Here is a 72,089-nt window from a genome sequence, read left to right on the forward strand (position 1 = left end):
TCTTGGCATGTTGAGCAGATATTTATGCGATTTGGGTCTGTGAATTGCACTGTATGCATCCAATCAAAATTAAGTTGTTCAAATTTTAACACTGTTCTGACGTGATTAAGCCAAGGGGAGAACACAACTTGAATGGAATGATAAATAAGCAATTTTCCAGTGTCAGTCCATGTTTGCACAAATACCTTTCACTCAAATACACCTGAAATGGCTTCCCTTTGGTACATAGTCATACTTTCGATGTTAAACTTAAAAAGTATAAATTTAGGTCAAATGCAACCACCATTTTAAGTGGATGTACAATGCACCATGCTATTGGTAAGTTGGCATTATATACTAAGGGAGGCAACACATGAAATCCAATAGATGTTGCTAGGACAAAGTACCAATATAGATATTTGATCTGCCAAGGTGTTGATAGGGTTATCGTAACCTTGGTTAGCAAAGATGATTGGATGTTAGACTGGGATGATTTTCAGTTAGGACCAACTATACATCTGTTAGTGAAAACCATATATGGATAGGACCATCTTTTCAGGAGTAATGATAACAATATTTTTTAAATGGCCATACTGGTGGCAAAAATGGATAATGATACAGTACCATTTTTATTTTGAACCAGCTAGACAATGTGATGAATGTGTGTCTGTAAAGTTTCATGGCAATCCTCCAAGTTGTTTAGAAAGAGTCTAATAACAAACTTGTGCTAGTGGAAAGACAAACAAAACAGTTCATCCCGGGTCCATGAACAGTATAGTTAATAAAACCATCAAAACTGATGTCCACAAATATAGAAATTCATACAGTATCATAAAAGCTGAAAATCACATGAAAACTTTAAATATAGGCAAAAAACTCAAAATTAGTCTATTAAGTTATTCTAAACCTGAATATTTAAAAATGAAATTCCATCCATTTAAAAGGACAAAAGTAGTTTTCTTTATACTGGTAGGAGTTTAATATAGACACAAAGGTTGGCTTCAAATATACCTGACTTTTTGCATGCAGCTGTAGGCATCCCTCAAATGAATTTATCAGTTTCAGTGTACTGTCCATTCTCAGATTTATTAAGAGATGAAATTCTACCACTCTATTTGAAACAAAGGAGATAGATTTCTAAATAAAGGTTGAATTTAAGCAAGAAATAGAGGTTTGGCTTGAAAATATTATTTGACTTTTGTGCATTCATTCAGCTGATTTTCAGGGGATTTTCTATTAAAACTCTGTGTGAACCTCACAATTATATGTCCTAGAAGATACTCAGTGTGCAGCCATTTTTTGGCAGCAACTTCAAACACTCAAAACATCCAAAAGCACATACACAAATTTTAGGCCAACAACACTTTTATAAAGTTCCATGAACCAAACTGCAATCTATAAATATTAAGTACAAACACATCCATATTTGAAAACTTTATTCATTTTACCTGACAATTTATATAAATTTATTTACTAAAGCATTTAATAGGTCATCATAAAATCAAAACAAAAAATAAGTGATACACTTGAAGTTCATTATAGATACACATGACTGATCACAGTGGTTCCATAGTATTTCAAATACATACATACATACATACAGACATACATACATACAGTAAATTAACTATTTTTCTTGTGGGACCAATTTTCATGAATTCCATGGTTGCTACAAACAACAAATTTTGAAAACCAAACACACTGATTCTACTGTAGAAACCATGGGACTCCTTCCCCAATCAACTGATTCTACTGTAGAAACCATGGGACTCCTTCCAATCAATTTAATTCTATAGGAAAAACCATGGGACTCCTTCCCAATTACAACATTTAAGTACCCATATTATGTTTTATGCAAAACCAAAGAATTTGATAAGCATGAAAAATAATTGATTATAAATATTTTCAATACAGCACTCACAGTAAAATATATACATTGCATTTTCTCTCCAAGTAAAATTAACAAGATGCAACAAACATTACAAGCTCTTCCTCAAAATCAAACTTTACAATACTGTGTAAACAGATGGAACTGGCAAAATGAGACTGCTGGCAGCACTGGAAATTTGTTATAAACGTATTTTTAAATTCTTAATTTGCTGAAATATTCCTTGATCCTTGTAAAATTACAATGCTATTTTAATATGCTAATACTAAAAACTATTCAAGTCAGAGACAGCTGTGCTACAAACAACTGCTAGTTTGTTTTTTGTGTGGCTTTTTTTGTTTTTTTTAAAAGACATAATTCAAGGGAGAGCATCCATGACTGTGATTGACCTCATCTATGAAAACTCATTTTCAAAATTGTAGGAAACAAGTTATATCCTATCTGGCAAGTAAGAAAAGGAAAGTTCATTTAGAATCAAAAGCTTTTGTTTAAAGCTTTTATTCAATCATGAGCAATAATTAGAAACGTTTAAAATGCAGAAAAATAAATTTCTGGTGATAAATATTTTACAATGCTGTGAGAACACATTTTCATAATACAAAATATGTCTCTGTAAAACCAATTACAGCATGCTGTCATGTTTGTGCCAATATCATGTGACACCATAAAGATCACATGAAATGGGACATGTGTTCTTAGTGCTCATAAAGTATTCATTATTGTCTGCATGAGTTTACTAATTAATATCTCATATACTTCAATTAGTTAACAACGTATCAAAAATTTGTTACACTGTATCTTGATCTCTGACATTCATAGCTCTAAAATCGGCATTCCCTGCTGGGGTACTTGTCCACAGTATGTCATGAAGATCCTGATAGAGAAAACCAAAAACAAAGATTTTCCAGCTGGTCCACCACAGAGTTATACATTTTTAAGGTAATGTCATAATTTATATTATCAAACAAACATATTTCCCATTCTAATGTTCAATTCTTTTCCTCAAAAATGATCTTGTTTGGATCTAAATCACAGCAGGTATATCAAGTTAATATTCAGTCAATCCTCTTGAGAAAGGTCATCAATTGTAACAATTATCTGATCAACCAACTAACTATATTTCATGATGTTAAAAATACTGATGATATTCATGATTTCATTGTAATAAATCATGTTATTTGTAATATTTTGCGTATACGACTGATACAGATTATCTGCATTCAAATGTTTCTAACTAGGAAACAGACCTAGGAGAATTAATTGTCCTTCCTATACAACAAAAATATCAATCTGATATTCTCACTGTTCATGAAAAACTGATTCATTGCAAGCAAGACTGTCCATTATAACTTTGCTTTCAGGCCACCAATGAATGGTTTCTCAACAAAATGCATCCACCAATCAGGTCTCTCTAGAGCTTTTGTTCCCTGTATCATGGTCCCATACAGGTTCTTGTAGATCTGCAAGAAAAATGATTATGAAAGGAGTATTACAAACAACAAACATCTCAAGAAATGTGATACAATTAGGAAATGGTTCAATATGTATGGGCAAATGTCTAAGTCATCTGAGAGGCACAACTCTGTCAATTTTTAACAAAAATGTGGAACATTAAACTTGGCTTGGATCTTCTTTACATAAGCCTCATCCAGAGTATGGTTTGAGTTCTTCTAGAGTCCATGATGGAAGTCTTCAGTGCATACAGAGGTCTACATTAAGGCAGTCTTCAGTGCATATAGAGGTCTACATTAAGGCAGTCTTCAGTGCATATAGAGGTCTACATTAAGGCAGTCTTCAGTGCATACAGAGGTCTACATTAAGGCAGTCTTCAGTGCATATAGAGGTCTACATTAAGGCAGTCTTCAGTGCATATAGAGGTCTACATTAAGAAAGTCTTCAGTGCATACAGAGGTCTACATTAAGGCAGTCTTCAGTGCATACAGAGGTCTACATTAAGGCAGTCTTCAGTGCATACAGAGGTCTACATTAAGGCAGTCTTCAGTGCATACAGAGGTCTACATTAAGGCAGTCTTCAATGCATACAGAGGTCTACATTAAGGCAGTCTTCAGTGCATACAGAGGTCTACATTAAGGCAGTCTTCAGTGCATATAGAGGTCTACATTAAGGCAGTCTTCAGTGCATATAGAGGTCTACATTAAGGCAGTCTTCAGTGCATATAGAGGTCTACATTAAGGCAGTCTTCAGTGAATATGTAGATATCCACTACAGCAGTTTTCATTGTATATGGAGGTGTATAATATAACAGTTTTCAATATAAATAGGTGTCCACTATGCCCATTTTCAGTGCATATCTAGATATCTACCAGTTTTCAGTGTATATGTAGATATCCACTATAGCAATTTTCAGTGTATATGGAGGTGTCCACTATGAATCATTCATTGTATAGTGTGGTGACAACAAAGGCAGTTTTTGGTGCATATATGCATTACAGCAATTTTCAGTGTACAAGGACGTGTCCACTATGACAGTTTTCAATTAATATGAAAGAGTCCACTATGAGTTTTCATTATATATAGGTGGTCATTATGGCAAATTTTAGTGAGTAACAAGGATTTAGTTACCACTCCGGTGACCTAGTGGTTAAAGCATCTGCCTCTGATGCAGGGGGTCATGGGTTTGAACCCCTGCCGAGTCATACCAATAAAACTTATAAAAATGGTACTAATAGCTGCCTTGTTAGGTGCTCAGCGTTAAGAGGTTAGTGTTAGCACTGGTCGGCCTGGTGTCAGGATAATATGACTGGGTGGGTCATCATGCTATATGTCTGTGGCACGATGCCCCAGTGCAAGACATTACTATAAACTGCCACACCGCAGAAATCACTGGGATATGACATAAAAATTGCTAAAGATACATTAAAAATCCAAAACATACACACACACACTTTCTAATGGATAATATTTCATAGTTTTTAAGAAAAATTACAATTTCATTGTCACATTAGATGACATGTGGATACTCCAATGAACATCAAATACATGACAATGCCATGTAATTTAGGGTCTTTAAATTCATGTTTTATGACATACCTCTAATGCATGAATTGGAAACCTAAAAATAAATGTAAACATACAGTATGTTTCATAATTTCTGGCAATTGCAGTCTAGAAGAGTACCATTCATAATGCAGTAATGTGATTAATTGTACACTAAGGGCAACATGAATTTTGATAATACATTAAACCCTGTGATTAACTGTACACTAAGGGCAACACATTTATTAATTTTGATAATGCATTACATCCTGTGATTAACTGTACAGTAAGGGCAACACATTCATGAATTTTGATAATACATCACACTCTTTGAGTAACTGTACACAAATGGCAACACATTCATGAATTTTGATAATGCATTTCATCCTGTGATTAACTGTACACTAAGAACAAAACATTAATGAATTTTGATAATGCATTACACCCGGTGATTAACTGTACACAAATAGCACATTCATGAATTTTGATAAAGCTTTTACATCCTATGATTAATTGTACACTAAGGGCAACATATTCATGAAATTTGATAATATATTACACCCTGTGATTAAACGTACATTAAGGGCAAAACATTCACAAAACGTGACAAAATAACTAAGCATATTACAAACGACCAAATCTCATATTTTCATGTTGAAGAGCATACCTGTCCATCTGACTGACCAATGGGAGAATTCAAAATAAAGTCTGGGGGAGCAATTGCATCTACTAGTGATACTGCATCATCTTTAAGTTCTGCACAAAGCCTCAAGATGGCATCCTGTATCAGCTTTGGGGGTTCACTTCCTGTTATAAATCCACCTGGAAGAGAATGCACAATTCAGGTGTGCTCACTTTTATTCTGGTTTAGCCATAACATGAAAATAAATGCACATATCAAGGAAAAGAAATCTCTGTAAAAAGAAAATCCATCATAATCATGGAATGATGAAAAGTCTGGATGTTAGTTACAAAGTATCAAGATACCTTTCTAATCCAGCACCTTAGTATTACATATGCCTGATTCTTGTGACCAATAATTTAGTCCATCTAGATCTACTGTGAATTCATTTATATTTATGAAGATCAATTGTACATTGGTTTTTGATAAATCTATGACGATTTTGATATTTAAATGGATCAGCTCATTAAACAACTGTATGCAGAATAAAGTGGAACTTGCGATGGCTCAAAGTTATGCATTGCCCCCACCCCCGCGAACCAATTTTGTTTAGCAGTCATATGGGTACCTTTTTACACTATGCAGTGACCTATAATAGATGTGGATGTAAGGAGAGCAGTGCCTTAATTATCATACTGAGCAAATTAAAAATAGCAATATCTGAAGTAAGTTCAATCCACAGAAACATAAAACATTTACAGCCACCCACCCACCAGCCCACCCACCCACAAACACATGTGCAGTTATTAATGGTGTGCAAATTAACCTCTTTATGTGGGAAAATATTTAACACAAAAGTAAACTGATACAATAAAGCAAGTTTATGTTAGAGTAGTGACAAGGAAAACAGACTATTGACGACATCGTCAATATGCGTGTGCTTTATTATGTGGGAGAACATTTAACACAAAAACAATGTTTTACAGCAGATTTGCACAACTTATAATTGTAATATGAAAAATGAAGTATTCAGGGCAAGTCATTAATTGAGTGTATTAAACTTATGGGGTATTCCTGCTGTGAGCCACTTCCTGACAGTGAAAGTCATAATCTGGTTTTAACCAGATATACTGGTATGCCACCTAAAAGGGTAGAAAGGGGAATTAATTTGTATAAGTTGCTTCCCTTTGTCCATTTAATCTATAGCTAGAAAGGTATTTTACATATTACATAACAAGCAATAAACTCTGAAAGAAAATCTGTAAGAAGGAGAGTTTGGAAAGCAAATTTCAATGTGATCTATCCTGAAAAGTAGATGTTGTGAGTACCTTGATACAGTGTTGCCAGGTGTTTTTCCAGCCTCCAGAGTCCGAAGAGTGCACCCATCCTAAGTAGAACTGTGTGGAGCTCTCGAGAAGTGTCTACACCATCCCGACCCTCTTCTATCATCTTAAAGAATCGGTCTAGAACTGTGTGCTGTAAAACATAATAATGATAATATGTCATCAGAATAATTACCGAAATATTATGAAGAAAGACAACCATTTCACTATTATTATTATTATTATTATTATTATTAATATTATTCATATAATTATTTCATGATAAGCTTTACACTCTTTAATTATAATAAAAATTTACTGGTCATAACCATAATAAATAATGTTTTTCATTAGAATTACTGATATAATATATTGAATTATAATGCAGGAAGGAACTTTAATAAATATATTCAAATTATGACAAAAGATTTAGTATGGCTGTTACAGTAAAATATACTTTGGACTCCGGGAACATGGAATGGTCACCCATAAATGCAATTTAAAATGCTTTGCTATTTTCATATGAATTCAGTCAGTAATCAGGGTGCTATGACATATATTTTAAAAAAATGCCTTCCCTGGGACCCATGCATGTTAAAATGGAGCAGTCGGTATTATTATTATATGTATACACTATTTAATCATAACATTTTAATTTACTTAGCAATAATAAATAATAATCATTAACACACCACATTGTTTTCTAATGAAGGAAGGAACTTCAGTAACCTGCATTAAATATTTCCATACATTTCTGATTTTGGAATAATTGCATTTTGATTATTGACATATTTATTACTGCTAATTTGCAGATCCAAATATCTCACCTGCATTTATATGCTGATCTGTTCCCCCCTCCACCCAACCCCATCAGACTCTCAAAATATTTTGGCACAAAACATTAACATTAATGATGACATCATCACTACTAATTTCACCATGATGACTGGGGAGGCAAAAATAGTTTAAAAGTTACTTGCATTGGTATTGATTAACACCATTAACATTAATGATGACTTCATCACCACTAATTTCACCATGATGACTGGGGAGGCAAAAATAGTTTTAAAGTTACTTGCATTGGTATTGATTAACACCACACATTATATTTAACTCTCACTTGCTTAGTGCCATTCCAACATACATGGAACATGCATACCTGCCACAACGTATATGGTGCCCATCAACATAGCAATACCACCCAGCATGCAGAGTTCAGTCCCAAAGTAATATATTTAAATATTCTAACTTTGCTTGTCTTACACTCCCTCACAGCATTGCAGATACAAAAGATCATTTTCCGTGCTGTGAAATTTCAACAAAACCTTCACACAAGCCTGAACAAAATTACTATCCATTTACTGGTGAATGCAGAGATGGAGTCACATGACACTTGTACCACTTTCAAACCCTCCAATGAACAACTAATGACAGTAGTAAAAAATGCATACAGTTAAGAAAGTATTCCACTGTTCAATGGATTTTAAAGACAGTAACTATGTGTACCATTTTGTTTAAAGTCCAAGTAGTTGCTATTATGTGAGTGTGTTCACATATGTGCTTGTGTGGTCATGATATTGACATCATGAAGGGATCAACTGTTTAATCTGGAAGGAGGGGGAGAGGCTAAGCTTTATTTTTTATATATACCCCAACTGGCTTAAAAATAATATTCTTGCTCAATCTCTGGGGGGAAAAAACTAGTTATCTATTTTAATACTTGAAGAAAATGATGTACAATTTAGTGTAATTTTATATATGATGTAAGACAGGTACTAGAAGCATGAGCCCTAATGTATAATTTAGTGTAATTTTATGTATGATTTAAACAGGAACAAGAGACATGGATTCTGTTGCACAATATAGTTTATCACAAGTTGGTACACTTTACCTATAGCGTGCAGTTTAATATTTCTGATATGACAGTATGTTAGTATGTCACTTTATATGATTCTGATGGTCCAAATAAGCCCATGAAATTCTTTGCAGTATTCTCTTTACAGATTGGCTGCAACCATGGACATTTTCCTTACACTGCATTCTGGATTTTTTAAAATACTATTACTATCAACATTTTGGCCGTCAATTTTTCAATCAATTGTCCAATAGGTATTGGGGAAAAAAGGGTGACAAAGTGAAAACTAAATAATGCTGCTTCTTTTGGCAGAGTGTACAATCACTATGACAAAATTGAAACTAAATAATGCTTGCTTTTTATGGCAGAGTGTACAATGTCTGTGACAAAGTGAAAACTAAATAATGCCTGTTTCTTATGGCAGAGTGTATACTGTGACAAAGTTAAAACGAAATAATAATGCTTTTTATAGCAGAGTGCACACTGACTGTGACAAGTGAAAACTAAATAATGCCTATTTCTTATGGCATTGTACTCTGAGTGTGACAAAGTGAAAACTAAATAATGCTTGTTTCTTATGTCAGAGTGTACACTGACTGTGACAAAGTGAAAACTAAATAATGTCTGCTTCTTATGGTAGAGTGTACACTGACTTTGACAACGTGAAAAATAAATAATGCCTGCTTCTTATGGTAGAGTGTACACTGACTGCGACAAAGTGAAAACTAAATAATGCCTGCTTCTTATGGCAGCGTGTACACTGTCTGTGGCAAAGTGAAAACTAAATAATGCCTGCTTCTTATGGCAGAGTGTATACTGATTGTAACAAACTGAAAACTAAATATTGCCTGTTTCCTATGGCAGAGTGTACACTGATTGTAACAAAGTGAAAACTAAATAATGCCTGTTTCTTATGGCAGAGTGTACACTGACTGCAACAAAGTGAAAACTAAATAATGCCTGCTTCTTATGGCAGAGTGTACACTGACTGCGACAAAGTGAAAACTAAATAATGCCTGCTTCTTATGGCAGAGTGTATACTGACTGTAACAAACTGAAAACTAAATAATGCCTGTTTCTTATGGCATAGTGTACACTGATTGTAACAAAGTGAAAACTAAATAATGCCTGCCTCTTATGGCAGAATGTACACTGATTGTAACAAACTGAAAACTAAATAATGCCTGTTTCTTATGGCAGAGTGTACACTGATTGTAACAAAGTGAAAACTAAATAATGCCTGCTTCTTATGGCAGAATGTACACTGATTGTAACAAACTGAAAACTAAATAATGCCTGTTTCTTATGGCAGAGTGTACACTGACTGCGACAAAGTGAAAACTAAATAATGCCTGCTTCTTATGGCAGAGTGTACACTGTCATTGGCAAAGTGAAAACTAAATAATGCCTGCTTCTTATGGCAGAGTGTACACTGATTGTAACAAACTGAAAACTAAATAATGCCTGCTTCTTATGGCAGAGTGTACACTGATTGTAAGTGATGTGATGTGATTTGGATTTTTAACGTAGCTTTAACAATTTTTCAGTCACATCGCTATGATGACTGCAATGTGGCAGTTTATAGTGATGTCTAGCACTGGGGCATCATGCCGCAGACATATAGCATGATGTCCCACCCAGTCACATTATCCTGACACCGGGCTGACCAGTCCTAACACTAACCTCTTAATGCTGAGCGACAAGCGAGGCAGCTGTTAGTACCATTTTTGTAAGTCTTTGGTATGACTCGGCCGGGGATCGAACCCACGACCTCCCCATTCGAGGCGGACGCTCTAACCACTAGGTCACCGGAGCAGTACACTGATTGTAACAAAGTGAAAACTAAATAATGTCTGCTTCTTATGGCAGAGTGTACACTGATTGTAACAAAGTGAAAACTAAATAATACCTGTTTCTTATGGCAGAGTGTACACTGATTGTAACAAAGTGAACACTAAATAATGCCTGCTTCTTATGGCAGAGTGTACACTGATTGTAACAAAGAAAAAACTAAATAATGCCTGCTTCTTATGGCCGAGTGTACACTGATTGTAACAAACTGAAAACTAAATAATGCCTGCCTCTTATGGCAGAGTGTACACTGATTGTAACAAAGTGAAAACTAAATAATGCCTGCTTCTTATGGCGGAGTGTACACTGACTGTAACAAAGTGAATACTAATGCCTGCTTCTTATGGCAGAGTGTACACTGACTGTAACAAAGTGAATACAAATGCCCACTTCTTAAGTTTCTCACTGCTGGATATAAAGGTCTGACCTCAATAAAAGCAAGGGAAAGACTGCGGCAGAAGTAGGCCTGACTGTCATTTCGAGCTGTGAAGGAATCCTTTCCAGTGCTGTACTGCTCAGACAATTTGGCTGCACTGTCCACAAGCAACTGTGCAATCAGCCATCTGTATGCTCCAAGAATCACTACAATTCATTTATAGTACAATAAACTTCACATGTAAACAGGCCCAGGGAACACTGCGATTTAGCTTGTTATGAATTTTATTTAAGAAGACTGTTAACCAAGAATAAAATTACTATTGTTTATGTTACTTTTGCTTCATCAATTTTCCTACATGCAAAGTTTACGATATATATGTGTGTTATCCTATATTTAAAAAAAATAAAACTCAAGCTATCCTACTGGACTGCAAACATAAGCCCATCCTTTTTAATGTGTGTGACTCCATCCCATCTCCTATTCCCAGAAAATGACCCCAGGTTTTAACTAAATTTCCATCGCATATATGATGTGTATTCCAGCTATTATTGCATGTATAAATTTGATCAATTAATATTTGAAAATGTCATAGTACTAGGGAAAATAATATCTTAAAATAGCATAGCGTTTGGTAAAGTAACATTTAAAATTGTCATAGTGCTTGAAATTTGTGCACTGAATATTGTATATATATGGTTACCATATCAACAAGATACATGTAAGTTAAATGCCAGGTTTTGTGAATTTTCACCTAGTTACTTAGCAGCAGATATTGTATCGTTAGACTGAATAGACAGATATCTGGAGATTGTCACAGCATACCAAAGTAACAAGTATACACAAGACATGCAATAACTCTCATGCATTTTATAATTCAAAGTCACCTTTAAGTCTGGACTTGTGTGCAATTCTAAACTTGAATACCATCAAGTCTCTTAAGTCCAATACAAACAGCTACCACTGAATAAATTAACACAAATGTCAGACAGAGAATGAATGATCTTTTCATTAATCATGAAACTGTGAAACAAGTAAAATAAATTAATTCAATCTCGCATGAGTTGTGGCGAGCAAACTAATGAAATTATCTGATAAGTTTCACAAATTTCATTTAAAATGAGCACAAACTTGAAGCTATGATTCTAGTTTTTATACAAAAATCTACTTTCTTCCATAAAACTCCAAACATTGCAAAGTAAATTGACTATCTGAAGTATATTAAGGTGAATCTACACATTTACCTGCTTGAGTATGATGTTATGAAAAGACTGGAAACATAAGGTGTTATGAAATGTATGCAATGTGAGGAAATGATGGGTTTAATAATGTTGATAATGACTGGCAATAATGTCAATGATGGTTTTAATGATGTCAATAATGACTGGCAATAAAGTCAATGATAGGTTTAATGTCAATAATGACTGGTAATAAAGTCAGTTATGAGTTTAATGATGTCAATAATGACTAGCAATACTGTCAGTGGTGGTTTTAATGATGTCAATAATGACTGGCAATACTGGCAGTGGTGGTTTTAATGATGTTAATGATTGACAATACCATCAATGATGGTTTTAATGATGTCAATAATGACTGGCAAAAATGTCAATGATGGGTTTAATAATGGCAATAATATCAATGATGGGTTTAATGATGCCAATAATGACAGGCAATAATGTTAATGATGGTTTTAATGATGACAATAATGAATGACAACTTAATGAAGTGTCATGATGTGTGTTACATTTTTAAACGTGGTGCTTGGTATAAGCTCTTCAAATTTCCTAAATTTCTGATCCAATACAAATCTGACACTCATTCTAGGATTATCTGCACAATGTTGAAGTTTACATGGGGATTAACTGTATCCTTTAACACATTTTCTGTTGGTTACCTTGTGGATCCATGCAATGCTCTACAGTGGTGCCAGAAAACCTGGATTTGAGCAATGAATCCAAACCATCTAAGAAATCCACACTATGTAATGGAGACTGGATCTTCTGACCTTGAAGGCAAAAAAAAGTTTCCATTTAAATGTATGCATTGCATCTCTGCCATAAATCCAAGCATACCACAAGAGAAGGGCATTGGATCTGTTTACTAAAACCGACAGAAAACAGATGATCAAAGCCTACTAACATGCACAAGCCTTATTTTTGAGGAATAAATCAATGTATCAAGAGGCCCAAGTGGACCTGACATCACTCATCTGACAGACATCTGCCTAATAGCTAAATGCGAGAACAGTTTACCGAAAAATGTGTCCTCAGTAGGATGCTTTCTGTATAACTATCTTTAAATATTGCTGATTGCATAAATTATGAAAATGTTTTTTTCATTGTTTCTTTATTGCTTGCATCTTTATCCACTTTTGATGATAAATCAGCATATTTACCTACTAATGAAATGACCTTATTTCCATGAAAGTTCATACCAAAAAGACCTAATGCCAATATGATTTCCATGAAAGTTCATGCCAAAAGGACCTAATGCCAGTATGATTTCCATGATAGTTCATGCCAAAAGGACCTAATGTCAGTATGATTTCCATGAAAGTTCGTACCAAAAGGACCTAATGCCAGTATGATTTCCATGAAAGTTCATACCAAAATGACCTAATGCCAGTATGATTTCCATGAAAGTTCATGCCAAAAGGATCTTATGCCAGTATGATTTCGACCAATGTTCATACCAAAAGGTCCTTATGCCAGTATGATTTCCATGAAATTTCATGCCAAAAGGACCTTATGCCAGCATGATTTCCATGAAAGTTCATGCCAAAAGGACCTAATGCCAGTATGATTTCCATGAAAGTTCATACAAAAGGACCTTATGCCAGTATGATTTCCATGAAAGTTCATACCAAAAGGATTTTATGCCAGTATGATTTCGATCAATGTTCATACCAAAAGGTCCTTATGCCAGTATGATTTCCATGAAAGTTCATACCAAAAGGACCTAATGCCAGTATGATTTCCATGAAAGTTCATGCCAAAAGGACCTAATGCCAGTATGATTTTCATACCAAAAGGACCTTATGCCAGTATGATTTCCATGAAAGTTCATGCCAAAAGGACCTTATGCCAGTATGATTTCGATCAATGTTCATACCAAAAGGTCCTTATGCCAGTATGATTTCCATGAAAGTTCATACCAAAAGGACCTAATGCCAGTATGATTTCCATGAAAGTTCATGCCAAAAGGACCTAATGCCAGTATGATTTCCATGAAAGTTCATACCAAAAGAACCTAATGCCAGTATGATTTTCATACCAAAAGAACCTTATGCCAGTATGATTTCCATGAAAGTTCATACCAAAAGGACCTAATGCCAGTATGATTTTCATACCAAAAGGACCTTATGCCAGTATGATTTCCATGAAAGTTCATACCAAAAGGACCTAATGCCAGTATGATTTTCATACCAAAAGGACCTTATGTCAGTATGATTTCCATGAAAGTTTATACCAAAAGGACCTAATGCCAGTATGATTTTCAGCAAAATTCATACCATACATGTCAAATTTATTCAAATATTCATTCAGTACTTTTGAAAACTTTATTTTAAAGTGTTTATTTAAGTAACATTTACCGTGGATAGCATACCAACATCATTCATACAAATATGAATGCCCTCCAAGCTCCAACACTGTCTAATCTGGTCAAATTCTGGTGAGCAGTTTGCAGGAAGGAAAGTTAAGATTTAACTGTTAGTAAAAATGGCCATATTGGGTGGCTGACTGACATCATTCATATAAATGTCTTCTGTATTATCTGTACAAATGTGCACAAGAATAGTGTCCATCAGCAGTGTTTGTGATGTTGTTCAAATGTTTTACCTCCTTAGTAACGGTATGCCTTATTTCATAAAGGAGCATTTACTGTATCATTTGTATAAATTTAAAAGCTTGTTATGTAAGGACACTCCTTTTCAAATTTAGTCAAATTCTATTGAGGATCTTTTGACAATTTGTTTAAATTTTGTTCTGTTTTGTAGTAATGGTGACTATATTTGAAAAGCAAACTGGCATAACTTTTAAATAAGTACAACCTGCAAACGCCATCATTTATTTTGTTGAATTTGGTCAAGTTCTGATGAGCTGTGTTTGAGAAGTCATTGAAAACCTTTTCTACTTTTGTTATAGTGAACAAATTTAATGATGACAGATCAACATCAGTTTACACATCTGAAACCCTCTCATCCACAATGCTTTCTGTCACATTTCATAAAATTCTTTTCGATAGTTTTCAAATAGAGGCCATATTTAATGGTGTTTCAGCAAAACCTTAAAGGACAATGTTTTAAACTTCAGTCAAATTCTCTTAAGCAATTTTTAGGAAGAAGTCATTCTTTTTTGTTGCTTTTTAATAATGGTGGCTGACAAAAGACTAATATAATTTGTACAAATCTGAAAGCTCTTCCTATTATGATACTTTCTGCCCACACATACATGCCAACGCCTGACGAGGAAAAAGTGTAATCCAAGTGGACAAAAAGGGTAATCTGAGCAGAAAAAGAGTAATCCAAATATAACATGCTAAAAATACAATAAACAATGATTTATTTGCCCCTCTCGTCTTTTAACATTCTTTACAGCTTAAAGTTTTCATATGTAGCACTTTTAGCTTTAGAAACAACAGAATATCATGTCGCATTTTAAAACACTTTGTACCAGCTGAGACTATGAATGTTTTGCAAACCAGTAGAGTACTAAGTACTGGGTTACAGAGCCTGGATCTGAATTCAGTTTTATTTTTGCAAACAATACTGAACAATCTCTCCCTGTCAGCATTAGAATGGTAAAGAACCAATATTCCTTTCATAACCTGACAGAGAAGAGGACATTTTTATCTTCCAGTGACTGGGTCTTTTAGCTGGGAAATAAGGTGCCATTGCACATCAACTCTATCTGCATTACATATATTGTCAGGTAGAATCCCAACTTTATTCTTCAGGAATTCTCCTTCCAGATGATCCAAGGTAGACAAGGGTGGCAACAGAAAGGGATATCTCTTGACAAAGAATCTAACACTTTTTAAGCTTTTTGACTGTCTCTCATTTACATCAGCAACTGAAGCATTTAAAAGCACTTCATCTCCAATTTCTGGAGCATGTAATCACAGGCTGTAGCATAATAATCTCTAACTTTATCATAGCACACCTTCACAGCAAGAGTAGAATTGTGTTCTATGAATTCTCTTGCTTCTGCACCAATAGCAAGATCTTCATTATCTTTCTATTAAGAACTCGGTAAATAACACCTCTGCATTTGTAGCATTCATGTCCGCACTTAAGTTCTGCTGTAAATAAGAAGTTACCTTAGTATTGGAGTTCGTAAGACAAGCTAATTCGATGTGTTTCTTTGTTTTGAAGTGTTTCTCGACATCAAATTTACCACCATGCCCAATATTAAAATCGTTTACGCACAGACTGCAATGAGCATGATGCTGCCCAAAAATGGAACACTGTATTATGCCATTCATGTATTCATCTTTGAATCTTTGGAGGATTCGTTTTTTTTGTCTTTTTCTGATCTATCTGTGAAATTCTTGGAAAAAATATATATGCTCTAACACACACATCGACTAGAATCCATCTGAAGACTTTTAGCGTAAAATAGTAAAATTCTTTCCACATGGCCTGCAATAGATGTTATGTGATGCTGCCCTTATATCTTCGTCTTTGGATGATTTTGTTATTTTTTGTTCCATTTATTTTTTGCCTTTTTCTAATCCATCTGTTAAATTATTTGAAAGGAGATATTTTTGCTCTCATACACTCATCGACAAAAATAAATTATACTTTTTAGCGCCAAATAACTATAGACTGGTTCTGTATTAAATATGAATTAGAACAAAGAATTTGCAAATAAAGATTAAAATGTAGAAAACCAGTCCATTCTCTCCTCAATAAGCCCATACCATGGCTATAAATAGAATATATGGTCGAAAGTTTGAAAGTAGAACCAGCATGTTTCTTGGTAATAGGATAGTTGCTATAAATAGAACATAATATTGTTAGGAAAGTGCATGCAAGTCCATGGACAAATGTACTCTTATACTGTAGTTACGTAGAAGCCGTCTTTTCTAAAATATGGTCTGTGGGATTAATGGGATTGTTAATAAAAATGAGAAAACAAATAATTGATTTTTTTGGGAAGGTGGATATACAGAAAAAGCGTAATCCATAGACATTTACATGTAAGGCGTAATTTAGTAAAAAAAGCATAATGGTTGGCATGTATGCCCACACTACAGACAAAACATGCATTTCTTTTAAATTAATGCACAAGAACCCTCATTATATCCAAATCAAACTGATTATTTAACCATAAATAACTGTCATCCAAAGAAACAATATGAAATTTTGATTTATTTCTAAATCATTCAAATAATCAGTTAGTATGTTTCCCCGTATGCTAAGAAATGGATGACAACAAAAATTTAAAAACAAAAACAGCCACAAAATTTAAAAGTCAATATCTTGAGGTCATCCAGCTTGGCTACTATTTTTAGGTCTGTGCGAATGAAACAGAGGAGGTACACTGTAGCAAAGCACTCAGTATTCTGGTGTGTCACTACTATATCTCTACAGAGAATTTGTAGACACCAGTCTGGAGGAATTACAGTAATACTATATCTCCATAGAGAATTTTTCTGGTATCAGTCTGGAGAAATAACAAGATTATTATATCTCTTCTTATGTTTACAAATTTGTATAATTTTCTGGCATTTCTTAATGATTATGTGTTAGTTATATTTGTAATTTGTAATTTACCTTAGTCTATAACCAAGTTCACTGTGTACCTGACTAGTGACATTAAATTTGTAAACAACATAATACATAGCTAATATTTCTTTGTGAGTGTTGATCAAATATTAGGATCATTATCAATGAGGGTAAACATGTTTATCTTATTTTAAGTCAAAGACATTAGAATTTAGCACAGCATTATAGTTCAGGCCATTGGCACATTACCACATTCAAGACTACAGGCACATCAACACATTCAATATTGGAATTTATTTAGAATAATACTGGAATTCAGTTGGAACTTCATACATTTAGACTTGTGATAAAACTTATAGAACTAATTAGTATTTAATTCACAATTGTATTCTAGGGATATAAACTATTTGTATTCTATGGATATAAATTATTTGTTGAATTTTAAAATGCTTGTTGGATTTTGTTCTTTTTTGTTACATAGTTTAAGACCATTGAGTTGTAGCACCCCAAAGAGAATTTGCGGTTATAGATAGAGAAATGACAGTAAAAACTACATCTCTTTACAGTTTGTTTACATTAAGTGTTCACATCGTCTGATCTAATGCTTGAAGCAAGTTTTGGCATCGCTGTAATTACAACATCGTAATGTGCATGATGTCAAAAATTATGCTTGGCAAGTAATCAACTAAATGCGTCTTAAGTATGCTTTAGTTTCATTGACCTAGAAGCTACAAACCGACATGCCTTGTTTCATTGACCTTGAAGATACAAAATGACATGCCTTGTTTCATTGACCTTGAAATTACAAACTGACATGCATTGTTTCACAAACCTTGAAGCTACAAACTGACATGTCTTGTTTCATTATTAAATTTACTTTTACTTTATATACTCTGACAGCACCATCTAGCACCCAAAAATTCAGAGCATCACATCTTTTCATCTTATTTTGATATTTCCCCAGAGCCATGTTTGGCTTTCAAATCCATTTGTGACAAAAGCTGAAGGCAGATCCTGTTCATAAAATAGTTTCTTAAGAATTCAACCTTCTTGATTAGTACTCTAAAATCTCCAAAATGTCTTTAATGTTATAAAAAGCTTTCACAATATACATATAGACTGTTCTTCATGACACAATATCAATTGGGGCCATGAGTGGCCGGGTGGTCTAAAGCGCTCCACATTACGGATCACTACCATCTCACCTGTCTGTGTGGGTTCGAGTCTAGGATTTGGCCAATGTGGGTATGTGAGAAAGCTTGCCAGTAGCTTCTCATGGGTTGGTGGTTCTTCCTGGGGGTTTTCCGGGTTCTTCCTCTACCATTAATACTGGCCGCCATGCATAACCTATCGTTGCTGAAAAATGGCATTAAACCCCACAACAACATCAATTAATCCAATTTCCTATGTAGAACAACTTCTATAAAAATTAAACAAAACAGACATTTACAAGTATTATTACATTAGTGTAAGTGGTACCTAAAACAGCAAAATAAAAACCACATAAAAAAATTCAGATCAATGCATTTTGTATTGAAGTCCCAAAAATATTCACAGATTTAGTAAATGTAATTAATTAGTACATGAAGTCTATACCATTACTGAAATTACTTATTGTGTAAAATAAAATGGGAAGGGTACATTTTATCGTCTTCCCAAAAATTCTGTAACTTCTTTCATTTTTTGTTTGTTGCCTATTAAAAACACTTTGAATTTTGTTCAAAAGCTTTTGTCAAATAACTGTGGCAACTTTAGGCTACTGGCCTAACATGCCAAATATCCCATGCTATGGGAAGTCAAAAGGTAATACTATCAGAAAATAAATATCTTACCTCGTTTTTGTTTGGTGTCAAGCAGATTCAGGAGGTAATTACTGGTCTGCTGTAGAATGACATTGTTATCTCCTTCATATGTACAATTAGGATCATTGTCATCTCTCAGCTCTCCAAGACGGTTGACTAGTAAAAAAATTGTGCAAAATAAACTTAACGTTTTAGGAACTTAAGCTGCAGTTATGTTTTTGGAGGCTTATTGATGGGCACATAATTTTCATCACTCAGTAGTTTCAGGTTTCATTCATTTACAACTTTCTCTTTACCTCCCCCTCACACACATTCATAAAACTATGTCGATATTTAAATGAATTTAATTATTATGTATATATAATTCATACCTGCTTCAAACTATACATATCTGGAGTATTAGATGCTAATCTGATCATTGCAATCCCCTGCATCAGCATTTCTGAGTTTCGGTTATCAGTGTCCTATATACACCTCTCCCTCAATAACTCGTGCACATTGGGGTCCGAAAACATAGACCAAACTATAAGCGAGGGTGCGAGTTACTGAGGGACCTCCCAGAGAATCTGCTAGATGAAAGACATCTGGTGAACTGCGGGGTTGGCGGGGCTGGGCTGTTTAATGACTGAATCCTCATTTTATAATCACGTCGAGAATAATTGTCAATAAAGTGTTTCTTCTGATGAAGTTGTTCATTATTCTATTCTGTATAAATCACATTTATTTTCAAAATGTCCAACATCAGAAAGATTGATAACATGATTCCAACTGGTTTCAATAACCAACACGGTACCTAAAAACATATGTAAATTACATCACGTCTTTTGGTTTTTGTTGATTAGTCTGGTTCCTGGAGTGGTGTTTGAATAGTTTTTGTGAAATAAGGAATCTACAAAGCAGGGAACCAAGCTAACTGTTGATACACTACCAAACAAGATTCCTTTTTATCCAAAAAAGCAACATTTTGTGAGACAATTGTCTACATTGATACTCAATTTCTGAATTGTTCACTTAGTAAAATACTGATGCCGTGATTTCATTGCAACTAACACTGAAACTTCTTATCATCCTTGACAACATCTTGACATGCAAATTCAAGAATTCTCTGAAACTAGTTTTTTCCCCACAATGGTCCATATCTGTGAAACAAAGCTCTTTATTGTATGAAGTACTCATCTCGCTTGGTTGTCTTGCTATCTTTAGTCAGTTATGATTGAGTAGGTTAATTTAAGGCAATTTAATAAGAATGCATACACAATAACATTTACTACAGGGATCGACATTTCAACTGAAATGAGCTACCCAACATATGACCGGAGACACTGGTTCTTAAGCATGTAGAATTTGTATACCTTTTAATATTTTTGTTTTTTCCACCTCCTTTACTTGATTCAAAAGACGTAATTAACATGAAAATAGAAAAGGAAGCCCTCTTTTTATTTAGAGAAATAATACAAATGTTTCCGCTAGTCCAATATCAAAACAAGGTCAGCACTTAATTAGGTTCTCAGAGAAATGATTGCTGTTACTGTAGATTGACAAATTTTACATTTAATTACAAAAGGACACATTTCTTTTATGATGATTACACTTAAAAGAAACTAAAAGATAGAAGTAGAAAACAAATTTCAATTTCTACCAAAAAAATTATTTAATTGGTATTTATTTATCGAAGTACTGCCTCAATTAGGCACAAGTGACATTTTCATTGATCATAATTTCCTTGAGTATCATTAATTACAGTGTACTAAAAATGTCATTTGGAAAGAAAATGTAACAAATTTTATGACTTCTTTTTAAAGTTTATATTTCATAATGTTGATTAAAATTTCTAGGTCCTATCTACTGTTTTTGACAATAAAACGAATGATATATCTGTTTCCATTACCAATGTTGATCGCAATCTTCTTCAAGTTCAACAAATAGGAATAAATATTTTGGTATTTTCTAGTTTAAAAATGGGACCCATGCCTGAGCCCACATTATAAGCAGGTTCATGCGTTATCTGGGCTTGAGTTATCAAGGGAGTGGTGTACCTCATGTCTCTTCATACCAAGTGGCCGAGTGGTTTAAAGCGCTCACCATTACGGATCACTGACATCTCACCTCAGTCTGCATGTGTTCAAGTCTTGGGCTCTGCCAATGCAGGTACGTGAGAAAGCTTGCCAGTAGCGTCTCATGAATTGGTGGTTCTTTCCAGGCTTTTCCCAGGTTCTTCTTCTACCATTTATACTGGCTGCCACAAACTGCCTGAATACCATCTCTTGTAAACCAGACTGCCTGAGGTTTACAAGCAAAAGACAGACAGACAAATACCTGTAAAGACCACATATCCACTAAAACTATTTTATTTGTGTGCTACTGCTTGTAAGTCAAGATGTCAGTGTTTACTGGCACAAGAGAGACAAATACCTATAAAACATTCATGTCCACCACCTCTCTAACTCCTACAAATGCCATTCTAACAGGCAAGGCAGCCAAATGCTAACTTGTGAAAGACAGACAGACAGATGCACACCATTTAAGTATTCAAGTCCACCAAAAGCTATTCTGTCCTCCTGTACACCATCTCAAGCAAACTAGACTGTCACAATTTACTGGCTATCACATACAGACAAGCAAACTAGACTGTCACAATTTACTGGCAATCACATACAGACAAGCAAAATAGACTGTCACAATTTACTGGCAATCACATACAGACAAGCAAAATAGACTGTCAGAATTTACTGGCAATCAGATACAGACAAGCAAACAGGCAACAGGCAAGTGATCAGACAGACTAATAATATTTGTTAGTAATCATGTCACCACACACCTCTATATACTCCTATACATAACCTTCAGCAAGCCATTACGCCAAGGGTGTACTGTATGCTGTCTCCAGCAAGGCTTGCTGCCAAGGGTTTACTGTAACAAGATAGATAAATAGAAATATATACCTCTGAAGTATCCCTGTCCATCACACAGCTCTCTATAATCATGTTCATCATCTCTAGCAAACCACGTTGCCAGGGGTTTACTGGTACATGACAGACAGATGCCTCTGAAGTATTCATGTCCACCACACAACTTTCTAGCTAGTCATACTGCCATGTGTTTACTAGCACAAGACAAGCAGATAAAAAGATGCATAACTTTAACTTGTCCATGTCAACCACATGCCACTCTTTATTTCTGTATGCTGTCTATCTGGCAAGTCAGACTGCCCTGGGTTTTCTAGCACAATACAGACAAGCAGATAAAAAGATGCATAACTTTAACTTGTCCATGTCAACCACATGCCACTCTTTATTTCTGTATGCTGTCTATCTGGCAAGTCAGACTGCCCTGGGTTTTCTAGCACAATACAGACAAGCAGATAAAAAGATGCATAACTTTAACTTGTCCATGTCAACCACATGCCACTCTTTATTTCTGTATGCTGTCTATCTGGCAAGTCAGACTGCCCTGGGTTTTCTAGCACAATACAGACAAGCAGATAAAAAGATGCATAACTTTAACTTGTCCATGTCAACCACATGCCACTCTTTATTTCTGTATGCTGTCTATCTGGCAAGTCAGACTGCCCTGGGTTTTCTAGCACAATACAGACAAGCAGATAAAAAGATGCATAACTTTAACTTGTCCATGTCAACCACATGCCACTCTTTATTTCTGTATGCTGTCTATCTGGCAAGTCAGACTGCCCTGGGTTTTCTAGCACAATACAGACAAACATACAGACATAAGATAGAAAGATACATACCACTGAAGTATCCATGTCCACCACATGCCTCTCTACATTCCTGTATGCCATCTCGTGCAAGCCAAGCGGCCAGGGGTTTACTGGCACAAGACAAAGCATGAATCTCCTTTCCAAGCTCAGCCTGATAAAATGCGTAAAATTATATAGCACACCCTGTCTAAAACACCATTCATGGAAGCCACACAACAGATCCATGTTTTATGTTAGGCAACTTTATCATGTTTTAACAAGAATGTATGCAATAATGCACATACAAAAATATAAAAAGGCAGGGTAATTAATCATGGAAAACCACATTATTTATATAAAACACTTAAATAAAGTGAAAATGTACAATCTACACTTTGTTCAAGGAGACATGAGTTACGTTTCTTTGTAATTGGTCCGAGGTCACTTAGGTAAAAATGAATTGTGCTAAATATTGTTTCTTTTCCACAAAGTGACCAATTCAAATTTCAATTACAGGATAAAAAGGTAGTAAAATAAGGGGATTTAAAGTGTGGGACTACTGTAGAGAATGACTAATGAAATCATAGCTATTCCTCATTTTTTTGCACTTTTGACTTTAGAGTTGTTGAAAAGCACTTAAATTTAGTATATATGGGTTGTGAAAGCAATCCAGACTGTGATAAAAACTTTGCATTTACAAGTCCAATTCAAATCTGGCAGGTAATTGGGACCTTTGACATGCATGATGGGAGTAATCCAGATTGTGATAAAAACCTTGTGCTTTACAGTCTTAAAATATGGCAAGTGATGGAAATGTTTGATGTTTGTGATGAAGACTTGATAAAAGCTTTGTGCTTCCCAGTCATATATAGTTTGGCAGGTGATACTAGCCTTTGCAAAAGAGTCTTTGGATCTCTACATACCTTCATTATATACCAGTGATCACAAACTTTTACTTCCTATGGTGTTTTTATTTCTTTCAATAAATTATGATAAAAATGTTCCTAGTACACAAATTTTTTAAAAATAATTACTAAGCAAAAACTTTTTTTCTCTAAATTTGTATTCAGACCGCAGCTAAACTTAAGTCCATTGCTTTATTGCCAGACATCACTATAGACAAATACACCTTTACTGACTCTAAGCCCAATCTGTAAAAACTTAAAGTCCAGAGCCAAGAGTATGACCCCATTCATGGTTATCTTGGATATAACAAAATGTGAGTTAAAACCATCTAGAGGCTCTAGGCTAATGCCCCTCAAAGTTGTAACTATAAGTCTTTTATGGGCACAATATGTTCATGGATCCAACTGTATTGTGATCAACTGAAATGAGTTACCTGACCAGAAATTTTGTTTTATTGTAGCTAATTGATTTATTTCATTGATGCTCTTGTCTGTTGTGAACCAATCATAATATGGTTTCACATCATTTAAAAATGAAATATTCTGTGGTTTTATCCAATATCACATGGTGTTTTTTGGACAGATCATAACACAATAGATTTAGCTCTACCGTCTTTTAATGCCCTGACAAATCATAAGACAAAAGATTTAGCTCTACTGACTTAACGCCTGACAAATCAAAGCACAACAGATTTAACTCTGTCTTATAATGCCCTGACAAATCAAAACACAACAGATTTAACTCTGTCTTATAATGCCCTGACAAATCAAAGCACAACAGATTTACCTCTGTCTTATAATTCCCTGACAAATCAAAACACAACAGATTTACCTCTGTCTTATAAAGCCATGACAAATCAAAGCACAACAGATTTAACTCTGTCTTATAATGCCCTGACTAATCAAAACATAACAGATTTAACTGTCTTATAATGCCATGACAAATCAAAACATAACAGATTTAACTGTCTTATAATGCCATGACAAATCAAAGCACAACAGATTTAACTCTGTCTTATAATGCCCTGCCAAATCAAAGCACAACAGATTTAACTCTGTCTTATAATGCCCTGACAAATCAAAGCACAACAGATTTAACTGTTTTATAATGCCCTGACAAATCAAAGCACAAAAGATTTAACTCTGTCTTATAATGACCTGACAAATCAAAACACAACAGATATAACTCTGTCTTATAATGCCCTGATAAATCAAAACATAATAGATTTAACTCTGTCTTATAATGCCCTGATAAATCAAAACATAACAGATTTAACTCTGTCTTATAATGCCCTGATAAATCAAAACATAACAGATTTAACTCTGTCTTATAATGCCCTGATAAATCAAAACATAACAGATTTAACTCTGTCTTATAATGCCATGACAAATCAAAGCACAACAGATTTAACTCTGTCTTATAATGCCCTGATAAATCAAAACATAATAGATTTAACTCTGTCTTATAATGCCCTGATAAATCAAAACATAACAGATTTAACTCTGTCTTATAATGCCCTGATAAATCAAAACATAACAGATTTAACTCTGTCTTATAATGCCCTGATAAATCAAAGCACAACAGATTTAACTCTGTCTTATAATGCCCTGATAAATCAAAACATAACAGATTTAACTCTGTCTTATAATGCCCTGACAAATCAAAACATAACAGATTTAACTCTGTCTTATAATGCCCTGATAAATCAAAGCACAACAGATTTAACTCTGTCTTATAATGCCCTGATAAATCAAAACATAACAGATTTAACTCTGTCTTATAATGCCCTGATAAATCAAAACATAACAGATTTAACTCTGTCTTATCATGCCCTGACAAATCAAAACATAACAGATTTAACTCTGTCTTATAATGCCCTGACAAATCAAAACATAACAGATTTAACTCTGTCTTATAATGCCCTGACAAATCAAAGCACAACAGATTTAACTCTGTCTTATAATGCCCTGATAAATCAAAACACAACATATTTAACTCTGTCTTATAATGCCCTGATAAATCAAAACACAACAGATTTAACTCTGTCTTATAATGCCCTGATAAATCAAAACACAACAGATATAACTCTGTCTTATAATGCCCTGACTAATCAAAACATAACAGATTTAACTCTGTCTTATAATGCCCTGACTAATCAAAACATAACAGATTTAACTCTGTCTTATAATGCCCTGACTAATCAAAACATAACAGATTTAACTCTGTCTTATAATGCCCTGACAAATCAAAACATAACAGATTTAACTCTGTGTTATAATGCCCTGACTAATCAAAACATAACAGATTTAACTCTGTCTTATAATACCCTGACAAATCAAAACACAACAGATTTACCTCTGTCTTATAAAGCCATGACAAATCAAAACACAATAGATTTAGCTCTACTGTCTTATAATGCCCTGATAAATCAAAACATAACAGATTTAACTATGTCTTATAATGCCCTGACAAATCAAAACATAACAGATTTAACTGTCTTATAATGCCCTGACTAATCAAAACATAACAGATTTAACTCTGTCTTATAAAGCCATGACAAATCAAAACACAATAGATTTAGCTCTACTGTCTTATAATGCCCTGATAAATCAAAACATAACAGATTTAACTGTCTTATAATGCCCTGACTAATCAAAACATAACAGATTTAAATGTCTTATAATGCCATGACAAATCAAAACATAACAGATTTAACTATGTCTTATAATGCCCTGACAAATCAAAACACAACAAATTTAGCTCTACTGTCTTATAATGCCCTGACAGAACAGGTTTATCTATAATGTAGACACTTATCAGCATTGACCCTGATCAGATCATGCATCATCCTTCACAAGATAAAGATTTACAATGAAAGCAGTTTGTGCAAGTTTTCTATGTAAATAGTTTGGTGCAAGTTTAAATGCAATTAATTTGGTGCAGGTTTTGTTGTTATTTCCAAAACAGAAGATATTAAAGATGTTCTTGTAATGCACAGTATCAATGGATAAGTGGTACTCTAAACCCCCATGTATTTCAGAGTCTGAGGATTAATTATATCCACAAACATAATTACATGTAGGTATCTATAAACACTGTGAAAAGGTTTGATAGAAAAAGTGACTGATAAGCAAAATTAAAAGGATGTAAAATAATCCGACACTGAATTTTTGCAGCTTCAAGAAAACTTGTGCTTGTGTGTCTTTTGGATTTTTAACACAGCTTTAACAATTCTGCAGTCATATCGCAATATCTGCAGTGTGACAGTCTATAGTGACGTCTGGCAATATGGCATCATGCTGTATACATGTAGCATGATGTCCCACCCAGTCACATTATCCCAACACCAGCCCTACCAGTCCTAACACTAACCTCTTAATGCTGAGCGCCTAGCAAGACAGCTGTTAGTACCATTTTTATAAGTCTTTGGTATGACTCGGCCAGGGCTCGAACTCAAGACCTTCCACATCCAAGGCAGATGCTCTAACCACTAGGCAACCGAAGTAGTTGCAAGAAAATTTGTACAGCTGGTTTAGTTTTCCTGTACAAGATGAATAAATTAAATCCTGAGTACTGTTTTCTATGTAACTGTGTGATTAAATTACCTGTCTTTCACTGTTGTCCCCCATGAGTGCCCCAACTCGTATCCCCACAAAATCCATGAAGAAGGACTTATAGAAATGCTCCATGACATAAGCTGCAGCCAGAAATGGTAGCAATCTCCATTGCTAGAAATGAAATAAGAGTGTCAATGGCATAAAATTAAAAATTAAAAAGAAAGTGGTTACCATGAACAATATACTTGGATCATGTCTGCAAACAAAACATAATGACTTTCAACTGTGTTTGCAAAACACTTATGACACCAATGTTAACAAAAAGTCTGCCCAAAAGGTTTGAAAATCTGATAAAGCATACAAAAATCATGTATAGAAATTATTCCCCTCTCAATAGGTTGTATCCATATGTACATCTGATAAATCTCAACACATTATCTCCATATGAACATCTCATATATCTCAACACATTATCTCCATATGAACATCTCATATATCAAAACACATTATCTCCATATGAACATCTCATATATCTCAACACATTATCTCCATATGAACATCTCATATATCTCAACACATCTCCATATGAACATCTCATATATCTCAACACATTATCTCCATATGAACATCTCATATATCTCAACACATTTCCATATGAACATCTCATATATCTCAACACATTATCTCCATATGAACATCTCATTTATCAATGCATTATCTCCATATGAACATCTCATTTATCAACACATTATCTCCATATGAACATCTCATATATCTCAACACATTATCTCCACATGCATATCTGATAAATTTATATAGATGATCTTCACATGCACTGCAGAATAATCTAAAAAGATTATCTCCATGGGCAGAGCTGAACAATATTAATATATTCACATGAATAGCTGAATAGATTTTCTCCATATGCATCGACTGAGACAGTTTCATAGCAAAATTAATGTCCAAATATCAGAAAAAAACTTACAAAAGAAAATTCAAATTATTCATGTCAAAATTTAATGAGACCATCTTCATATCTAAATATGGATAGAATCATGCATATTAAATTCAATATATATATATGTCAGGTGTTTTCTTAATTACTATGCAAATTAAGCTGGCACTGACAATATGTGCATCCATGAAAGTCAATAACAGTTTAAAATGTTTTTTTTTTTAAAAGAAAAATAGCATAAAAACAGGTCAGGTCATATAGACAAAATTGTTTACAAAATGTATCTGCCAAGAGCGTAACTGTGTGCTACATGCAACAAGAATGAAGGAAAAGTAAAGAAAGTCTTAAATAACAAAAAGAAATAACTAAATAGCAAGAAGTACTTTATCATATACGATTTAAAAAATGCCCGCCAAATATTATTACTGGAGTACAACAATATGACAGATAGATGGAGGGACAGATGGAAGGACAGGAGTGGTCAGACCAATTAAAGATGAACATGCTTGCAAGTCGTAGGGACATACAAACTTTAACATGCAACCTCTAATGGTTATTATTGTCAGGAAAGAAATAGTCATACCACTCTACAGTGGCATAACAACAAAAACACTGCAACGAACAGATGCCTTTTGAAATTAAACATGTTGGAAGACCGGTGAATAATATACAGTTGTCTCTCCAAAATGCTACTCAAAATGGCATTATTACTACAATTCTAGCATAAAAATGGAAGTTTACAGTTTGAAAATATTCTGTAGGTTTTGGTAGGGGTAATGCTAATTTTTAATTATGTAATACTTACCTGCTACTATTGCATTGGCTGCTTTTTCCTGGATGCTAAGACCCCAGTCCAATTTTTAAAAAATATTTGGTCTTCCAGTTACTAAATGGAGGCTCTTATTCAGTCTCAGAGCAAACAAGCCCACTAATGCTCTTCCCGTATGTGCAAGGATATTCCTTTTTCCCAGAATAAGGCAAACTATGAAATTGATCTCCTCCATGACTGCTCATAGGAGAAGTTCCAGACTTGCAACATAAATGAACATGTGTATCTGACTATTGTTTGAGGTATGCTACTAATGACACGATGTCTGAGGTATGCTACTACTGACACGATGTCTGAGGTATGCTACTACTGACACGATGTCTGAGGTATGCTTCTACTGACATGTTGTCTGAGGTGTGCTACTACTGACACGATGTCTGAGGTATGCTACTAATGACATGATGTTTGAGGTATGCTACTAATGACACAATGTCTGAGGTATGCTACTAGTGACACGATGTTTGAGGTATGCTACTACTGACACGATGTCTGAGGTATGCTACTAGTGACACGATGTCTAATGTATGCTACTACTGACACGACGTCTGAGGTATGCTACTACTGACACGATGTCTGAGGTATGCTACTACTGACAAGATGTTTGAGGTATGCTACTACTGACACGATGTCTGAGGTATGCTACTAATGACATGATGTTTGAGGTATGCTACTAATGACACAATGTCTGAGGTATGCTACTAGTGACACGATGTCTGAGGTATGCTACTACTGACACGATGTTTGAGGTATGCTACTAGTGACACGATGTCTGAGGTATGCTACTACTGACAAGATGTTTGAGGTATGCTACTACTGACACAATGTCTGAGGTATGCTACTAATGACATGATGTTTGAGGTATGCTACTACTGACACGATGTCTGAGGCATGCTACTAGTGACACGATGTCTGAGGTATGCTACTACTGACATGATGTCTGAGGTATGCTACTAAGGACATGATGTTTGAGGTATGCTACTAATGACACGATGTCTGAGGTATGCTACTAATGACACAATGTTTGAGGTATACTACTACTGACACGATGTCTGAGGCAACCATAAAAACAATGACACCTTATGAGATGGATGCACTCATGTAGACTAGGAATAATGCTGGCATATACATATTGTTTACATGAAGGGTATCTTCTTCCCAAGAATATTGTCCATGAAAAATTACCAACTCTGGCTCCAGGTGAGCACCAAATCCTGAACAGGGTTCAGGTCTGTGAATCAGAACTCCAGTCAGGAAATGATCACGATCAAGCCATCAGCTTAGGTTCTTGTGCAGCTTTGTTTTGCTAGAAGCAGAACTGGAGAGGGCACAAGTGAAGTCTCCCTAGGGGGATTAGATCACACCTGCATTCAGAGTTCCAAAAAGTGAAGGTGAGCTGTCAATGAAGTCTTGGTCATATGTCCCTCTGTAAGGGATAGAATATGCATGGTCCTGTCTGGTGACATTCAACATTCACAAAAATGAGATCCAACTTTTCTAGGTTGAGCTTTAGACCCAGACAAAATACCAATGACCAACAAAGGAATACTTCCTTCAGAAGGATTTCTCTGAGGACATTGTGCATCAACCAGTCATCAAAAATGGAGGGGACTTCTAAAGACTTCAAGGGAGCCACTGTAACCCATCATCACCCCGATAAAACATCTTGTGTGGCAAAGGTGAGGCTAAACAGAAGAGCCTGAAATTAAAATATGTCCAAGAATAATTTTGTCTGAGGCTGGAAGATGGGATATGAAGGTATGTTTCATATACATCTATGGAGATCACTCAGTCATAGTGTATTTTGGCATTCCTAACTCCTGCCTGTAGCTTTGTTCCCAAAGAAATCTGATTTGGGCATAAAAGTCAATGAGTCAAAACAATGCCTTTCTTAAACACCAAAAGATCTGTACCAGAAAACCTTCATGAACCAGTTTAGACTGATGAAGGAAAATGGAGGTCCATAACAAAAAGGATATCCCCAGAAATGAAGTTAGCACTCTCCTTTCAACTGGAATGGACCCACAAATTATTTCTAGTGCTTAACCAAAGCTCTGAAAAGAGGACTAGTAAAGCATCTACTTGGGAAGAGGAAGACATTGCAGGAAAGGATGCATACCCCTAGGGGTGACTACCTCCCTCCTTAGGAAAGGGTGTCCAAACTTCCACCCTTGGCTCTTGGACCACCTCATCCAGCACAAGATGGACAGGATGGAGTTATGAACTTGGGCTGTAAGAGTAGATGTTGGGGAACTTGAACTTGTGAAGAGGTCCCCTGCAGTTGGTCAGGGTGTGTACTCTTTCTTGGCAGGTTTCAATAGACCGGAAATTGCAGCTAAGGACCAGTTCTGCTGATGCCTCAAACCCTGCTATGCTAAAGATGAGATGAGACCTCCGAATAGCATCTCCACCTCAAGTTATCATTTATCAAAGTGTTCTTGCCTCTGGTTCAAAAAGACCTTAGATGTCTCCAAGACAGCATCACTGTGGATATTCTAACTAACCCTAATAGCTGTCCCCCAAGGCGAATGGGATCGCTGATCATTTCTCAATAGTCTTGAATTAGTGTGGTGGCCACATCCTTTCTTTGGACAAGACTGGAGGTGATGGTAAGAGGGGTTAACAAATTCTAGTGGGATTCAATTGGAACATAGAGATAACAGAGACAAGAAGGGTATCAACACAATCCATGTCCCCAGACTGACTATCAAAGCCCATGTCTGGTTGTTCAACGGCTTTGGCCTGGTGACTGGTACCAGGTGTCTAGTCACCAGTAACACACTATTGCCTGGTGTCTGTTTAATCATGACCATCACCTGGTGACCAATAACCAGCCCCATATGCCTACGAAAAAGGGTAGCTAATACTTAAGTAAAACACTGATTACTCAGAAGGGAAACACTCAGCATATGCACAACTTGCTGAGTAAGGGACAAAAGCCCTTTAAACTTAGCAAAAAGAAAACAAACAAAAAGCCACTTAAAATAATGCAAGGACTGTGGGGAAAAATACTATGATGACACCCAAAAAATATCATTTGCTCCAAAGGCATTTCACAAAAAACAATGAAGGTAAATTTCAAAAAGTGACTAAGCAAACATATACTCGTACAAAAGTTCCAGGAAAAATAGATATTCTGTATGGGGGCAAGAATACGGAATCAGGATTATGTTCTTTTCAATTCTGGACCTCAAATTATTAATTGAAAGGAATAATTAGCTTGAACTGGAAATCTGGCATCCGGGAAAATGTAAGTGATGCATTAGTAGCAAGTGATGTACTACTGCAATTAAATATGGTTTAATGGACTTCAAATCACAGACAAAAGCACCTTCACGTAATCCACTTATAATCTAATTAATATTGGTAAACCTTTCTTTAAATTGGGGGCTGAATGTGAATTCTATGCAGAAATAAAAATCAAGATAAATCCAGCAAAAACTTTCTCATATACCTCAGAATTTTCAGTTTACTTTGGAAATGGTGGGCTAACTTTACATCATTTCCCTAGAATACCAGTGGTATGTATTTTATATTTTAAAAACTGGAAAGTACTGATAAAATATATCCTGGATAATATATGTAAGATAAGCATAAACATTTATTGCTTCATCACCTTTATGATTTTGCTCAAATCTCATTACCTGGAGTTGATATTCAATAACAGGAAGCTCTGGACCATCTGTAGGTCCAAACTGCTGTCGCACAGCTGAATATCTGATTGCTATGGTAACACAAAGCTTTAGATTACAGGTAGACATTCCAGTTATACCAACCCTACCACCAGATAGAGCTCCCAATGAGGCCCCAAACCTTTTACTTGGGTCCTGAAAAATTTGTTAATTCATTCATTTATTCATGAAAGAAAATATGGTAAATAATGTTCCTGAAAATTCTTCTTCAACTCTGATTATTCTTAGTTCATTTACAACAAATGGATTAGCCCCAATCAGCTACTGCAGTGTATCCTTAAGCAAGGCACTTTCCTAAAATAGCCTTGGCACAGTGTAATCTTCAATTGCTGCCATGTCTCAAAACTAAATCTTGTTACATATCTATATCTATGCTTCCTTATTTAAAGATTTCATATTCTTTACTTTGTCTTTTATTTCATCTATATAATTTTAACATCCTTACATTTTTTGTTTTATTTTTTTAAAGCTTCAAGTTAGCATTCCTTTGGAAAAGTATATCTTCCTAGAGTTCATAACAACATGATGTTAAATGTTAATACATACATGCTTGTTTCCTTAAAGACAATGAAGGCACCAAACAGAATTGCACTATACTAGTAGGTGTCGAATGTTCATCATAAAATGTGTACATAAACTGCACATAATGCATCATCTATGGATCTTTCTTTTAATCGTTCTGTATTGACAATATATAAAAATACTTTCAACCAATTTTAGAGCAAACATTTATGTGAACTAAGTAATCTGTGTTTAGCTTATTTTGATTCTGACTTTAGTTATCAATCTTTCTAACTGATGAAGTAATTTAAATATTTTATTTCTTTTTCAAGGAATATCATCATGTTAAAAGTCAGATTACACCTGACATAAAAGTAATGTACATAGCAGCATCAAAACAAAACTGCAAAATTCTTAAAACAAATCATGCAAACTAATTTAATAAGGTTTAAAATGATATTAATGGAATACACAGTGTGGTGGCTCAATATTCTATGATATACTGCTGTTTAAAATGATATAAATGGAATACACAGTGCGGTAGCTCAATATTCTATGATATATTGCTGTTTAAAATGATATTAATGCAATACACAGTGTGGTGGCTCAATATTCTATGATATATTGCTGTTTAAAATGATAATAATGGAATACACTGTGTGGTAGCTCAATATTCTATGATATATTGCTGTTTAAAATGATATTAATGCAATACACAGTGTGGTGGCTCAATATTCTATGATATATTGCTGTTTAAAATGATATTAATGCAATACACAGTGTGGTGACTCAATATTCTATGATATATTGCTGTTTAAAATGATATTTAATTAATGGATTACACTGTGTGGTAGCTCAATATTCTATGATATATTGCTGTTTAAAATGATATAAATGGAATACACTGTGTGGTGGCTCAATATTCTATCATATAATGCTGGCTAATATAAAATATGTGAAACTGTATGGCATCCTGTGCATCAGAAAAAATGTCAACTGCAGGAAAGAAAGCAAGAGGTTATTCTTTTCAAAACTGCTAAAAAGAAAACTCTCTGCATATACAGAATTCTCTTCATAATTTACATTTACATTTCATAAGACTGTTTTGTCACAAGCAGTTCATTTTCCTTTAAACAAATCACCTCAACGCTTTAAAAAGTTAAACCTGGGGGGGGAGGGGAAGACCCCAAAGTAGTTGTTAGAAATTTCTCTTTGATATGAGAAAGCTTCCTTTTTTTCATAATCCTTGAGAAATCTAAGGCACCATCTCAAGACTGACTTAGACAATATAAGAAAATGAGGAGACCTACCTTATAAGGTGTGACATATTTTCCCTCTGGAGTTACATCCCCTGTTTTATTCAGTAAATATTCTCTTGGAATCCTTAGGTTATTGAAGGCCATGAATCTAAAAGGAAGACAGAAAAATATCTTTGGATGAATATATGGATGGATATTTCATAAGGATGATTGCTCTTTCTGAAAGATATCATTTAAACTTTTCTTTTAAGGCCTTGGATCTACTGTTCATTATTTTCAGCATATTAGTCCTACTTGAAAATACTGAGACTTGATGAATTATAAAAAAGTAACATGAATTTTTTATAAAATGCTGTACAAACTACAGTGTCTCATAAGTGCAAATAAAAAGCAATTATTTTTATTTTTTGAAACATGGGCTAGAATTTAGCCAAGTTATTGATACAAAAAAGCCATTAAACTGATTCCCTTGGTTGTCAACATGTACATGACGTGTGTGATGTGATTTGGATTTTTAACACAGCATTAACAATTTTTCAGTCAAATTGCTAGGATGTTTGCAGAGTGGCAGTTTATAGTGATGTCTAGCACTGCGGTATCACAGACATGTAGCATCAAGTCCCACCCATCACATTATACTGACACCAGGCCGACAAGTCCTAATGCTAACCTCTAAATGCTGAGCGCCAAGCGAGGAAGCTGTAAGTACCATTTTTATAAGTCTTTGGTGTGACTCGCCCGAGGTTCAAACCTGTGCTGTCACTCATCTGAGGCAGACGCTCTAACCAATAGGCCACTGGAGCGGTCAATATGTACACGATAATAGTCTTGAAAAAATAACTGATGTGCTCTCTATAGATTTCGAACACACTCCTGTTTTGGAAAAGCATCAAGTATATCAAAAATGCACAAAACTTAGTCATTTCATTCATCAATATACAATTTCTAACCTGACTGTCACCAGGATTCCTTCCTACTCCAAAAGAAATCATCCATAAAGTTTGCTAACAGTAGATGGTGGAGAACTCAATTTATTGTGCAAAAACCATAGTACCATTTTTATAAAATCATTGGTATGACTTGGCTAGGGTTTTGAACCCACGACCTCCAGCATCCAAGGCAGACACTATAACAACTTATGCCACCACAGCAGCCTGGAACTGCCTAATGGGGGCATCTAAAGTTATTGTGCAGAAACCCGATAGATTGAGAAAAATAATCATAATCATATGTGTATAATAATCATTTTTCTTTTTTGCAGCCAGTGACCCTGATCTCTGAGCATTTTGACATTCAAATCAAATTGCTTTATTTGTTAGCCATCCACAAACTCTTTGGCAGACACAATTTTCATTTTTCCGAGATAATCACTTTGATCTTTGACCCACTGATCCCAAAATCAACCTGGGACAAAGTAAAATAGTATGAAATTGATGTAAATGAAAAATTAAAATCTTTACTTGGCATACCTTCAAAAATTTGAACAGAAGCATGATCTTACTCAAACACCAGCTGTCTATCTTCATATCCACATAGTTTGGTAACTGTGGGTGACAGATTACTCATTTTAATGTGTGGAAAAGAGACATTCAGACAGCTGAACAAACAGCATCATAACACATGACATGCCCTGCCTTATGGATTAGGGTAGGGATACTATTGACAAACAGCATCATAACACATGACATGCCCTGCCTTACGGATTAAGATAGGGATCCTACTGACAAACAGCATCATAACACATGACATGCCCTGCCTTATGGATTAAGATAGGGATCCTATTGACAAACAGCATCATAATACATGACATGCTCTGCCTTATGGATTAAGATAGGGATCCTATTGACAAACAGCATCATAACACATTACATGCTCTGCCTTATGGATTAAAATAGGGATCCTACTGACAAACAGCATCATAACACATGACATGCCCTGCCTTATGGATTAGGGTAGGGATCCTATTGACAAACAGCATCATAACACATGACATGCCCTGCCTTATGGATTAAGATAGGGATCCTATTGACAAACAGCATCATAACACATGACATGTCCTGCCTTATGGATTAAGATAGGGATCCTATTGACAAACAGCATCATAACACATGACATGCTCTGCCTTATGGATTAGGGTAGGGATCCTATTGACAAACAGCATCATAACACATTACATGCTCTGCCTTATGGATTAAGATAGGGATCCTATTGACAAACAGCATCATAACACATGACATGCTCTGCCTTATGGATTAAGATAGGGATCCTATTGACAAACAGCATCATAACACATGACATGCTCTGCCTTATGGATTAGGGTAGGGATCCTATTGACAAACAGCATCATAACACATTACATGCCCTGCCTTATGGATTAGGGTAGGGATCCTATTGACAAACAGCATCATAACACATTACATACCCTGCCTTATGGATTAGGGTAGGGATCCTATAGACAAACAACATCATAACACATTACATGCTCTGCCTTATGGATTAGGGTAGGGATCCTATTGACAAACAGCATCATAACACATGACATGCTCTGCCTTATGGATTAAGATAGGGATCCTATTGACAAACAGCATCATAACACATTACATGCTCTGCCTTATGGATTAGGGTAGGGATCCTATTGACAAACAGCATCATAACACATTACATGCACTGCCTTATGGATTAAGATAGGGATCCTACTGACAAACAGCATCATAACACATGACATGCCCTGCCTTATGGATTAGGGTAGGGATCTTATTGACAAACAGCATCATAATATATGACATGCCCTGCCTTATGGATTAGGGTAGGGATCCTATTGACAAACAGCATCATAACACATGACATGCCCTGCCTTATGGATTAGATTAGGGATCCTATTGACAAACAGCATCATAACACATGACATGCCCTGCCTTATGGATTAGATTAGGGATCCTATTGACAAACAGCATCATAACACATGACATGCCCTGCCTTATGGATTAGATTAGGGATGCTATTGACAAACAACATCATAACACATTACATGCCCTGCCTTATGGATTAGGGTAGGGATACTATTGACAAACAGCATCATAACACATGACATGCTCTGCCTTATGGATTAAGATAGGGATCCTATTGACAAACAGCATCATAACACATGACATTCTCTGCCTTATGGATTAGGGTAGGGATGCTATTGACAAACAACATCATAACATATGACATGCCCTGCCTTATGATTTAAGATAGGGATTCTATTGAGAAACAGCATTATAACACATGACATGCCCTGCCTTATGGATTAGGGTAGGGATCCTATTGACAAACAGCATCACAACACATGACATGCCCTGTCTTATGGATTAAGGTAGGGATCCTATTGACAAACAGCATCATAACACATGACATGCCCTGTTTTATGGATTAGGGTAGGAATCCTATTTCTTCTAAAGATGGATCATTTTTTTGGGGGGTTGTTGATTTCATATTTTGAAAAAATTCCAAATATTTGTTACACTACAAAAAATATTTAATTCACAGTACTCTGATGTCCATTAACTACTTAATTTGTCAGATGCTTACAGATAATGGTCTCAAATATCTGCCAAAGGTTTATTAATTATACCCCAGATTTTAAACCCACCATATTATGCCCTAGGTATTAAAGGAAGAATACTGTAAAAATCAATCAATTACTGATGGTAACAGTTTCAGCCTAATGTATCATATGACCTGGGCCTTTCATCTTTTGGGCAGTCTTAAACCTGGAAACTCTAACGTTTACTGTCAGAGTTATCGTCAAGAAAAACATCACCCAATACTGTGGCCACACCAACATATATTTTATATTTTATGAGTGAAAAGACGTGTTTTGCTTATGATCTTCTCTGCAACAAATTTAAGAAAAGATGGAAAATTAACAAGAAACTTAACTCCCACTGCATCTGGATTTCATGTGCAAATGTATTGCTAAGCATGAATCAACTGATTATAAATGTTATCAGACAGGTTCCTCATTTAAATGATTCTTACCCATTATCAATACCATTTAGGCCTAGCTTTTCTCCCATGTCCCCAACCATAATACCAGGAAGAGTCTTTAGGGACCTTGGGTCCCTGACAGGCACAATAAAGGAATGCAGACCATGACATTGTCCATCTGGAGTGTATAGCTGGGCATAAACTATAGCATGGGTAGCAGTCTTCCCTAAGTTTCCTACCCATATTTTTGTGGCCTCAAAGTCTGGGGTTGTTAGAACAAACTCCTGAAAATTAAAATTAAAGTTCTGGAAGATAACTAAAAGTATTGCAATTTTGTTTTCACATGTTAAAGTCATAAAAATTACTAAAAGTCAAATACTGATTATCGAAATGTAGGTTATCTGTAATAACTGCCAATACAAAGTAACTGAAAAATGTTCCCCAGATACATGCTTTATTTCCATACAAGGCACACACCCTTCCCATTGATCCTGCCTTTTATTTACCTAGAAAGTTTAAAACTTTAACATTAACCTTAATCTAAACAACTTTAATACTGACCTTAACCTAAACAACTTTCAACATTGCCCTTAATCAAAACAACTTTAACACTGACCTTAATGTAAACAACTTTAACCTTAATCTAAGACACTTTATTACTGATTTTAATCTAAAACAATTTAACCTTGACCTTAATCTAAACACTTTAACCTTGACCTTAATCTAAACCACTTTAACACTGGTCTAAATTTTAAACACTTTAACACTGATCTTAATCTAAAACACTTTAACACTGATCTTAATCTAAAACACTTTAACCTTGACTTTAATCTAAAACACTTTAACCATGACCTTAATCTAAAACACTTTAACACTGATCTAAATCTAAAACACTTTAACACTGATCTTAATCTAAAACACTTTAACCTTGACCTTAATCTAAAACATGTTAACCCTGACCTTAATCTAAAACAATTTAACCTTGACCTTAATCTAAAACAATTTAACCTTGACCTTAATCTACACACTTTAACCTTGACCTTAATCTGAAACACTTTAACCTTGACCTTAATCTAAAACACTTTAACCTTGACTTTAATCTAAAACATTTTAACACTGATCTTAATCTAAAACACTTTAACACCAATCTTAATCTAAAACACTTTAACACTGACCTTAATCTAAAACACTTTAACCTTGACTGTAATCTAAAACATTTTAACCTTGACTGTAATCTAAAACATTTTTAACACTGACCTTAATCTAAAACACTTTAACCTTGACCGTAATCTAAAACACTTTTAACACTGGCCTTAACATAGGATGTGGACAGACATAGAGAAGTACAGATTTAAAAATGTTTGCTTTGTCAAGCTCCTACTAAATCAGGGTCAACAAAACTTATCAGTAATCCAGACAAATTCATGTCTCCCTATGGGTCCTGATTTTTATTCATTTTTAGGCATGCATTTATGTACAGGTATTCAAAGTACATTCAGTTCCATGTCTAAATGCAAGATCATAAGACACACAGCACACAGTGCATAGGGATACAATAATTTGATAATTTTACAAGTTATTATGACAACTTAAGAATATAATTAAGTTAAAACTTCACCTACAACAAGGTGACAAGACATTTGATTGGGTCATTTTTAATAGCACTTTCAACGTTTTATTTGGCTATATCATCCACAGGAAATGAAAGCTATGTGCCCTTCTCAAGTACACACCATGGCAGCTGGTTTGGGCTGGCATAGGTGGATAATGAACCCAAAACCCTTGAATTATACATCCAATGCTCTCACAGCTGAATTAATACAGTTCCCTTATATGAAGGTTCTCTACTTGTACTAACACACATTAAAGCAATGAACATTCAGAAGAACATTATAAATTTTCAGTGCTAAGGGCAAATGTATAATGCCAAAGTTTGCAGCATGGTTGTTCAAGTTTTCAGGGTAATACAATGCCCTTGCCCTGACTGTACACCTTCTCTTTATTACAGAGTTAATGGGACCTATAAAAGTAACCTGTATTATAAATCTGAGAACCTTATACAGAGGGATAGTCAAACAAGTCTGTGTCCTGAAGGTGCATTAAAACATAAAAATATAGATCCTAATATGAACCTGTTTTATCTACCTATACAATGCACAGGATCTCTTTGGGAGGCCCAAACATCACTAACACTGATGCCCTGTACAGACAGCATCACATAAGGACATTGCGAATCAATGGGTAAGGCTTGGGCGTCAGTAAAATAGCATCAGCGTAAAAACAATTCAACAAAGTCTTCAGGCGGAAACCCAGTATGTCTTCATGCCTTTATATTTATTTGGAGTAGCAGTAACAGTATTTTCAAGATGTTTGAGACACCCCACATTAATATAATCGTCTAATCAGGAGTAGTGGTCACAACAGATGGCTGCTATAGCAACCATATTGTATTTCAGAACAGCACTTTTTTCATGTAGGACCAAGCAGACATCATGAGAAGTCTTTTAGTGAAAACCACATTTTGATTTGACCATCAATTGAGGAGTAGTGTTAACAAGATTTCAAGCTGTCTATTGTGGTGTCCATATTGGATACCTGAGCAGCACTATTTTGATTTAGGACCAAACATACCATGGGATGAATGTGTGTGCAAATTTTCATGGCAATCCACCAAGTACTGTGGAAGCATAGTGGTAACAAACTGGTGCTAATGAGGAGATGGATGAATGACAACAGACATCAGGCTGCCCAATAGGCTCTTCTGGTCTATCGTACACTGCATTCAGTTACAAGGGCAATAACTCTAGCAATTAAATGAAAGATCAAGGTGGTCTGTCTTTATGCGCCTTTTGAAATGATGACCATTGCATGTACAGAGTTATATAGAAATCCATTGAAATGTCTGTCATACGCTGTATTCAGCTGCAAGAGAAATAACTCTAATAAGTCAATCAGATTACAATTATGTCAGCTGCAAGTTAAAAAGGGCCATAACTCTTACATAAACTGCAGGAACACAGTGGTTTGGTGATATGCACATCTTCATGTGCTGACCATAATATTTAGTCCAATTTTATGGCAAACCATCAAAAACTGTGTAAAACAAGATTATGTCAAATAGTTCATCAAGCAACAGTACAAAAAGGGCAATGCTTATACATACATGAATTACCATAACAAGAACCAAGTTTCATGTCAGTCCATCAAAAACTGTGGGACCAAATTACTAAAGAGATTGTGTTCCAAACAGAAAGATAGAGAGACAGAGGAAGAGACGGACATATGCACAAAAGGATTACTTTACATCAAAGCTGTTTCTAAAGGAAGATCATATATGGAAATAAAGGAATAAATACATTCAATGGCTTTTGTACTTTTGTTAAAAGTCATCCACAAAACTGTTGCTAAAGCAAACTCAGTAATACCTGGAAATAAAGGAAAGAATGTATAATCAGTAGAATTTGTATGTTAGTTAAATTCATCACAAAGGCAAAACCCAGCTCAAATGTACACTAACCCTTAAGTTAACCTTGACTATATACCAATCCACCACCCATGCCTATATGCAAAAAGTACACTGTTTCATACAGCTAATCCACTAAAATGAAAATCACTGGTTGCAATGAAGACCCTAAAATTAGTCCATAAAATCATCTTGTGTAATAGTCATACCTGTGTCTGAGGGTCATAGATTGCCTTGGTTCTCATGGCCTTTGTATTGCTACCGTGACTTAGTTCTGTCAGTGCAAAACACCCAAAGTACTGAAAATAGGATGAACAGTATATATACATAAGAAAATATTCTTTATGCCGAATAAAAAAATATCGAATGTTTGTGTAAATATTTTGCAAAAAAGTTTATTACAAATGCATGATGTTTTCACATCCTTGACAATAATCCACACTGTTATGGATAGTGAGAGAGAAATGTCATCTTAGTTTTGTTAGGTAGGTAGATAGATGTTACAAACCTTAGTGCAAAGCTAGCTTTGTGTTTGTAAACTATAAATGCCCTCACTGCAAATATAATGACCAAATAGTGATACGCGGACAACAAGTGCAAAATGTTTAACCAAAATTTGTAAATTTGAAGTATTGCTTTAATTTCATGAAGGATACAAATATAAACAAGGTTACCAAAATGATGAAATAACCTGAAAATCTAATTAGGTCATTTATATGTTAATGCAAACAGTGTCATTGGTCTAACTCACATGGCAGGGCCCCAAGTGGCTGAGTGGTATAAAGTGTTCTCCATTATGGATCACTGCCATCTCACCTCTGTCTGCATGGGTTCGAGTCTAGGATTTGGCCAATGTAGGTATGTGTGAAAACTTGCCAGTAGCTTCTCATGAGTCGGTGATTCTTCCCAGGGGTTTTCCCAGGTTCTTCCTCCACCATTAATACTGGCTGCCAAACACAGCCTATCATGTGCTGAAAAATGGCGTTAAACCCCACAACAACAACTAATTCACATGGCTTTTGCTTAGCTGTACTAACAGGGCTTGTCTAAAAATATCCAAAATGTTAACAAATATGTTTAACAAAATAAAAATTATTGTAATTTCTTGCAAATCTACTCAGGTCACCTACATATATATGTATCAAGACAAATATGCCAATAATAATTTAACTGACCATCTGAAAAGGAATTTGTTTAATTGTGCCAACATTTGTTTGTGAAGAAGTCTAGTTTGCAATTTACAAAATCAAAAACAAACACCCTGATTAACTATTGTAATAGCCTGATCAAATTCATCAACATTTACATACAGATTTGCTATCCATAATCCATTCATCTACATTTAGTGCTTTTTGTGCCATCTCACTAACAAGCCTCATGGGATGGACAGATGGACAAACAAGATTTACAGATGGATGTAATAGATGGATGGATTGACAGGACCCAAATCAAGATTCCCCTGCAGCAAGCAATGGTGGAATACATGTTTACAATTCATAACATTCAGAGTGCAAAACTATTATTTGTGATACCACTCCAATAATTTCACAGGATAAAAAGGTGGCTGCACCAGCAGTTAGTGGGTATATAAATACCATACAGACGAGACATAGTATTCTTTTTAAATAATGCATCAACGTGAACTTATCCTTCTATAATTATAAGAATAAAAAGACAGTCAGGGACCAGGGTTGATGAGTTACAAGAATAAAAACACAGTCAGCTACCAGGGATGATGAGTTTCAATAATAAAAACAGTCAGGGACCAGGGGGTGATGAGTTACAAGAATAAAAGCACATTCAGGTACCAGGGGTAATGAGTTATAATAATAGAAACACAGACAAGGACCAGGGCTGATTACTTACAAGAATAAAAACACATTCAGGGACCAGAGTTGAGTTACAGAATAAAAACACAGTCAGGGATTAGGGGTGATGAGTTACATGAATGCAAACACAGTCAGGGACCAAGGTTGATGAGTTACAAGAATAAAAACACAGTCAGGAATTAGGGGTGATGTGTTACATGAATGAAAACACAGGCACGGACCAAGGTAGATGAGCTACAAGAATAAAAATACAGTCAGGGACCAGGGTTGAGTTACAAGAATAAAAACATAGTCAGGGATTAGGGGTGATGAGTTACAAGAATGCAAACACAGTCAGGGAAAAAGGTAGATGAGTTACAAGAACAAAAACACAATCAGGGACTAGGGGTGATGAGTTACATGAATGAAAACAGCTACGGACCAAGGTTGATGAGTTACAAGAATAAAAACACAGTCAGGGACCAGGGGTGACTAGTCTACTGCATCCAACTTCCTTTATACATCTTCTTCCAGAAATTAAATAGGGCACTTTGCAGCAAACACCCTTGGACATGCAACTATGGAATTCATGTTTATTTCTAAAAGCAGACCAAAAAAAAGATCAACAGAAAAATACGCATTAAATATTCAAGCCCCATATTTTTTTTATTAAATCCCTTGTATATGTATATTCAGAAAACTGACCCTTTTTTCACATGGAGGGAAATTTTTTGCTTCAATTTTCAGTTCTACAACAGATCCAAAATGTGACAATACAAATATGATAAATTTGAATAGCATGGAATCAAATGCAATATTTCACACATTAGCATGTGACAATATCTGATATGCTCTTAAAATAAGTAACAGAAAGAGAGAAGACAACAAGCTTTGTAAAATTTAAACAAATAATTTATTTACCTAGAATACAAAGTAAAAAATGAGAGAAAAAAGGAAATTAAAGTATTGCGAATTAAATCCAAAAATAATCCAAGAATTAACGTCACAAGTCCTAGTAATAAAAAGTCCTGAATAAAACTCAGTTCAAGACCTGAAGAAATCCAAAATTGAAGGCGATGATGTGTCTGTTATAGCCTATGAAGTACTGATGTGTCAACCATCTCTTGCTGAATCACAGAAATATTATTCCAGGTTTGAATTTAGTATAAAGTCCAATGAATGTCTTTACCCAAGAATTTTATCACAGCACTTTCATATTTCCTGAGAAAATAATCAATTGAATTCCATCAGTTGAAGAAAATAAAATTCAACCCAAATTGGTCACAACATAATACAACTTAAAGAGCTAGATGTGAAATCATGACTGGTAAAAACCTCACAGTCACAAGATCATATAGTTCTCTGCTTGACCCAAGGTCACAAATTAGCATTTTCTGAAAATAACCATTACCTAATGGTAAATAACCTTCTAGAATGATCTAATGAGCTTTATAGCCTACAAAATTCACTTTGGAATCTCCAAAACCCTGACCCAAATCAACATGTGTACCTGAATAAAAATTTGGTTAATAAGCTCATACACATAGAGAATAATTAAGCTATTATTAGTTGTTTACACAAATGAAATTTTTAAAAAATTTAAAAGTCAATCAGGTCAAACAGAAACGAACTCAGTGCTGGCCAAGGCCAGGTCCAGCAAACAATGTTACAATAACATGTAATGAAATTTAAACAAATTAAAACTAACAGACACACAATTACATTAAATATACAAAACAGCAGGCACTCACCTCAAAATTATTTGTCTTCTCTGTGAACTCTGCATGTCTTGCAGAACCTGATGCCATTATGGTGCCACCAAACATCTGAAAAGTATTTATGGATAATATGTTTTTGTACTGTTAGATACTGTGGCTGAGACCAAAGTACCATAGCTTGACAGCCTCATGTACATTATACATTTTTTGTACTACTGGATACTCTGAGACCAAAGTACCATAGCTTGTCAGCTTCATGTACCATGGATATGGCCACAATATCAGTCACTATAAACAAGATAAGATGAACATTGTTTACAAAGGTCACTATAGTTCTTCAGGGGTCAAGCTAGACTTGAACTTCAGGAAGAAGTGACTTCTCCTTTTGGACAGAACAGAAAGAAGTAAGAGCTCAACAGGGAGAAGTGGAAGCAAAGCAAAAAATGCACTATATATATATATATATATATATATATATATATATATATATATATATATATATATATATATATATATATACACACACACGTGTTCTCTTATTTTAATTATGCCCTCTATTTCGCAGTATTTATATTTGCATTTAACACTGGATTTAAGCAATACTCTATTTTGGCCATATGACTTTCAGAGAGAATAACGGAAACTACAGTGTGATGAATTTTAAATGAGTAACCAAATTACATTATTGTAATTGCAAGTTAGTAAAAATGCTTAATCAAGTACCCTATATAATTTTTTTCTTACTTTCTAAATGTTCACAATAATGGCACTTGAAAGATTTCTAAACACATTTGAAACAATCCCTGTACATTGTGCATGAGGACAAAATCACACGTGCTTTCATATCATACTGTTTTTCCTCATTTCTTTGTTGCGGATAAAATATTACCCTAACTATTCATACATAACACACTAAAATGCATAAAATTATAGACATGGTTCCTTTATAGTCAGTATATAAACTAAACCCTTCTTTCCAACCAAATCAACACAGAAATGTGAGTACATCTATATTTAGAAGGTGGGATTTTTGTACTGTAACAACTCCCTTTAATTAGCTTTATTACAACAGTCCATTGACAGGATTGTATATTTATGGTTTTATTGTTTGTCTATGTACTTGTAGTAATTTTAAGCATTGGTTACATTGTATTTGCTTCGCTGCTTTTTTTCCGTATTATCTCAAATACGAGTCAAGTCAGAAAAAAACTTTGACCTTACAACACTTCTTGTGAATTCCACATCATAGCATTTTCCCAATTGTTTCTGACCTACATAACTGCATTTTAAAGCTAAATTGTCAATAACATAATACCTAGGCTTTGCTTTCTACTAACTGTATATTTTTCTGAATATATCTGCCCAATGATTTATGAAAACAGACAAGATAATAAACCAGTACTTCCCAGACACAACAATGTCCATCATCATTTCCTCATTAGTGGTTCATTACAGTTTCAAACTAATTTTATGACAAAATAGTGTACATCTACAAGAAGCAGTTAAAATATCCAGGTCACTGATTCTGTTCTTAAAACACACATTGCTATTTACATACCATTGTTAAAATTTCAAAACACAAGTTTGTATGTTTTTGTCATCAAAAGATAACATGAGGAAATCGGACAGTGACAGTTGCTAATTTACTTGGGAAAGGATTAATGGTCAATCAACTATCAAAACACATGCAGTGAATATGCACTAGAACTAACCTGGCAAAGGTGAGGGTGCATCTAAAAAACTATGGTCAGTGAATGTAACTCAAAAAATCACAAGGCGAAGTCGTTTTTGCTTTCCTAACAGAAGAAGGCAATGTTTGCATTTTTTAGGCGACTTAGTCACCCACTTTGCCTGGTAGTGTGACAAAGGTTATTATAACTATGTCATTTGTTGACCCTTTACTTACAGGTTAACCAAATAAAGTTTAAAAAATGTATATGTTGGTTTATTGTAATTGTCCACTAATGCAGCTTTAACTGTGATCTAATTATGCATTTTATAAGTAATTATCCACCAAAGAAAGTTTACATGTCATCTAATATGTAACTATGTTTTAAATAATAAAAAATAAATAACAATAATTTAAAGTGTACATTGCAGCAATTGCAGTAGGTCTAAAAATCGTTGGTTTGTATGAAAATTCAACTTTATCATTCACGGGCATTTCTGCCATTGGAGACAAAAAACAAAAGCATATAGCTGATGAGGAACTAATATCCTTTCATTATTATAGAAAATGGACATACTTTACTTCCTGAAATAAATGTATCAAAAGTCAAACAACAACGCTTTTCATATAACTGACACTGGCTGGACATTTTTTTCCAGTAATAGGGGACAACAATTTTCTAACCCAACTAGCCTGTACATCTCTACAAACAGAAAGTATTGTTGGACAAGTGAAATTTCATGAAGGCATCCCAACTAGCCTGTACATCTCTACAAACAGAAAGCATTGTTGGACAAGTGAAATTTATCAAAGCATCCCAACTAGCCTGTACATCTCTACAAATATAAAGTATTGTTGGACAAGTGAAATTTCATAAAGGCATCCCAACTAGCCTGTACATCACTACAAATATAAAGTATTGTTGGACAAGTGAAATTTCATGAAAGCATCCCAACTAGCCTGTACATCTCTACAAATATAAAGTATTGTTGGACAAGTGAAATTTCATGAAGGCATCCCAACTAGCCTGTACATCTCTACAAACAGAAAGTATTGTTGGACAAGAGAAATTTCATGAAGGCATCCCAACTAGCCTGTACATCTCTACAAACAGAAAGTATTGTTGGACAAGTGAAATTTCATGAAGGCATCCCAACTAGCCTGTACATCTCTACAAACAGAAAGTATTGTTGGACAAGTGAAATTTCATGAAGGCATCCCAACTAGTCTGGACATCTCTACAAACAGAAAGTATTGTTGGACAAGTGAAATTTCATGAAAGCATCCCAATTATCCTGTACATCTATACAAATATAAAGTATTGTTGGACAAGTGAAATTTCATGAAGGCATCCCAACTAGCCTGTACATCTCTACAAACAGAAAGTATTGTTGGACAAGTGAAATTTCATGAAGGCATCCCAACTAGCCTGTACATCTCTACAAACATAAAGTATTGTTGGACAAGTGAAATTTCATGAAGGCATCCCAACTAGCCTGTACATCTCTACAAACATAAAGTATTGTTGGACAAGTGAAATTTCATGAAGGCATCCCAACTAGCCTGTACATCTCTACAAATATAAAGTATTGCTGGACAAGTGAAATTTCATGAAAGCATCCCAACTAGCCTGTACATCTCTACAAATATAAAGTATTGTTGGACAAGTGAAATTTCATAAAAGCATCCCAACTAGCCTGTACATCTCTACAAATATAAAGTATTGTTGGACAAGTGAAATTTCATGCAAGCAACCCAATTAGCCTGAACATCTCTACAAATATAAAGTATTGTTGGACAAGTGAAATTTCATGAAAGCATCCCAACTAGCCTGTACATCTCTACAAACAGAAAGTATTGTTGGACAAGTGAAATTTCATGAAAGCATCCCAGCTAGCCTGTACATCTCTACAAATATAAAATATTGTTGGACAAGTGAAATTTCATGAAAGCATCCCAGCTAGCCTGTACATCTCTACAAATATGAAGTATTGTTGGACAAGTGAAATTTCATGAATGCATCCCAACTAGCCTGTACATCTCTACAAACAGAAAGCATTGTTGGACAAGTGAAATTTCATGAAGGCATCCCAACTAGCCTGTACATCTCTACAAACATAAAGTATTGTTAGACAAGTGAAATTTCATGAAGGCATCCCAACTAGCCTGTACATCTCTACAAACATAAAGTATTGTTGGACAAGTGAAATTTCATGAAGGCATCCCAACTAGCCTGTACATCTCTACAAACAGAAAGTATTGTTGGACAAGTGAAATTTCATGAAGGCATCCCAACTAGCCTGTACATCTCTACAAACATAAAGTATTGTTGGACAAGTGAAATTTCATGAAAGCATCCCAGCTAGCCTGTACATCTCTACAAATATAATAAAGTACTACTGGGCAAGTGAAATTTCATGATGGCATCCCAACTAGCCTGTACATCTCTACAAATATAAAGTATTGTTGGACAAGTGAAATTTCATGAAAGCATCCCAATTATCCTGTACATCTCTACAAATATAAAGTACTGTTGGACAAGTGAAATTTCAAGCAAGCAGTCCAATTTTTACAGTGATAAAAAGAACAAACATTATAATTTGTAAAACTCTTCACCACATCATTATTGCTGTCATGTATGGTCAAACAGGAATTGCTGATTCCTGACTGGTATCCTTGACAAAGCATAGACTGACACTGGTTATGTTCTGATAATCTGATTTCCTTGACAAGTGGATGACAGACTCTTTGGTACCAGTCTAAGCATCAAAGACTGTAAGCTTCAACACACTTTTCTACTGCCATGGAATAGAATGTCAGTGCAGAGTACAGTCAGATATGTCACTGTTCATACCTGACAATACTATCATCTATTTTTAAGCATCAACCTTGGTTTTCCCTAGAATTTAAATATCAAAAGCACCATCATGAGTCCCAATGATATTTAAATAGCAGGAAAGCCTAAGATGTTCACAACTTTTTGAGAATTGGAGATTCTCTCTATGAGGTCAAATAGAAACACTACTTCATTCAAACTCCATCAACTAAGCTAATTTGGCATAAAAATGATTAAATGAGACAACAATTAACTGTTTTTCATTTTTCTTCTATTATTTATGTTTGACAGGCCTTACAGCCCAATTAAATACTGGAAGAAATAGTCTACCTCCTTGTCAAGTTGGTACTTGGCTACGAGAGACCAGTTATACATTCCAAGGCAATCAGTTTGGACCTGGTGCTTCAGGGGATTGGAAAACAGCTCCTTCTCCGACAAGAAATTATACTCAAAAAGCCGCTTTGTTCTCAGAAAAGTTATTTCTCTATATTTCTCTACAGTCTGGGTCTGAAGACTGTGGGAAAAGAGTGGATCATTCTCAAGTGTCGTCCAAATCTTGTTCTGAAATCAAAGTGGAAAGGCAGAAATCAGACAAGAGGCCGTAAAAATCGTGATATCACTCACCTGGCTTATATGTAACAGATGATCATTTCACTACATGAGTTATCTAAATGTAAGTAAACAACTTATGTAAACTATCTCACAAACTGCATATAATGTTAATTTTATCTATTTCATATTCATCCAAAATTATTACAAGTCAAGTTCAGTAATGATGCTTTATGAGTCATGGTACTTGGTCCATCACCCTTACTTTTCTTCTCTGGCACAAGAAGTTGCCTATATGGCATGGCACTCACAGTACACACCAAATGACCTCAGAAAATACATATACAAGCTGATTACAGCTGACTTCAGGCCAGAAATGCTTAATCACGCATATTTAGATGCAAATTTGTTGTCTGGGACACAGAAAATCACTAAGGCAGGAGTCCTCCATATGCACACAATAGCTGGGCAGCAAATTCAAAGACTTGCCAGTCCTGCATCAACCACCTGCCGAGTGGGAAAATGTGTTGATCAATAGACCATTTTAGCAATGCTGATATTTATAATGTCAGAATTCAGTGCCTGAAAGTACCCCCTGATGGATATGTTGTCATTATAAGAGTACATCAAAAGAACATGACCAAATATCTGGGCAGCAAGTTAAAAGACACACTAGCTGCTGAGTGGTGGGGAAAATGTGCTGATATTTACAATGAATGAATTCTGAGGCAAGTAGATCCAGTGATGCACATGTGGTCATATTTTGAGAGTACATCAAGGGAACAAATTTAGCTTTCATTATCTTGTTTTTTTCCTTGTGTAGCCAAATAAGTATTTCATGTGACCTCGAGATTAAGACATGTCGAGACTTAAACAAAATGCTGTTTGCAAATTTGGATAACTATTTTGGGGTTAATGGGCAAATTGATGAAGATTGTAATGAGACTCAGAAGAGTGCTGAAGTTGCTAGAATCGACAGTTTAGATGGAACAGTAGCCAAGTTTAAGAAAGTGTGTGATGCCTGTGCTTAGTGTTTGGAATAAGGCCTTTCCTTGAATTGACAAAATTCAGTCTGTTTCGAATGGACAAACAAGAGCTATTTGTCAATGGTGTAATAAAATTTGGAAAAAGCAAACACAATGACAACTACTGGTTCTTCTGGATCTTTTGCCACTTCAGGTATGCCCAATATGATTATGGGAGGGGACTGCAACCTTTGCTGGTGGGACCCACAATTTTGCCAAAATAGAAGTCCTGGACTCCTAATTGTAAAATCCTAGCGAGACCTCTGTAGGCTGATTGAATGAGACCGAAGCACACCCCAAGCTGGCTAACTGCCAAAAAAGCATAGGATGATTAGTTTCACCAGCTGACAGAAATCTGTCTGATTTTGATTTGCCAAGGCATCTAATGACAGCACCTGATCATGGGTAGAAAATAAGAAGAGAACATAACGTCACCAAAAAGACCTGCTGCATTTATTTCCAGTTTACAAGAAGATAAATGTGTAGTCGCAAATGGTCATAATACGTCCTAGGCAGGGAAGGCTGATAATGATATATTTTAATCGTCCTTTATAAACAAGAACTGGGTTCGGATATTTGTGAATCCAGTTGTTTTTGTTTTCAAAATTAACCCACTTTTTTATCTGTTTGGGGTCCATGTGTCCCAATATTTTCATCTCTCAAATTAACACCAAGGCAAAATGAATTTCAATTTCAGCTAGAAGTACAGTCTGTAGCAGGCAATGGCCTATGCAAGAGTAATTCTAGTTCAAATTACAGCCACCTTCACATGTCAATGTGGGTAATTTTCAGCACGATATTATGAGTATGGTATCAGGTTTTGGTTTGTATAATAACTTATTTATATCACAGAAGAACTAGTTAAAATGGAACTTTCACGGAACAACTAGTTAAAATGGAACTTTCCACTAGTTTTACCTACAATACTTTGTGCAAGCTACCCTCAATGGTCAATTTGTACTGGAATTTCTACATTTGCTTTAAAACACTTCTAACTGGAATCAAAATTAACTTATTTGCATAAAACTAATGAACTCTGATGATGCCGTTTCGTAGTGAATATTTTTTATTTTCAGGGGTATTTTTATCAAAAACCTAATTGATATACCTAAGTGATGGTGCTGAACTACATGCTACTATAGTATTCATACACTCTCCCATTTGTTTGTACACCTCAATCAATTTTAAAAGGAAAAACATCAAAGTTATAAAAAGTGCACAAAACTTAGTCATTTCATTCATCAATTTATATTTTCTAACCTGACTTTCATCAGGAGGTCCATAACACAGACAACATATTGGTGTTTCAAGCCAAACTGAAGCTCTCTGTGTAAACAAGCAGACAGACTATACACTGTCCTTTTCTGCTTTCTAGAACTGTCCATTTCGGTCACCAATGCATCATCTGCATCCAATAAAGTATTTGCAATGTCTAGGCTTAATAATTCTAAAACAAACAGACACTTCCTGACAAAGCCACTAGCAGACAATATTCTGCCCATTTTACCGGGACGATGGGCAACCAGGGAGTTTCTCCTATATGCGACCACCAAAACTGACCATTTTGAACAAGGCACACTGAAGCAAAATCAACTAATATATTAAATATATAGATACTAACAGAAAGCCTGATTTGTGTTCTGTTTGTGTGTGTATTTTTTTTTGACAGTATCTTGAAACTTACTGAATTTATTTCAACTTCCTAAAACCATGTAAACTCAACAGTAGATCTGCCAGCATACCACAAATATGGCTACTGCTGATGTCATTCAGGACTATCTAATGAACAAATACAATGGAGAAACTTATATACATGTGTTAAAAGAATGTTCTCCAAAATTTACTGGTTTACATGTATTGAGATTATCAAAGAAAGTAAATTTAACAATTTTGTTGCTCGAAAACATTGCCTCACCCACACAAATATGACAACCATATTACTAACAAAGTTGCCATTTGATGTGAAATGCCAGTAAGTTGACAGTGTTTAGAACCCCCTAGTGAAAATCAGGTTTTAAATGATAAATTGATGAAAGAAATTACTAAGTTGTGTGCAAATTGCACATGCTTGATACGTTTGTTTTTTTTAATCGTTGTGGGGGTGGCTACAAGAACAAATAAATATGTGTTGGCGAGTGTCCCCATTTCTCATTACTTACCCTAGCACTTTTTTCCCTCATGGTTAAAAAATTAAACAAAAAATAATAAAAATCACATTAAATATATATAATGTTTAACAAAAACAACCTGCCTAACCTAAATTTAAAACTGTTGTTGTTGTTCATCCATCGAGTCAACAAAGACCTCTCTAGTCATCTGAGGGTTGCAGTGGCAGTGTTTTATTCTGTGCGTGCACAGGTGGCTAATGAGGCCAATCCTTGCATGGAATGTTTGTTTGCATAAGGAACAAGGGATGAGTAGGACATCTCCAGGAGGGTTGATGGCACGTGCTTTTCAGGCTTGCATCTTCAGATAAGCAGCTGCTGTCTTGCTAGAATTGCACAACTTGGAGCCTTTGTTCACGAAGGAATGCCAAGTGACTCAATCGCCTACTGTTTGCTCCCAGGATTCAGCGTTTATGTTGAATGCTTTCAATGCAGCTTTCAGATTGTCTTTGAAGCATTTCTTCTGACCTCCGTGGGATTGCTGTCCTTTCTGTAGCTCACCACAGAAGAGTCTCTTAGGCAGCCGGTGGTCTGGCATGCGTACAACATGTTCTGCACAGCATAGCTGGGACTGCATCAGTGGTGTGGATACTGGGTAGACCTGCTTGGGCAAGTACCACAGTGTCTGGAACCTTGTCCTGCCACTTGATGTTGAGGATTTTACGGAGACTTGTGGTGTGAAAGTGGTTCAGCTTCCTGGCATGGCATTGGAACACTGTCCACATTTCACATGTGTAAAATAGTGTGAGGAGTACAACTGCTCTGTAGACCTTTAGTTTGGTCTGGACGCTGATGCCTCTTCTATTCCAGACATTGGCATACAGTGTGCCGAAAGTTGAGCTGGCTCTGGCAATGCAAAGGTTCACTTTGTCATCAATAGTGATGCTCTGTGACAGTGTGCTGCCAAGGTAGGTGAAGCGGTTCACTACACTGAGTTTTTGGCCATTGACGGTGATGTTGGGCTCAACATAGGGCCTTCCAGGGGCCAGCTGATGCAGGACTTAAGTCGTTTTGGTACTGATGGTGAGACCAAAGCTTGTATAGGTGCTGGAGAATTTGTCAACGATGTGTTGGAGGTCAGCTTCTGAGCCTAGTGCAGTAGAAAACATGCATAGTTTGTTGTTAGGCCCAAATGGCTGCATGTGCTAATACTAAAAAACAACGAGATTTCAGACCCATTCTGATGATAGTAAAATTGATGATAATAAATAATTTACTCCGATTCGTCTTTAAATATTAGTCCGTGTTGTACATGAACTTGATCCAGTGTGCCATGCTGAATCGGGCTCAGGTCCGAGTTGTGACAAATCTGGGCAGAATGGTCTTTTTGGTCCAAATTGTCCTGTATTCGCAAATTTTTCTGTGATTATCTACCTATGAATACGAAATGCCTAGACTGCAGATTAAAATAACGTTTAAATATCAATTTAAATGGATAAGAAACATGGACAAAAATAAAAGAAATCGGAAAGAACCTTAAATCTAAGTATATCTTCTCCATCTAGAAACAGCCTCATTTTCTTCCAGTCGAAGGACGCCCGTTTTCTGTACTCATCAAGCGGTCCTGGAAGAAAGTCTTTCATCAGATTTAAATTGTTTACATCCTCCTCCCCCTCTGACCCAGGGACCACGACATCTGGATCCAGGCCATGGGATCCCTGTCCAGACACCTTTGTCACCTTTATATGAACCTTTTTGGAATCCATTTCAGATTAAATAAATTTAACGTTGCCTAGATTTACAAAAGAATCACCGTATCACGTGAAAGGAGCATAGCAAAGGCTATAAAATCACGTAGACAGTGATAAAGTGATCAAAGTTTATATATCGATGAAGTTGCGCTTATCGTATCTTCTTACGGAAGAGTCTTGCAACGAGACCATAAAGGGGACGCCTCAAAGAGCTTTTTGTGGTATATTATCTGAAACGATCAATACAAAAAAAAATATACCTTACTCCATTTAGTGTATTTATTACGCATTCAGTGTGTTAACGAATCGGGTAGGGGCCCCGAGTGGCCGAGTGGTCTAAAGCGCTCTCCGTTACGGATCACTGCCATCTCACCTCTGTCTGCGTGGGTTCGAGTCTAGGATTCAGCCAATGTGGGCATGTGAGAAAGCTTGCCAGTAGCTTCTCGTGGGTCGGTGGTTCTTCCCGGGGTTTTCCCGGGTTCTTCCTCCACCATTAATACTGGCCGCCATACATAGCCTATCGTGTGCTGAAATATGGCGTTAAACCCAACAACAACAACAACAACAACGAATCGGGTCTTATCGTGCTGGTAATAATGAGCGCGCAGGTTTGTTTTTTTTTTTTAATTTAATTTTTGTTCTATTACGCGGAGTGAAAGAAGAATGGTACCGTACCAAAGTGAAACAGAAGACTCATTTCAGCCTAAAAACGTTACTAGTCAACACAAAAGTTAGATGGCTGTTCTTAGTCCAATAAATCAACATTACCCAACCTACTTCATCAGACAATTCATTTGTATTTGCATCTTGCAAGGACATACTATGTGCAAGGCATATACTGAAATCATTTATCTTACACACCAAACAGTGGCATGACTAGATGTGGGGGGGGGGGGAGGCCGCACCAGGTGACACCGTCAGAGGGGGTCACTGTCTATAAACATTTGTATGGACTGTTACGGAAGGAGGTCCATGGGGTTGACACCATAAGTTACCGCACTGGGTGACACTAACCCTAGTGACGCCGCTGACAACGAACTAGTACGACAACCATTGATTTTTTCATTTTGTTTTTCATTTTCTTTCTTACTTTTGAAGACCCGTCGTAGTCCTGTGAAAGCCATAAAAAAAAAATGTATTTTTATTTGGGTGTGCAATTACAGATAAATAAAAAATAGAAAGGAAAACCAAACAAAAGTTGGGGTTTTGTGGGGGTTGGGGGTTGGGGGTGTTTTGGTTTTGTTTTGTTTGTTTGTTTGTGTTTTTGGTTTCTTTTTGTTTTCATTTATTTTTCATATCTAAACTATTTACAATTACTTTCTTCAAAAATAGTTTTCTTTAGTTCCAGTAGCACAGTAATTGATACCGGATAAACTTTTAAATAATCAAACATTATATGAACCTATCTATCAAAATCCCAGTCAGACATGTATTGTTATATTAACCTAAAACATAAGCGTATGTATTTGTGCTGTTTTGAATTGTAACGTAGCTTATACAGTTTTAGTCATATCGCTACGATGTCTGCAGTATGACAATTTACAGTGATTTATGGCACTGGGGCATCATGTCCCACCCAGTCACAGTATCCTGGAACATGGCCGACCAGTCCTAACACTAACCGTTAATGCAGAGCGCCAAACGAGGTAGCTCCTAGTAACATTTTTAATATAAGTCTCTGGTATGACTCGGCCGGGGTTCGAACCCACGACCTCCCGTATCCGAGGTATAACATAAGGCCTAATCAGGAATAATAATAATAATAATAATATCAGCAACAACAACAACAATATCAATAACAACCACAAAAAATAATAATAGACATATGATTGTCTTGAAAAAAATAAAACAGTTATCACCACCCACCCAAAAAATTCAGTTACAAATGTTTAGATACAACCTGTAAGGATGTTTAAGACTAGTAGTTACTGTGTTTGTATTCCGATAAGTATTAAAACTTTCAGGCGGGGAGTCCAGTTTGATGTCACCATGAAAGATGTAATTATCTGGTTTGGGCACAGCTGTTGTTTTGCTGCATCTAAAAGATACTTACACCCCGAGTTTGGTTGAAATTCAATAAAAATTAAAGGAGTTATTGTGTTAAGAGAAGAAAAAATGATTCAAAGAATAAATGCAATGGCTTATGATAGGTTCTACAACTCGCTGTAATCAAGCTTGTATAAACGAATTCTGTGGACTTCACTTACAAAGTGTACGGAGAGGGAGTTTAGGACCTAAACCGTATTTAAAATGTGGTGTTGGGGTTAGAAGAAAACGCAGTTGTGTGTGCAATGTGGTGGTAAAAAAAAATACAGAGAACTGAAAAGATACTATGATTTTTAAAAAAAACAAAACACTGATAATAATGACAGTCATAAAAAGCGCTAAAGATTATCTGGCTAGATTTTCAAAATAATCATTTAGACAAATAATCATTTAAACAAATAGTAGTATTATATAAATGGAGCACAAAGAATTTTTTAAATATCTTATCATCAATAATTATGAAACATCTCGTGATGTACACCATCACGAAATGTTTCATAATTCTTGATGATAGGATATTTTAAAAATTCTTTTTGCTTACACATCAGGAACTGTCGACTAAACCACCCTGTTGGTTTTTTTTTTTATGTCGGAGAGGTTAATATCGATGGCTGGTGGACTCGACCACGAATATTATCTAATATCGTTGACATAATAACACCTGGTTTAATTTTTCCATTATTATCAAACACAGCTTTGCTATTTTCAGTTACTTCATTAATTGTAACGATAATATCTTTCAATGAAAGATTGCTTGTTTTTAATTTTCCTTGCTTATCTTGAAATGCAAGCACTTCGTTTGGATCTACATTTGCGAGATTCAATAATTCTGATATTTCATTACTAATCTGTTTACTTATATTTTGATGAGCTATTCCGTGGGTTATTTGTTTTCGTTCTGATGAAGATCTTCCGTAAATATCAACCATTATACTTTAAGATCTGTTTAAAACGAGGCGTCTACTTGTATCATCGTGCACATCTTTACGAGGTGGCAATGTTGATGATGACACAGCTTCGGGTACAGAAATTACTTCCCGGACACGTATTGGCGGATCGATTATTGTTTGTATTGGTAATGTAGAATACGAGACTGGAGTTTTTATTCTGTTTACGTAATTTAAAATTTCTCATGGTGGAGCCAGTCCATACGAATCAAAATAAACAATTACACGTGGATCAATTGCGTATGCCACCCATTGAGTACCAGGACTGAAACTTATAAGGGTTTCTATGTTGTTTGATTGTTCTGATAACTGATCACGCATAAAACAATTCTAAATTTTTTATGTTTAACTTTTTCACCAGCTTCAAGTAAATCAACATTTGAGATAGGAAGAATAACGAAGTGTCCTTGGAAGTCTCATACCTTTTTCGTATCGATAAGGAATTCCTGGTAATCTTAGACCCCTTTCCCTTTTTTTATTTCGTTTTCCTTTTTTGTGCTGCTAATCCACCAGCAGCTCCAAGTGTTGCTGCTTTTGCAACAGCTGGGGGCTGCAGCGTTTAATAAAGCTGGTATAGCTGCAATAAATGGAAATATATCAGCGGTTTAATCGAATCTTTAATGGTGCTCGCAGAAAGATTGAGTTTAAAGCCTGTTTTTGATTGTTTGTCATCATTGTAATGCCTGAGTTGACGTTCTAACAATGATAATTTATTTTGACCACCTTTGATCTGGTCTTTTTTTTAGTGATACTTTTATTCCACAGTTCTTTGCTGAATTTGATTGAATCTTTTTAATCTGACCAGGAGTCAGATTGACACTAACATGACGATATGACATTATAAATATTGTGAGCGATTTAATTACATGTTTTCTATCGGTACGTCAATAGCTCTAATTCGTCCGCCAGTGCCTTCAAGTAACATTGCTTTGTCTGAAAGAATAAATGCGATTGCTCTATTATTAATACCAGCTTAGTTTACACGAGCTCGAAAGTAAATATCAACAACAGATTGTTTGAATAATTATATATGCTCCAATGAAAAATAATAAATCGGATACAGACTTCGAAAATCTATATTTAGATCACGTCTCATAAACGTCATTAAACGATGATATGCACGTGCTGCATGACTATTTTCAGAACTCAACAATATATCTTCAGATGGTTCTTGATGTCCGTTTATCCTTAAAGAAACTTCACTAACTTCAAGGTCGTCAAATATCATATGACTATGTGTGAATATAATCGAACAGTATTTTGTAAAGCAATAAAAATATGCCTTGGTGCAGAAACTTCTTGCTGTCATGCTATATGCCATGTAAATATCCCAACAACATTACTCTGAATGCTATCTGTAGTTACTGTCAACCATGATAACAACGATTTTCCACATGAATTCATAAAACTATTTAACGTTTCTTCTTCAGCAATTGTTGGAATCATTACTGGCATCCACGGTGAAAGTTTTGTTAACATTACTTTACCATCATTAGCAACAGCAACAGATTGCCAGATTGCGTAATTATCATTACCCTTTCTCACAAGTACAACTGTGTGTCTTGCTCCAAAGATAACTTTTCTGACATTTCTACAAAATACAAAGATATTAGATAATGGAATTGCGCATGAAAATCTTATATTTGCGTCTTTTAACATCGATTTACGCGCAGCAAATCCTAAATTATATTCTGTATTGGCTCCATGAACCACCAGTCACACATTAGCGTCATTAGCGTTGGCGAGGTCTCTTGGTCGTCTTATATGATACGGTCTATGGTCAGGACTGTCAAAATTATCTTTAACAAACATCATTGACGGACCAGCTGATCTTGTATAATTATCTGAATATCTCGCTAAATTTAGTATCGTTGTAGCAACATCAACGTCTTTTTGAATTGTTTCAATAATTCTTCCGTCAATCATGTACGTAGCGCTGTCAAACATCGCCATAATACCATTGTTAACAAAACCAGCTATGTCATTAGCATGATATACAGTATTATCTGTTTTTACAATTTCTCCTTCTACTTCAATAAATGCTTCAGCAGGCACAAAATATCTGCATGTATCTTGAACTTGAAGTTCGATTCGACCACAGTAGTGAAAGGGGTGAGATTAGCGTCAATGGGAATTAGCATTACAAACACCCCCTGGGCGAGATTAGCGTCAATGGAAATTTAACATTAACCACCCTGGGCGAGATTAGCGTCAATGGAAATTTAACATGGGCAAAAAAACCTGGGTAAGATTAGCGTCAATGGAATTTAACATTGGAGAAAGGAAAAAAAAAGGAAATATTGAGACTAGCGTCAAAGGCATTCGAACAATGGAAAAAAAAATATCGATTCTAGGGACAAAGGCAATTGAACATGGGGAATAGAGTTTGGGTCTGTCTAGGGACAAGGGGAATTGAACATGGGAATAAAGTGTGGGTTTGTCTAGGGACAAAGGGAAATTGAACATGTTAGAAAAAAAAACTACTTTAGGAACAAGGGGAATTGAACATGGGATTTTTCTTTTCAAAAAAAATTTTATAAAGGGGTAGGCAATTGAAAAGTCATTCTCTTTTCGAGAAATATGGCTGGCCCTGAAAAGGGCCTTTGGTTTCTTCTTCTTCTTCTGCTTCTAATTTCTTCTTTTTCTCCACCAACTTCTTATTTTCTCACCTACACTCTTTTTCTTCTTTTTTTTCTCCTCCTCTTCTTTCTTCTCTTCCTCCTCCTCTTCTTTCTTCCTCTTCTCATTTTCTTCTTCTTTTTCAATTTTTTCATTCCATTTTCGTATTCTTATCCTTTCCTCTTCATCCTCCTTCTCCTCCTTTATTTCCTTCATCACACCACTTATCATGTCCTTTGCTTTTCTTAAGTTGTTAATCTCCATTTTTACTCTATGCGGACTATAAGAATAGTGGTCTTCATTGAGTCGTACTAGCATTTGTTCTATCATGCCCAAATTGTCAAGGACGTCTTGCAATGTTTGAAATCTATGGAGGTGGTTCGAAGCCATCTTCTCTGTAGAATGGTTTGAACGACGAATACTGTGGGTTCTTATACGAAAAGCGTGGACGTGAAGGAAAACATCCCCCCTAAAACATAAAATTGATATTACCTAGATCATGACCTAACATCGTGCGGACGTGAAAGAAAACATCCCCTACTTTTCTCATTTCATATAATATAATATCCACATAAGTGAAGCAACAATAAACAAACCCCAAATCTACTATTTACACACGCAAATCATTAAAACAAAATCCATAATCTACTATCCACACAATCGTACGTGAGCGGTTACAAAACCCAAACTATACTCTCCACATACGCTAAGAAACAATAAACAAAATCCATAATCTACTATCCACACAATCGTACGTGAGCGGTTACAAAACCCAAACTATACTCTCCACATACGCTAAGAAACAATAAACAAAATCCATAATCTACTATCCACACAATCGTACGTGAGCGGTTACAAAACCCAAACTATACTCTCCACATACGCTAAGAAACAATAAACAAAATCCATAATCTACTATCCACACAATCGTACGTGAGCGGTTACAAAACCCAAACTATACTCTCCACATACGCTAAGAAACAATAAACAAAATCCATAATCTACTATCCACACAATCGTACGTGAGCGGTTACAAAACCCAAACTATACTCTTCACATACGCTAAGAAACAATAAAGAAACCCATAATCTACCATTCACACAAACTTACGTGAGCAGTTACAAACACAAACACACAAACACATACCCTCGCACTATGAAAAAAGAGTTAGTGTTTATATTCACACTACTCTACCTACACACACACACACACACACACACACACACACACACACACACACATACACACACACATTGGCAAATTGATGGTTATTTCTTTTCTAGAGTAGTGGGTAGCCCTGAAAAGGGCTGTTTTTTTTGGAACTTCATGGACACCTGGTTAATGGTGGCACCTTCCAGGCCTGGCGCCACATACACATATTGTTCCCCAGTTGCTTTTTACGTTTTTGGGGGAGAGAGCAGAGGCAGGATATGTGGCTTCAGAATCCCAATTTTCGGTTTCTGGGATTCTGAAATTTCTTCTTCTTTTCTCCTTTTCCTCCTCCTCTTCTTTGTATCTTCTCTCCTCCTCTTCTTTGTATATTCTCTCCTCTTCTTTGTATCTTCTTTCCTCCTCTTCTTTGTATCTTCTCTCCTCCTCTTCTTTATTTCTTCTTTCCTCCTCCTCTCTCATCCTTCCTTCTTCCACAATGGCCTCCGCGGCCAGTTCGTTCAACAGGCGCCTGGCATATTCCAGATGAACATGAAGTTCCAACAGTTTCGCCAGTCTCGTGTTCATTCTGGTGTTGATCAATCAACAAGGGTAGCTGGACTGCCGAACGAGTTTCAATTTATACTAAAACTGCGGACGTGAAGGAAAACATCCCCCTAAAAAACATAAAATTGATCTTACCTAGATCATGACCAAAAAACAACGCGCGGACCTAAAAGAAACACTCACTCACTTTTTTATACTACCCATTCCTATTCTAAAAAATTTTTTCATTAATCACTCCAATATACTATTCACATACGCAAAGCAATTCAATCAAACCCCCCAAATCTACTCTCCCCACACCTCAAACAGCCAAAAAAAACATGATCTTAATCTACTATCCACACCAAAGTACGTGAGATGTTACAAACACAAACACACAAACACATACCCTCACACTATAAAAAAGAGTTAGTGTTTATATTCACACTACTCTACCTACACACATTGGCAAATTGATTGTTATTTCTTTTCTAGAGTATTGGGGTAGCCCTGAAAAGGGCTGTTTTTTTTGTTTTTTTTTTTTTTTTTTTTGCTATGGCAATCTTTTAGTTTCTAAGAATGCGATGTCCTCTGAGGATAGACTTTCTGGCGATAGGTCTGCTTCTTCGGAAAGAGAAGAAGAACTCTTTGGTGTCGATACGACAATCGACAAAGCCTCTGTCAGGTTCAGGTTCCTGCTGCTGTTGCTGTTGCTGTTGTTGTTGTTGCTGCTGTCTCTGAAGTCTGTACTTCTCTGTCCATTCTTCTTTCTCCCTGTTCACTTCTTCTCTGAAGAGTTCTTCTATCAAGTCTTCAGTGACTTTTAGCATTCTCACATTCTCTATCTCTTCTGGCTTCGGTATCAGACTGTGTCTGACCCTATGCAAATTCACGTAGGCTTCGTTTAGCTTAGCTAGTTTGGAGCACATCTTCGTAGGAGGATGAGTCGACAATGGATGGTTAGACTGGAAACAACCCGGTTCTTAAAGTCAAAGCGCGGACGTGAAGGAAAACATCCCTCCACGGTTTTCGAGCCGCAATGTTCAATGGGTGTCATGAGAGGGATAGTAAGAAGTCAAAGAGCATGAATCAAACATTCTTATAGCCAAACAAATCACAAAGGCATTTTTTTCAAAACACATCATTTTTTATTCAAAAATCACTTAACACTAACCAACAACTCTAACAATAATCCAACAATATAACATCAAACATTTTTTTTCAATTTACACTCTACTTTAAACAGGGTTGGCAAAGTTGTGAATGAAATTGTGATTTCCACTGTTGGAAGTCATTGAGTCATGGATGGACACTACGATTCCTAGCTTAAGACAACAAAATAAGCATACTAGTCAAAAAATCAACGATTTACTTTCTCATCGTTTCTAGAAAAATCACGATCAAAATAAGTCACTAAATGTTCTTTTGCTGATAATAAGTGATCAATTTCGATCTCGACTTTCTCTTTGAATTTGTCAAAGAGGGTTTTGATGTAATGGATGTCTCGAGTCGTTAATGGAGGACAGAAATGTTCACGCAAGTCTTTATACCACCAACGTAACACGTCTTTTTTAAACAGACTCCAAGCTTCGTCCAGATATTCGTTGAATTTTTCTTCTTGACTGATGTTTTGACATCCATAGTAATCATGCTTCATCCATGTCGTAATTGTGTCTGCCAGGTATGTAGCACAGTAGGAGACCAATTGCTGTTCTTGTTCTGACCATCTCGACTTGATCACGATGTCCTTTTCGTCTTTGTGTTGGGATTCTCCTTCCACGGTCTCCTCACATTCCATCTTCAAAGCTTCTCCACTAGGTAAAGAGGGATAACAGTCTTCCATGGCTTCTAGCAATCTAGAATGACTTCTCTCAAACTGTTGATTTCTATGGTATTATCGAATTCTGCATACAGGATGACGTTCAACGTTACATCATCATCACCGATTCTGTTTCCGAACTGAATTTTCACACGAATCTGGCCGGATTTTATAGGGTGGAAATGTCCCTCGTCGCTGCCTTGGTCTGAAGTGAAATCAAAAGCCCACAAAGCATAGCCTCCGTCATAATCGTCGTACGTAATGCCGTGACTGGTGTTGGTTCCTAACTGTCCCGTGGCTTCGTACAAGGACAAGTACGATCTCAAGTAATTCTTCTTCTCAAAGTCAGGTTCGAAAGGTCGGGTACACAAGGTCTTGCCATCGCGACTGACTTCAATCTTGGACACGTTGAAGTGATGAACGTTGAAAGGATTTTTAGTGATAGCTCCGTTGAAGGCTTCATTCGAGACCATACCAAGGATCAAACGTTTGGGTAGCTGTCCTTGGAACAGATGATCTTCGATCATGGATCGCTGTCCCCTAGGAATGGTGAAAGTTTTCACTTCTACGCGTCGGATCGGATACTTGGCGGTCGTTCTGCTCAACGTCTGACTGATGTCGTTACCTACTTTAGGTAACACTTCCACACGACGTACGTAGAGTCTGGCTTCTTGGATTTTGGTTTTGTACTCGCCAGCATCAGCCAATAAATGGAAAGCGGTACTGCTCCGATTCAGTCTCAGGCGGACATCCACCCCGTTCAGCAAATATTTTTCTTGCAACCACATGTCCAAATGCAAACGATCCATCAGTTCTAAACTTTGGTTGGGTCCTATGATTCTCTTTCTTCGTTCTACAAATCCCTCATTGGTGGTTGTTTTTGATTTGGGGTCAGCTTCAAGACCTGTTTTATCAAATTCGCCCGCTTCGTCAGGTTCCCATAGCACGCAGGCATTGAGATGAGTGTTCTTGGCGTCTATTCCGTACGTCAAGAGATTTTCCAGGTAGGCACGGTAAGGGTAAGTATCCATGCTGCTGCTAACCAGTTTGTTGTTCAAGTACAAGTCCACTGAGCTGAACAAGGAATGCATGAAATTGTTGACGGGAGCTACTGGCTCAGTGTCTATAGCATTTCCATCCTTATCTAGAACTTTGACTTTCAGGTACAAGTAACTGCTGTTCAGATCGATGTAATCTTCGGGCTGTCCCTTGATTTCAAACTCGATGGGAGCGGAATCGGTCAATGAGGAGACGGGATGACATTCCACCCATTGGGATTCTTGCATGGTCATCATGGTGGGGGGCATGGCAAACAGATCCAGTTCCGTCTTGGAACAGGCGCAAGACTCTCGGTGCATCATTTTTTTGTTGTAGTGTCTCAATAATCGAAAACGTCTAAGTCTCGAACGGTTCTTCTTTTCTTGGCCTTTCTAGCTTGAAGTCTGGTGAAAGGGTGTTTTCTTCGTCGTCTCTTTCTGCCTTGTCCTTGCTGAATGCTTGACTCGGTAGCGTGCAGGGCATTTATAGGTGTGTCTTGTCGGCCCAAAAGGTCTTTACCCGTTTGCAGCAAGACATTTTTGCCTGCCCTCATGAAGGCTTCTTTAGGGTTTTGTTTGTCGATGATGACATTTTGGAGAAATTCTTTGCCTTGTGTCAGTGCCGCATCTTTCAAGGTGTGCAATCCGCGTGTCACCATCGGTTTCAACACCGGGGCCACCGAACGAAAGGCCGATTTTAACATATCTCCTAAACCGTGTCCTCGCTGTCGTGCAACCCCTCGATACACTGGATTCATGACTTACGAGTCGTGAGAGAACCGTTTTCGAAAATGGAGTTTCACCGTGACTTTTCCTTTGGTGAATGGAATATTTTGTCCCAAATCTCCTTTTATAGCAATGTTGACCGTGTCCAAATACGACTTGCTGACAGGCAAATAATGAGAATGCACAAATTCCCGGTGGACGTGATAGGTGTTTCCACCTTCCTGGTCACTGGTCGTGGTACTATCCACTTTGAAAGGAATGACACGCAGTAACGGTACAGAGGTGTGTCCCACCACGTTATACTCCACCACATCGGAGTACACGAACATCAAATTCAATCCTTGGTTCAGTTCTACAGGGAATCGAAAAAACTTGTAAAATTCCGTATTGCTGTTGATCTTCGGTTTAAAATTTGGAGCCATTTTTGTGTCTCCACCTAAAATATCAAACAAGTCACGATTAAAACTGATGGACAACGTTTGGGTATCCTGAAAATTCATCAGTAAGCGACGAGCCACTTTATGGTACTCCAGGGTGACACTTTTTTTGACTCTGTTCAGGGCTTTGCCAAAGGCGAACTCGAACCTGGAAGTAATGGTGTCCACCAAATGTTGGCCACTAAAATAAAACCCTGCCGGAATTTTCAAGGTGTAGATATTGAAGGGTGAATTGTTGGATGGTCTTGTGTCCCCTGAAAACCCGATGTCATTCATGGCTTCTTGTAATTGTTGGTTCAGGATTTCGACCTCAAAAGTGTTTTGCTTTTCGGTGATGTTTTGGATTTGTGTAGGGTGAATCATTTCTACTAAAGCCACTTCCCAATGCGCTTCGTGATCTAACTGGATGGCTTGAGGTAATTTAGCCGTGTAACAGCACAACGTGTTGTGGGGAAACACCTCCATGGAACTGTCACTGGGTAAGGTTAAGTAAAATTGGTTTTGGTGACTCATAATTCCAGAGTTCTGTGGTTGTCTGAGGGGTTAGTGGATGTCAGAGGCGTGTCTCCGCCCAAAATGGGGTTCTGATTGTGGTTGTTGTTGGAGTGGTGACTGGCACTGGCACTGGATACAAGGTTCCCGTGGTTCCCGTTCGAGGAGAGTTTCAGGGAGGGATTGGGAAGCAGGTAACCGATGCAACTGCTCAATAAAATGGTCCACAATTGTTTGTCTCCTTGTTGCAAACTCAAATTGGCGATGGCTGCCCCGATGACACAATACACCACGAAGATTTGGCAGAAAAAGACGATTTGCGTTTTAGGCACACGTTCTCCACACCACACCCACAAGGGTTATTTTGTAAATCTTGCACAGAAGAACTAGGGGAAGGAGGAGCGGTCGACGTAGCTGCGTCTGTGTGAAAGGGCATGATGGTCACTTCTTTTTACAGTCGATGACTTGCGAAGCGTCGATCCAAGAATCAAAACTGGGCGGATATCCTTTCCAACGTACTTTGACTTCTTTGACACGTCGTTTGCCCACTTTACGGGTTCTGCGTTCGAGAATGCTTTCGATGTCGTACACGTCGTCTTCTTTTTTGGTCACACGTTGTAACTCGGGCAAATAAAACGTTCCTTTGAGCACTTCTCCGTTCATGTCTTCCAATTTATAGACGGCAGGATGACGGCCATGCACTCGTCCAGTGACGCGAAACAATTCGGTCGTCCAGTTAGGTAAGTAACCTTTGTCGAAAGTGCGTTTGGTTTTGCCAATGCGCACCCAATCTCCTACGGCCAACTCTCCACTTTTCTTGGGGACAGCCCTCGTCGGGGACGTACCGAACAGACGCTCAAACACCAACACTTCGTTGTCGGGAGTCACGTCTTCGATGCTTCGATGGTAAGATTGGTTGTACGCTTGCACCAGGTGCGGTAAGATGTCGATGTACTTCAGAGTGTGGTGATGCGTAAAATATTTCCACATGCGTTCTTTCAAAGTGCGTTGAAAACGTTCCACGATGCTGGCCTTGGTTTCGGGATTCTCGGTGGTAAAAAAATGAATGTCACGTTTCTTTAATTCTTTTTGGAAAGCTTGGTTCAGAAATTCGGTGCCTTTGTCCGTTTGCCATCGAAGAGGGTGACGACCGCTTTGTTTCAACACCCGTTGCAGGGCTCGCACTAAGTCGCTGCTCGATTTGGAAGTCAAGGGCACGACCCAGGCAAATTTGGAAAAGACGTCGATGACACAAAACAAATATTTGTAGCCACGATTGTAGCTGGCCAAATGAGAGACATCGGCTAAATCGGCTTGCCATTGATGATCGATGCCTTCCACTCGGGTGCGACTTCTGGCAAACTTGCGTCGAATGGGTTTGTGTAAAGTGTAGGTAGCTTGTTCTTGTAACCATCGTTGCACTTGAGGTAAACGGAGACTTTTCAGTCGCGTTTTGGCAGCACGATACAATTTTTGAACTCCTGCGTAACCTGCAGGATGCGAGGGATCGTAGTAAATGCTGGCTAACACTTTTTCCATTTTTTGTGTTGGTTGGTGTGTTAATAAGGCACCCACTCTTGGAAGATGCTACTCTTTTTCTCTTGGGGTACTTTCTTGGATTGCAATGCTTTGCGTGTGCGACCAGCAATAGGTGTTGAAGAGGAGGATATCTGAGCGGGGGATATCGGTTCTTGTTTCACTTCTGTCTTCACTTCTGCCTTCACTTTCTTTTTCTCTTGTGATGAAGAAGGGGTGGCCATCATCTTTTTAATCCATCCAATTCTGGAGGTAGGTGGTGTTGTCAACTTGCGTACTTTTTCTGGTGGAGTTTGAAACCCTTCTTCTTCTTCTTCTCCTTTTTCTGTCTTGGTCACTGGTAGTGGTGGTACTGGTACTGGTACTGGTGATGGTGCTGGACTTTTCATCAAGGTCTTAAAATCTTTCAGAGTGGGTAGAGCTGTTTCGTCTAAAGCTTTCTGGTGAAAGAGTTGCAGTCGTTGCAAGAGTTGACCGTACTTTTGCGATTTTTCTGTTTCGGACAAATCTTGGCGATCCATTAAGGGCTGCAATTCGTGTTGTAACTGGGACATCTCGCTGAAATGGGGATTGGGAGGTAAATGCGGGGTGCGTTGTTCTTGCCACCGATGGTATTCCATCCATCGTTTGTAAGGCACTAAAGCTAGTTTTCATCCTTCCATAGGGTTGTCAGGGGTCAATTCTGAGATCTTGGGACTTCCGAGGGCCTTTTTATCTTGCTCCCACCAGTCCTCCCAACATGGTTCCCAAGACTCCTTTCAGTATGGGGCCTAACAAGAGAGGCAAAATGCCTCCACGTTGGACCAACATCTTCTTCTTTTGACGAATGGGAATTTTCTTTCGAACCATTTGGCGAAGAACGTGACGATGTTTGCTTAAGCATTGTTTCTGGTGTTTGGACAAAGGGATCGTGCCTTTCAAAACGTTCAAACAACATTCGCACACGGTATCGATGACCTCTTTGGAGGCCGATTGAATGAGTTTTTTTCGTAGAGGTGAAGAAGCTTTGGACAGGACAGATAACATGTCCCCATGTTTGACTAAACGTGGTGGTAGTCCTTTTCTTTTCTTTCCTTGGGGTTTTCTGGAGGGTGACATCTTTGAGTCTTCAGGAGTACCAAAAAAACACTAATACCCCCGACTTGGTCACAGGTCTTTTTTATACTGGAACGCGTCTCCACTGATTGTCTTTACGGCGTATCAGTTTGAGGACAGGCATGACACGTCGTGGAGGGGTACGCAACGGACTAAATCGAGTCAGTTCTTGCTTGGACAAATCCAGTAAACTTTGTAACATACCCGATCTTTCATGGACTTTGATTTTGGGAGAAGGTACTTTGTGAGCAGCAGCCACTGCCACTAAATTGGAGGGTCCTGCCACTGGGGAAGTTCTTTTTGGGGTCATCAACGGAGAAGTTCTTGGTGTGATCAACGTCTCCAAGTACTCTTCAGTTCTTGGTGTCATCAACGGAGAAGTGGATGAACGTGAGGCTGCCGGAGATGCGGTCACCGCCGTGGCAGGTCGTGGTTTGCGGGTGTAAGGTTGCGTCCTGGCCGAAGTGCCTCTCTTGCGACTAGTTTTCTTCTGTGGACTTTTCTTTTTCTGGGGGTATCTTTTCTTTTCCCGAGGTGGTTTCTGGTAAGAGGAGGGTCCCGCCACTGGAGAAGTTCTTCTAGGGGACCTGGTCTTTTTCTTTTTCTTCTTGGGGCTTCGTTGGACTTTTTTCTTGGGGATAACTTTGGGGGCATTAGGATCCCATCTTAAGAGTGAGCGAATGATGACCCCTCCTAGAGTACCACTCCCTCCAGGTTTCAAAATGATTTGTTTTTTGGTTTGAGTGTCGATGCGGGGATCGGCCAGTTCGACCAAAGCGACTCTGTTTCGATCGAAAAAGCGTTTGGTTTGATGAAGAATCTGAACGATTCCTTGGAGTATTTGACGTGCCGTCACCGTGAACCATCGTAAGACTTCTTTGAGACTAGCTTCTAAGACACGAGCTCGTATTTGTGGATTTTTTTGTCGACTGATGTCATACAAGGCACGAATCAATTTGACGGGAAGATGCGACTGAAGGGACGTCATGTTCGCACTGTGAGTGAGACAGACGAAAAAGAGTCTGAGGTTTTTATAGATTTTTTATGTGGAGTGAAATGAAGTCGAGGACGAAGACGTGTACAGGACAGGCCTACCGTCTTGGCACCAGTGGTGAAACAAGTGGGTACGAAATCGCAAATCCTCGGGGGTCGTAGGTTTCAAATCGACGAGTAAATAGGCGTGTGGAGTTTGAGTGGCATCGTCGTACGCCTGAGTCAGCCATGGCGTTCCTAACTGTTTGGCTAAGACTTGCACTTGCGATTTATCTCGAGGGCTTTTAAACAAGACCACGTAATGCGCATTGAGACTGATGGTGCGATGGGCTTTACTTTGTTGAAACAAATTTTGGGTGATGTAAACGACACTGGCATTACGGTGATGCCCTTTGCGCGTAAACCACAGTTTAATTTCTTCTTCGTCTTCTCCTAACATGTCGTCGAAAATGACCAAATGGGTTTGACGGGAGTCAGAGACGATGCCGTCGTCTTCTTTAGGAATGCCTTCCACAAACACGATGGAATCGCCTTGACTTTCTCGCAAGAGGCTGTACGCCGATTGCCACTCTTTGTAACACCACACGATCCGCTGAGGTGGTCGATCGATCAAATGATGTTTATGTTCGATCAAACGTTTGACAAATTCGGTTTTGCCTGAACCGTTAGGTCCAGCAATGAGCATGTTAAAGTGATGGCGAAGATACAAAGCCTCCCAACTGGCACGATCTAAGTGTTCGTCGATGACTTTGACAGTGGAGGAAGAGGGAGCAGAGACAGCAGAGGTAGCCATAGTGTGAGAAATGTCACTTGTGACACGAAAACAAACAAGACAAGAGTTTATATACTTTTTTCAGAACACGTTTATTGAATGTTTCAAACATGAATACGAAAGACAAAAATACATAAAAGTCAAAGGCTTAAGTATAAGGATAAAA

At 36.6% G+C, this 72,089-nt stretch overlaps 1 protein-coding gene across 2 annotated transcripts; it reads right to left on the reverse strand.

The window, feature by feature from the left end:
* Nucleotides 1-1,400: 1,400 nt before the first annotated feature.
* LOC149777414 (peroxisomal acyl-coenzyme A oxidase 3-like) lies at nucleotides 1,401-55,867 on the reverse strand. Of its 2 annotated transcripts, XM_089942033.1 has the most exons (16): nucleotides 55,494-55,867; nucleotides 50,610-50,840; nucleotides 45,808-45,882; nucleotides 42,458-42,547; nucleotides 38,837-39,069; nucleotides 34,868-34,964; nucleotides 33,009-33,191; nucleotides 27,632-27,754; nucleotides 23,172-23,292; nucleotides 19,454-19,579; nucleotides 12,786-12,896; nucleotides 10,943-11,097; nucleotides 6,816-6,963; nucleotides 5,533-5,687; nucleotides 3,171-3,327; nucleotides 1,401-2,741 (listed from the first exon to the last, which is right to left on the reverse strand). In XM_089942033.1, exons 1-15 carry the CDS (start codon nucleotides 55,722-55,724, stop codon nucleotides 3,211-3,213), a joined length of 2,196 nt encoding a protein of 731 aa, XP_089798159.1. In that variant the 5' UTR covers nucleotides 55,725-55,867; the 3' UTR covers nucleotides 1,401-2,741; nucleotides 3,171-3,210. The 2 variants fall into 2 exon arrangements, with proteins under 2 accessions (XP_089798159.1, XP_089798158.1); XM_089942032.1 differs by having other exon boundaries at nucleotides 1,401-3,327.
* Nucleotides 55,868-72,089: the final 16,222 nt, after the last annotated feature.

Source organism: Sinohyriopsis cumingii, chromosome 18 (genome assembly GCF_028554795.1).
Source record: "Sinohyriopsis cumingii isolate HCF-2022 chromosome 18, ASM2855479v2, whole genome shotgun sequence".
Lineage (NCBI taxonomy): Eukaryota > Metazoa > Mollusca > Bivalvia > Unionida > Unionidae > Sinohyriopsis > Sinohyriopsis cumingii.

Coding starts and splice junctions, on each gene's coding strand:
- LOC149777414 (XM_089942033.1), bottom strand. CDS start 55,724: ATGGATTCCAAAAAGGTTCATATAAAGGTGACAAAGGTGTCTGGACAG. Junction 45,883..50,609: donor AGTACCAACTTGACAAGGAG/GTAGACTATTTC, acceptor AATACTTTTCAG/ATGTTTGGTGGCACCATAAT. Junction 23,293..27,631: donor GGGACAACAGTGAAAGACAG/GTAATTTAATCA, acceptor GCATTTTATCAG/GCTGAGCTTGGAAAGGAGAT.